General features: G+C 40.6%; 1 protein-coding gene and 1 pseudogene across 1 annotated transcript; one reads left to right on the forward strand and one right to left on the reverse strand.

Moving 5' to 3' along the window:
* Positions 1-205: 205 nt before the first annotated feature.
* Ttk (TTK protein kinase) lies at positions 206-44,464 on the forward strand. Its single transcript, XM_057767839.1, has 22 exons — positions 206-250; positions 1,308-1,461; positions 5,378-5,591; positions 5,892-5,998; positions 10,244-10,387; positions 10,793-10,907; positions 11,092-11,164; positions 11,254-11,348; positions 12,381-12,468; positions 13,743-13,863; positions 19,032-19,162; positions 21,032-21,165; positions 23,167-23,293; positions 25,882-25,974; positions 33,687-33,844; positions 33,973-34,124; positions 35,280-35,404; positions 37,086-37,166; positions 41,267-41,443; positions 41,754-41,838; positions 42,351-42,448; positions 44,092-44,464. The coding sequence occupies exons 2-22, from the start codon at positions 1,308-1,310 to the stop codon at positions 44,173-44,175; spliced, it is 2,556 nt and encodes an 851-aa protein (XP_057623822.1). The 5' UTR covers positions 206-250; the 3' UTR covers positions 44,176-44,464.
* Positions 44,465-53,872: 9,408 nt separating this feature from the next.
* LOC130873545 (40S ribosomal protein S6-like) lies at positions 53,873-55,797 on the reverse strand (annotated as a pseudogene).
* Positions 55,798-72,089: the final 16,292 nt, after the last annotated feature.

Below are 72,089 nucleotides of genomic sequence, written 5' to 3' on the forward strand. Positions count from 1 at the left end.
GCCGGAGGTGAAAGGCCGCGCGAACGGCCAGCCCCGGCAGACCGGGATAATTCCCCGGGACGTTTGCAGGTGGGTGCGCCCGGCATCCACGCAGGAGGCGGCGCGGCGCACGGAACCAATCACGACCGGCGTTGCCACGTGATGAGCCGTAACCAATAGGAGGTGGCGTCGAAGTCAGCGGGGAAATTCAAACGTGGCTCCGGAGAGGAGTTGGGGCTCTGCTGTTTGCGTCCTTGCTCGGCCTCCGGAGGTAAGTGCAGTGGAGCGGGCGTTGCGGAGCGGCTGCAGACGCGGGAGGCTGCGGGGCGGTGATGGCGACGGGCGCTGGGGACCCGGGCCGGCCGGGCGGGAGCGCAGGGCGGCGGTGCGAGCTGCAGGACCTGGGAGTGGGAAGCGGGGCCCGGAAGTGGGTGGGAAGCGGGCGGGACTGGCTGCGCACCCCTCAGAACCTGCCTCTGCTGGCTGGGAAGTGGGAGGAGGTGGGGGGCCTCTTGCTGCCTTTCTCGCCGCATTTCTGCCGTGGGCTTGAGTTACTGTGTTGTGGAGAATCGGTAATGGGCGCGACAGGAAGAAAGACTGCTAACATCTTCACCAAAAATGCCGGGCTTTTGCCCATTGCGCGACACTACCTTAATCCTTGCGTTAGAATTGTAGAGGCGCAAATCACAGTTTTGTCAGGGACAGAACTGTTGAAAGTCAATCAGCGGAAGGATGGCTTTTCTTTTCGCTTTGTACTCTCAATGTCGGTGAATACTCAGGCAGAGTAGGTAACCAAAGGGGCAACTTATTCTCAGTACCTAACGGGTTCCTTACGTCTCCTCTATCACTCCCAGAATTCAAGAGAACACTTCCTTTCTCTTGTTTTTAATGAAGAAATCTATAGACGGCCCCGAGGAAATAATTCTGGGAAAAAAAGGTGGAAGGAAGACCTTCAGTGAAATGAAGTTTTAAAGGGCACCCGCTGGGCACGGTGGTGTACGTATTAATCCTAGCACCAGGGAGGTGAAAGAAGAAGAATTAAGACCAGATGCAGGCACGTAGACAGATCAAACCCATCCTAGGCTACTGGACACCTTGACTCAAACACACAAACAAAACTCATGGCCAGCATTTGTCTTCCAGATACATGCAGTGTACTGTCATTGATAGTGTATTGGGATGTGTTTGGCTTGTTGAAACTTTTCTGGTAAATTATAAACCCATGTCTTTGTGTGTTTTGTTTGATTTTCGTGCTCCACTGTCACCTAATAACAATTACATTTAGATATGTTTACAAAGTTAATGTTTTGTTTTCTTCGTTCTGGAAGATGAATTACAATTTAGAAATGGAGACTGAAGAATTAGATGCCAGGAAGTTGACAATTGATTCCATAATGAACAAAGTAAGAGATATTAAAAATAAGATAAAGGAAGACCTTACCGATGAGCTGAGCTCGAATAAAATCTGTGCTGATCCTACAGGTGAGTTTTCCTTTTCTTTAAAAAACAAACAAACAAAACCCCAACTTTATTGACTGCCTCTAAGGTAAAGGAAAGAGATCAACCACTGTTTGTTGCCTAACATAGTTTTTTTTCTTCAGAAATTTATGGCTATCCATTAGACTGTACTTCATACTTTATCTTTTTTTGTTGATTACAAACTTTTTTGCTGTCTAGAGAGAGGCGGGAGGACACATCATGGGCATGGTAGGGTACCTTATACCGTCATCCCAGCACTTGGGGATCTGAGGCAGCAAGATCTCAAGTTTATGGCCAGCGGTGGAAATACAGTAAGGCCCTGCATCAAAAACTCAAAACAACAACAAAAAAGCATCATTTATTAGTGTACTTACCACTAGTTTCCTTGACTCTTCTGCTCCTGCCAGCTGGCTATGTTGGCTAATCTGCCTGCTCTGCTCGCCTTACACATGCAGGGTTTACTGTTTGTTTTTATCTACTCCTTTTTTTTTTTATGCGCTGAGGAAGGCTCATGAATTTTACCGAAGTTATATTTAAAAATCTCTTTTTGATTTATGCCTGCATGTGTTACCAGCACATAGGTGTGTTTACCACTTTTATGCTTGGTGCTCTTGAAGGTTAGAAGAGGGTCTGGATCCCCTGGAACTGGAGTTATGGGTAGTTGTAAGCCACCATATGGGTGCTGGGAATGGAACCTGGCTTTTTTGCAAGAGCAACAAATCCTCTTAACTCTTGAGACATCTCTCCAGTCTCCTAAAGTTATATTTAATCTTAACACCAAACTCTGGGTTTGAAGGGTCCTCCTTTTGGTCTTCCCCACCCCCTTTCCCCTGTTAGCCCCCTTATAGCCAGAGGTCCCTTCAGTCCCAAACAGGTGTCACTTTTACCTCTTCCTACTTCTAAATGTCCGCTTGCGTGGCCTTCCCTAATGTGCCTGTTTCAGACAGTTACCTACTGAGATGGGAGTGTGTCCCCTTGTGCTATTTATACAGCCAGCCCGTATAATTTATCTGTATGTTTAGATATCGTTCTGTTCTCCACTAAAGTGCTGTTTCAATGAGGACAGTTTCCAATCTGTTGTTCTGTCCAGTGCTTAGAATGAAGCCTGGTATGAAGTTGGCACTTAGTGGGTGACGACAGCTGAGTGGGTAATGCACTAGCTTTGTAAGAAGCATTAGTCTCACAAGCTGAAGTCTTTATTTTTCAAGTGGTTGATGTCATTTGAGTGGCCAGCATATGGCTTTTCACAGGATAAGACAGATGCTCTTGTTCCATCTTTATAAACTATGGGTTAGAACTTAGTAACTATGTGGATGGTGGGTCAGGAAAAATTGGCAACAATGTCTAAATGCTTGGTAATTGAAATTTAATTCAAAGGTAAATGTCCGATAAATCCAAGGTGCTTCTTCCTCTGTGTGCCTCGGTTCCAAGTGCCCAGTGTGTGTACTTTGCACTGTGCACAGTGTCCCACCATTCAGTGCTGGTGAACACTGTCTGCAATACCTTGGCTCGGATTTGAGATGATTGCATGTTTTAACTGTGCATATGAAGTTTCTTGCTCTTACAGAAATGCAATAGTTTAATGATGAACAGCAAAATTTTTAACATTTTCCCACTGTTATTCCTTATGGGTATGAAATTACCATTGTCTTTGGATTGTAATATGTTAGAATGCTTGATTTAAAAAGTTGCAGGTTTGCTGACTTAAATTTCATTTTAAAAATGTTAATTTATGCTTAGGATTAGAACAGAATTTCCAAGAGTTTTTAAAATTGCCATGAATGTATTTCTTCCATTTTGTACTATATATTTATGGTAAGTGGCAGTCTCAGCATTGATGATAATAAAATCAAAATCAGTTTGGAGAACACTAGAGATGTTCCTTGCCTTCCAATTTCAAATATCCAGCCAAGATTTTATTTTTTGCGTAAAATATAAATAAATGCATGCATCCATTTTATTAGGATATAGCTTTGTTTTGTTTTGTTTTTTTGAAAAAGGGTTTCTCTGTAGCTTTGGAACCTGTCTTGGAACTCACTCTGTTGACCAGACTGGCCTCAAACTCATAGAAATCCACTTGTCTCTGCCTCCCAAGTGCTGGGGTTAAAGGCGTGCATGACCACTGCCTGGCTTTGCTTTCGTTCTTGATAAATGGTAAAATTTATATGTGACAAAATTATTTTGAAATAGGTTGATTTATGTTATTGTCAATAAGTGTTCAATTTGTATGCCTGTTTTATATTCTTGCATTCCTGGTGGTTGCTTAAAAATTTCTCAGGTGAAAGGGGATTGCAGATTTGGAAGCACTGTCTGTTCAATAGAGAGATTGGTTGGTGCCCAGAGGGCTTGGGAATCTATCTTCAGATCACAAACAACAAAATGCATTTTTTAGGTATTTCACAAAGTAGCTTTTAGGAAATTAGTAGAAGATAAACTGAGAAATTAAGTTAGGATTCGGCCAAATTAAATTCAGAGTGAGAAAGCAAAGTCCTGAGTGAGGTGTTCTGGCAGAAAGCAAGAAGAGTCGTTTTTGTCTGCAAATGGGGTGACAGCTCCTTTGGGAAACTATAATTTATAAGTACTTAGTAACCACTAAAATACCCTAATTAGGAGATTGGCAGGTAAGTTTCTTTAAAAACAAAACAAAAACAAAACAACGAGTCAGTACTGAATAAGTGCGTTACCAAGTGAAACTGTGCTTGACGGATCTAACCCAGGACTGTGTACACTAGGCAGGACAGGCTTGGTTGTTGAATGCCTAGAAACACAACACCCAGAAGGTAGAGAGGGAACCAGAGGTACAAGGTCACCCTCCGCTAAGTATTGAGTTGTATGCTACCTGGGCTATATGAAACTCTGCTATAAAAACAAAACAAGATTGTCTGAAATTTATTTTCTTGTGGTGGTTTTGATTTATTTATTTTGAGACAGTCTCCCTGTAGCCATTCTGATACGGCTTGTAGACCAGACTGATCTCAAAACTCACAGAGATCCTCTTACCTCTGCCTCCACAGCCCTGGGATGAAAAGTGTGCATCACCATGCCTCGCTTGAAGTTTATTCTTGCTGTTCTATGTAGGATGAGATTTCACAGCAAGAAAACTAATGCCCACAAGAAGCCCTGTAGGATTTGAAGGCATGGATTGGTGAGACCAGGACATTAGCAGGGCGTTTGAGAGAAATGTAGGGAACTTGGAAGAAGAGGAAGAGAGCCTTAGTGCTCTTGTACGTGGAGCTAATGTTGGCTATTATTATTACTAGTACCCAGAGGCTCATACTTCTGAAACATGAATTCGATGATTGATAGAGATTTTTTTTTTTTTTTTTTTTTTTTGGTTTTTCGAGACAGGGTTTCTCTGTGGTTTTGGAGCCTGTCCTGGAGCTAGCTCTGTAGACCAGGCTGGTCTCGACCTCACAGAGATCCGCCTGCCTCTGCCTCCCGAGTGCTGGGATTAAAGGCGTGCGCCACCATCGCCCGGCTTGATAGAGAATTTTTCAGTGTGAATTCTCACAGTTGAAAATAGTGAGATATGACCTGGACAGATGGCTCAGTGATTAGAGTACTGGCAGAGGACCCAAGTTCAATTCCCAGCACCTATACTTCAGGTCACAACTGTCTCTGTTTTTAAATTTATAATTACATAGTTTAGACAATCCTAAAAAGGTATCTCAAGACCTCTGGCTTCCCAGAGCACCATGCATGCATGTGGTGCACAGACATACATGTAAGTAAAACACCCATACACCCCAATTAAATTATTTTAAAAATAAATAAAATCATGAATTAAAATAGTGATATCACAAGGTGCTTATGTACACTGGCAGTATTGTAAATGCTTAACTATAATTTGGAGGACACTGTAATTTGTTTGCTGTTTCTCTGTTTCTCTGTTGTAATTCTTTTTATTCATATAATACAGAAACGGTTAACCAAATTATGATGATGGCGAACACCCCAGAGAACTGGTTGAATTTCTTGCTGAAACTAGAGAAGAACAGTGTCCCCCTAAATGATGCTTTTTTAAATAAGTTGATCGGTCGCTACAGTCAAGCAATTGAAGCCCTTCCTCCAGATAAATATGGCCAGAACGAGAGCTTTGCTCGAATCCAAGTCAGACTTGCCGAATTAAAAGCGTAAGTTTTAGCTTTGAAACTACACTTAACCAACTATATATGTACTACATTACAAAGAGAGGAGGTAAAAACTTGTAATTTGTGTTTTTTAACCCAGTACTTTTGTTTTAATATAAGTGTTTTCCTGTGGATATAGATTTTTCAAAGTTGCAGAGTTTAGAAAGTTCCTAAAACAAATGTCACCTAGGTTTTTTTTATTTTTGCATAAACAATAATCCATGTCTTTGAAAAGAGAAGTTATCAAGTGTAGGTAACTATGTCCTTTTGGGATTTTTTAAATTTGGGTATGTTTTGTTGTAGTATTCAAGAACCTGATGATGCCCATGACTACTTTCAAATGGCCAGAGAAAACTGCAAGAAGTTTGCTTTTGTGCATGTGTCTTTTGCACAGTTTGAACTGTCTCAAGGTAATCTGAAAGTGTCACGTGTACACTTTAGGTGAAAGCATGTCCTAGTGTACATAGTGTTGAATCATAGATTTGAAGTGAACAATTAAAGCGGAAATACTGCAGTTGAGCAGATGAGAGCGTGGAACCGGGGGTGCTTCGTGGCGTAAGTAGAGTGTGCACTCTGCTCACAAGGAAAGGTCTGTGGAAATAAACACAGACATCTGAAGCAAAGCTTTCTCACTGAGTATTTGTAGAATACAAATACTGGAACTTAGATAAACTAGTCTGTGTGTCCTAGCCCTGGGGAGTGTGGTAAAATAATGCTGTGACCTTGACCTGGTGGATCTCCCTAATACCCACTGCAAGAACATTTCTTCTGCCTATGTGATTCTTCATAGTCTGCCTTTTGCTATAAGGCCAAGGCATCTTTTCTGTGAGACTTTATAAGCTTATTAAAAATTATAATCTTTGGCTGGGCGGTGGTGGCGCATGCCTTTAATCCCAGCACTCGGGAGGCAGAGGCAGGCGGATCTTTGTGAGTTCAAGGCCAGCCTGGTCTACAAGAGCTAGTGCCAGGACAGGCTCCAAAAGCTACGGAGAAACCCTGTCTCGAAAAATCCAAAAAAAAAAAAAAATTATAATCTTTGTTTAACTTTCTTTTTATTTATTCTTTGTGTCTTTCACATCATGTGTCTTGATCCTTTTCATTTCCCATCCCTGAGTATGCGCCCTCTCCCCTTGCAGCACCCACCCCCATAAAATTTAAGCGAAAAAAGAAAGAAAGGTGGGGGGAATCTCATCATGGAAGCTGTAGTGTGACACAGGGAGTCACGCAGTAAACCCTTTTATCAGTATATCTTCACTTGCAAATGTTCATTGCAAAGAATCTTTAGTTTGAGGCCTCTGGTTTCTGCTACAGCAGTGATGCTGGGCCCTCACTGGAACCCTGTATCATGGAGATCCTGCAGCTTTGGGTCTGCAGGATCTGTCTCTTCACGTGCTCCAGCAGATCACAGATTGGGTGGATATTGGGGTGGACCAACCCATAACCCCGGTTCTAGGCCTGGGTAGTTGCAGTGTTGGTCAGCCCTCCCTTGTCTCTCACCACTAGGGCGAACTCTCCTGCATTGTTCCTGCAAGTTCACCCCTTGCAGCAATGAGCCATGGGCGGGGCTTGTTCTCCTGCTTTCCTGTTCTCATGGCCAGCTCTATGGTGTTGCCCAGACTGGGTACAGGGGCCACTCTCCTGAGTGCTGCAGCAGAAGAGGAGCAGGGCTAGCACTCCCTCTCTTATGACCTCAACGCCAGCTCTCCCACCCGCCTCAGGCATTGATGGACAGAAGAGGGGAGGGCATCTCGCTCCCACCCATTCCACCACATGACTGATGGGTAATAGGGACAGCTCCTCCTTACTCACCCATGCCTCTGCCAATAGAGTTAACTCTATTGTGCTGCTTACATGAGGTGCAAGGCCTGCTCTCCCAACTGTTGCAGCTGGTGGGGGGTAGGGGCATCCCTGAGACATTTTTAAGCTGCCTATTCCATAGTATTTTTCCCCTCATATTCTGGGGATCTTTGGCTATACCTGATGTGACTAAAGTAAGGTTTGTTCAAGGTAAACTGCTCCCTGGGTTTGAGGTGGAAAAAAACGTTGAACAACTCAGACATGGTTTGGGAATCCTCAGTTTACCGAGGGGTTTCCCAAGTTCTAGTAATCAAATCTGTAGTGTACTGTGTATTTATAAAACACACATTTTCCTCCTAGAGAAACTGATATCTCCTTGCTTTCTATGGTAGGTCCGGTCAGGCCTTTAAGACCCAGTGGCCTTTCAGTGGTAGCTGTAACAGAGAACGAATAAACTGAGCTGTCTATAAACACAAAACTAAATCCCTGAATCGTAGCAGTAGCCGCCAGGTCAACATTGTGATTGCTTTGAGCAGGGTGGATAGATGGCTGCTGGAGCTATGCAGCTTCCTGGGACCTGAGCCCAGATTGCTGTCTGCCTTTAGAGGGGAAGGGGATCCCAGCATTTTCCAGAGGCTCTCATGACTTTTTGACTTGAGTTAATAAGGTCTTAAATTATTGGTGTTTCTCGCCGGGCGGTGGTGGCGCACGCCTTTAATCCCAGCACTCGGGAGGCAGAGGCAGGCGGATCTCTGTGAGTTCGAGACCAGCCTGGTCCACAAGAGCTAGTTCCAGGACAGGCTCCAAAACCACAGAGAAACCCTGTCTCGAAAAACCAAAAAAAAAAAAAAATTATTGGTGTTTCTCTAAGTCTTTAGGTTTACTAAAGTTCTCAGTTACACGCAATTTTTTCACGTTTCTCAATAAACATAAGGATTTAATCGTTAAAGGTTTTTGTAGGGCATATGTTATATGCTGAGTGAGTGCATCTTCCTACCCCAGTTCTCCCCACTTGCCCCTTTCTCTCCTTCTCTCCCTCTTTAACCTTTGTTGCCCCAGTCAGTTTTACTTCTATTTGTATGCATATGTGTGTGTGTGTGTGTGTATGTGTGTGTGTATGATTTTATGTTACTGTATAAAAATCTAGGGCCACAAAAGAAAAAAATGATATTTAGCTAAGATCAGCTTGGTTTGCTTAATATGATTGTCTCTAGTTGCATCCATTTTCCTGCAAAGGTCATAACGTCATTCTTCCTTTGACTGAAAATAATTTCTTTGTGTATATATACCACATTTTTGTCATGCATTTCTCTGTTAGATACCCATCTTGATTTCATGGCTTAACTGTTGTGACTAGTTTTCTGTTTTATGTGCATGAGTGTTTTGCCTGCTTGTATGTTCTTGAGCCATGTATATACCTGCAACTCATAGAAGTCTGAGGAAGGCATCGGGTCCCCTGAAACTGGAGTTCTACATGGTTGTGGGCTACCATGTGAGTGCTGTACACCAAACCCTGGTTCTCTACAAGAACAAGTGTTAAACGCTGAGCCACGTCTCCAGCCTTGCCTATACTGCTGCAGCAAACACTGCTGTGAAGTCTCTCTGTTATATGTCTGTTATATGTCCTTTGAGTAAGTAAATACCAGGAAATAGTTGGGCCATGTTTAGGCCTGTTAGTTAGGTCTGTTTCTAGTGTTCTGAGAAGCCTTGGTACTGGCGTCTACAAAGATTGGGCTAATTTATATTCCCATCAGTGGTGTATACGAATTTTCGTTTGTCCACCTCCGCACCTACATTTATTGTTTGTATTCTTAATGACTCCCGTACTCCAGTCAGAACTGGAATAAGATGGATTCTTGATGCAGTTTGATTTGCGTTTGTGTGGTGACTAGTGAAGTTGAACACGTTCATTTATTTATTGACCACTTGTATTTCTTCCTTTACAGCTGTCTTTCCTTTTCATTAGCTTATTTATTGTTTGACTTGTTTTCTTATTGCTTAGTTTTTTTTAAAGTTATTTTTATATTCTGGATATTAGACTTCTATTAGATGCATAGCTGGCAAAGATTCCCATGTTACAGGTGGTTTCTTTTATTGATTAACTATCTCCTTTGTTGTATGGAAACTTTTTAATGTCATGAGGTCTCATTTGCCAGTTTGGCGTCATTTCTCCAAGAACTGGGACTCCTTTCAGAAAGTCTTTTCCAATAGTAATATCTTGAAGTGTTTTCCGTACTTTATATTCTCTATACCCTAAAGGTCACATTCATAGCACTATAGCCCATGGGTTCCGTTGTTGTTGATAACATCCTGTGTGATACATGATGTACACACTGAATATTTATCAAATATTAGGGATAAATTTGCATTTGAAAGAAAATTTGTTAACCTCTATAGTTGTATGTAATCTTTATTGGTTATTTTGTATTTTGGCAGTTGTGTGTAGAATAGTCTAACAGCGGATGTTAGCCCTTTGCCCTTCTTTTTATGTAAAGAAGAGGCTTTAACAAATTTTTAGTCTTGATGACTGAATGTTACAATGAATAGTTTGTTATAACAAATGACTGTCACTAGTACTGCTGTACAACATAGAATGGTTGAGATGTTTCTAATTGCTGTAGTTGGGTTTGGTTTTTTTTGTTAATTTATTAAACTTCTAAATGGTATTTCAGTGATGGACAGGAATTGGTATGGAGGAATTGAGTGAGTGTATGTATGCGAAGGGAGAAATTGCTTATTTGTTTGCCTGTGCAATAATGTGAGTCAGTCTGCTCCCCTAGGCACTAATGAGTAAATAAGAAGCTGGAGATGGAGCGTGAAAAGTGCTGCATCAAATCAGTTATTTTTTCCTCTCTTAGGCAATCTTAAAAAAAGCGAACAGCTTCTTCATAAAGCTGTAGAAAGCGGAGCAGTGCCGCTGCAGATGCTGGAGATAGCCATACGCAACTTACACCTCCAGAAGAAGCAGCTCCTGTCAGAGGAGGACAAGAAGAGTTTGTCAGGTGACTTGTCAGTGTGTACTATGGTTTGCTGGAGTAAAATTAGGATCCGGGATACTTTAAAGATGACAAAAAAAAAATCGTTTAGATATAGTACTTAAAACCTAAAGTTAGATTGTAGGTGTATAAGAGGTAAGATATTCAGAAACAAAGATCCTTCCTGCATAAACTTGTGTTGGTAACTCCTTTAAAATGACTTGGTCCAAGTAAGAAAGTTGCACTTATTTAGAAGTAAAGGATATACTTTTACCCTGGCGATAAAACCATGTAAAAGAATGTATTGATGGCATTGTTGTGCTTCCATACCTTGCATGAGGCTCTTACCTATTATAAGTTGTCTTTTAAAATATTCCTGCTTATAAGATTACTTTTTTTGTAAATTTAATCATCATTGTGAAATTTTTACAGCATCTACAGTACTAACTGCCCAAGAATCATTCTCTAGTTCCCTTGGAAATCTACAGAATAGGAACATGAGTTGTGATTCCAGAGGACAGCCTGCTATAGCCAGGATTTTATATGGGTAAGATGATGAATTCAGCTCTTTACATGGTTATCTTTTATATATCCACATATACATATGGATATATATTATTTATATATACATACATATTTCATGCAAGTGTAGTAACTATGTTTAGCAGTAAAATGAAGATACATATTCATAATAGTCTCTGAAAAATAACAGCTATTTTCTTTCTATTCAGAGAGAACATACCTCCACAAGATGCAGAAATAAGTCATCGAAATCCCTTAAAACAAACTAACAAAGCTAAACCAGTAAGTCATTTTTGGTCTCCTTTGAGGAAGGCGATGGTGAATTCTTTGTGTGGATCCATTGGTTTCTTAATCTTTCAAATCTTTTCTAGTCATGTCCCTTTGGAAGAGTCCCGGTTAACCTTCTGAATAGCCCAGATTATCATGTGAAGACAGATGGTTCAGCTTTGCCAAATTTTTCAAAAAGGTATGTTTGGATTTTTTGTTTATATTTAAAGACTGATGTCAGAACTTTTTTTTTTTTTCTGAGTAGTAGTGATTATGGTTAGTTTATTTTTCTTTGTAGTTCTAGGGATTGCTTGAGCCTAGGGCCCTAGTCATACTCAGAATCAAAAAAGAAATAGGATAAGTTAATTGACTGCTGAGTACAGTGGTGCAGACCTGTAACCCCAGCTAGCAGGGTGGCTGAGCCAGGGGAATCTTTTAAATCAAGAGGTTGGGGTGGGGGTGGGGGGTTTACCCTGGGCAACCTCATAAGACTCCATCTTCAGGAATGAAATGTCGTTCATGGCATGTGGTATACTCCCCTACTCTCAGCTTTAGTGTTTGCTCCCGTGTAAGAGATGTGAATATGCTGGATGTGTGCTAGTAAGATTGAGAAACAACTATGTTAGTTGGTGCCTTCAATAGTTGAGGCCTTGTTATATTTAGACTTTGAGTAAATGGTGATAGTTAAAAGGGTACCTGCATTCAAGGTACATATCCCTGTTAGTTTATCTTGCGCCTCCATTTCAAATACCTAGTTGAAGCATGCAGGAGGTTTTCTCCCACTCTAAAAATGTACTTTTTTTTTAAAATTCTCCCCATCCCTCAAGCTTTCTTCAGCCAGGTTTTGATACTTTTTACAGAAGACTGTATGCCAGATTATAGAGGTCCACATGGCAGCTGACTGTGTGTTCTTATCCTTGATCTGTGTGCAGTCTGAAAAGCCTACGTACTTTTCCTTTCCCACATTCTTATCTGAACTCCAGCTGTGACTTATTAGGTAATGAAGATATTGGCAATCACCTATCTCCTCATCAATTTTGTCATTGCCCAGCACCTAATTTTTAAGCATAGTCACCTTTGTTTTAGAATTATGTCACTCTTAAAGATGCCTCTTAAACAGATGCTTCCAATTCAAAGTGTGTAGTATCAAATATGTGTATTTAAAACCAATTTTCAAATGATGAAGCAATTTCAAGTTAACTGTTAAAATCCATTTTTTCATGGGCAATAGAAAGATATCCGGATCAGATTCCCGAGATTCAATTATTCCTGGATCCAAACCAAGTGGAAATGATTCCTGTGAATTGAGAACTTTAAAGGTATTTCAGTTTTAAGTGAATGTGAAGTAAAGGTTCCAGGTCTAAAAGTTGTAAAGCTTTCTTTAGGGAAAGGATCTAGTGTTTATCTATCTCAGTGTGTTGGTGAAGCCACAGGAGGTTTGGGACCACTCTGGGAGGTGACACACAAGTCCTGGACTGTTGCTAAAACATTAGGTTGTTAGAGCAAGAGTCAACCATCTTTTAGAAGAACCATGAGGTTTTAGTAATTAGTATTAGGCATATGTTTAAGTGGATTAGTTGGCCTGGGTCTAGGATTCAACATGGAGCTATTCACCAGGTTTTGTTTATTACTATGTTTTATCTTATGACTCAAAACTTCTTTAAAATCAGAGCCCATGTTGGTACAGAGGTGAGAGCATAAGTATCAAAGTTAATCTGCCCCGCCCCACCTTCGTTAACTTTACAAAGTTAATCTGCCCTGCCCCACCTTCGTTAACTTTACAAAGTTAATCTGCCCTGCCCCACCTTCGTTAACTTTACAAAGTTAATCTGCCCTGCCCCACCTTCGTTAACTTTACAAAGAAGTGGCTAGCTCCAGATACAGTGATTTCTAGGGGTTTTAATATTCTTAGCATACTTGACTTAAATCCCTGGCACTGTGGTATAAATTTTCAGCATTGCAAGCTTTAATGGTCTTATGCTTTGAAATATTAATTTTCTCTATTTTTAGGGAATGGTACTTAATTATATAAAAAGATTACTCTCTGAATTTATAATAACTACTGCATTGAGGTTATGCAAGTGCTAATTTTTATTAGTGCTGTTCCTTAGTGATACAGTAAAATCAGAGCAGGGGTTTTGGCTCAGTGGTAGAGCACTTTGCTGCTGTATGTGAGGCTCTCAGCTCATTTCCCAGCACTGCACAGCCCATAAACACAAACTAAATAAAAAGTATAGTTTTGTAAACAAGATAATTATGTTTTCTCTTGTCATCAGACTTATTCTATGGTGGATATAAACCTTCTAACCCTTTCTTTGTTGGGTGAAATATAGTGTAATAATTAAGTAATATTAATATGTCCACTGAAAAAGCAAATTAACCAAGTTAATGGTTATTTCTGTTCTGATGTTTAATCAGTAATTGAGAAAATTAATATTTTCTGAGTTTGTGAGCCTACTCAAATATGAGATAAACTTTTACAGTCATTTCACATAGATAAAGCTTTATTATATTGAACAGTAGGACAAATTAGAAGTACTGTTATTTATAATATTGTTATCTTACTTGAAATCTTTCTATGCTTTTTGTGTAGCCCATTCAAAGTGTCCATTTCAAAGACTCTCTGGTGTCCAATGAAAAAAGTTCTGAGCTTATTTCTGATTTAGTAATCTTGAAGAGTAAAACTGAATCAAGTCTTCTAACAAAATTGGAAGGTAAGTTCTCATGTAAGCAACCTTGATTAAACTCAGTGGGCTGTTACAAAAGAGGGATATGAAAGTCAGAGGGGACTTGTTGGGAATAAAAAGGGTTTCAGTTGGGGAGAGAGAAAGATAAGAGAAGGTAACCATAGCATGAAAATGATTCATTCTATATATGTTTGAAAGTATCAAAGAATAAAGCACATAGATTGGGGAGATGGCTCTGTGGGTAAAGTGTTTGCCGTGTATGCATGAGGACTGAATTCAGATCTCCAGAACCCACATAAAGCTGAATTTGGTAGTATAGGTCTGTAACTCCAGTAGTCCTATGGTAAGGTGGAAGGCAGGGACAGGAGAATCCCCAGCAACTCATGGGCCATCTATTCTAATGTATACAACATGGAACAAGAAGAGACCCTGTATCTAACAAAATGGAAGGCAAGCACTGGTACCTGAAGTTGTTCTCAGATTTTGATGTGTTCACAGATACCCAAGTGTGCACATAGCTTGAGAAAACAGATTAACAACCTATTTGTGGTACAAAACTCTGTCTTCCTTTTTTTTCCATTTTAATTTTTTTACAGAGTGCATGAATAGTATTGAATCCTATAGGGGAGGAAGCTATTTGTCTAGAGGGTGCATAAAATGAAGAGAGGAGGGAAAATATAATAGAAATAAAATAACTTAGTTATTTCTTTTAGTTGATTTGGCTGCTATTTTTATCAAAGGACATAAAAGCATCTTCTATATCACAGCCCAATCTCATTTTTATTTTAAATCATACTTTGATTTTCCACTATGTAGATACTGTAATAAATGTTCTAGGGATCCAATAATTTTAGGAATGGGGTCCCAAAATTTCAAATCAATTATGGGGTATATGTAGAATAGGTGATGCATAATGTGAATAAAATGTACAGATTTTAGGAGAGATGCAAGTAAAATCCTATGAGAATTTAGGAGAAAGAGAATATTAGGAACCTAATTTGAATTAGGGAAAATATGGAAGAATATATGAAAGAGACGAAATTTGAAACCCCATTGGCATATAAGTGGCAGCTCATGGTAATAGAGCTCAGATAAGGGAGAATAGGTTAGGCAGACAAATAGAACCTAAACAGGGCTATCCAGTGAGGCTGAACTGAAGACAGCTGGGTAGAGTTAGACCAGGTGACTTGAGTGACATGCTCACACTCCAAAGTAAGCAGCTGCTCTCAGGGGAGGAGCAGGCTTACCAGGTGACTTTGAGTGTGTTCTAATGCTTTTCTGAAGCTGTGGTGAGAGCTGAGGATAATATTTTAATGTTCATGGGAAGCCCAGAGTCCAGTCAGAGGTTTCAGTGTTTTCCTCTCCCCTTGTCGTAGAGCTAAAGAGGGACTTTGAAGACAAGTGGGGCTTGCCCTGATGTTTGCCTGGTGCTTTCATGGTTTTTAATACTGGAAATCCAATGTCCCAGGTACTGTAGCCTGTGAAACCAGCTCCCTGGGCTGCACCCAGGATTGCAGAAAAGAATGTCTTCAGAGCAACAGGGATTTAGAAAAATGTCCTGTCTATCTGAAGGAAAAGATTCACATCCACAGTGTGAGGGTCAAACACTTTATTCTTTCCAGTTCTCCTTCCTCAGTTCCAGTTTTCTCATTCTGATTCTTCCCTAGCTCCTTCGTCCACACAGCTTATATATGCACACGTTCAACAACAAACTTCTTTCAATATAAAAGGCTACAAAGGCTGCATCTGAGGGAAGTTAGTAACCATGGCAACACCCAGCTTCAAGGTTCCTGGTGCAGAGGATGTGACCTGAGGCCAGGGGCATAGTGCCCTGTAAGACAAGCTGCTGAGGAATTTGTGCAGGGAGTGGGTCCTTTATCAGCCAGGCTTGGTGAGAGAAATTGGCATAGTATTTTAGGTTGCTTTGTGCTAATAACCTGTAGACATGTGTAATTATGTCCTTGTGCATATCTGTAAAGTGTTTAAATTACAGTCTGTTTACAGAGACAGTCTAGTTTGAAATTGTTCTGAGGTATTAAATCAGCTAAATATATGTAGCTTTTCTTAGACTGGGGAGAAACTGTTGTTTTCTCATGTTAGTCTGGGTAATGAAACAAAACAGGCTTCTAAGTGTCTTACAGTCCTGGTGGAACAATAAATCTAGTTATGAAGCACATCCTAGTGTATTTCTGTTCATCAAAATTATATAGCTTAATGAGAAGTCATCTTCCTGACTATTCACAGATATACGTGCCCATAAGATTGAGATGTAGTCATGAGGTTACATGTACAAATTACATGAAAATGCACGGTAATGGGGAGATTCCACAGCTATTTTTGCACATGTGATTTTATAGAGAGAAGCAGCTGGGGTTCTCTCCATCAGAGAATAATTCGTCTGGCGGGTGACATCCGAATTACCAGTTGCCATCTGCGGGCCAATTACCAGGCATGGCCCGCAACAGCTCATGGCACCCAGGAGAGCCTCTGTCCCAAGCAGTGTTTCATCCTTAGAGCAGTCTTCTTATTCTTTGCCTTGAGTTGGTTGGGAACAGATTCCTAGCCTTGCTCTTTGTTTGAAGCTATATTTCATATTTTCTTGTCTTTTGATACCATTGGGAAAAATCATCTTTATCAAATAGGCCTGCTCATTTGGTAGCTAATTTGATGAAATGGAATTCTGAATTTCTGTGCATTCTTCCTTACCAGTCTTCGTTCTTGTACTTTCTTTTATTTTAAACAAGGTCTATGCAGTATCCTAAACATATTTACAGATTTTAGGTAATCATTTTATCTTTCATATTTGACTCAGTTTTGCTTGAATTTAATATGAACATGAATGCATATGTATAAGATAAAGTGTAAAGATTTGTTCTTGATTTTTCTCGTACAAATGTCAGTTTGACCCAGAGCTATTTTGAATACCCTCTCTTCTCTGTCTGGAAACTTAGGTGATTGTATGTTGGTGTGTAGTTTGGGATTTTTGTCTTTGTTTCATAGTTACTTTGTCTTCATTATAGTGAATCTTGATGTCTGCTAGTGAGTGTCTTTATTATAGTGAGTGCTGGTGTGTATGTTTTCGTTGTTTTCTTTAGGATTGTTTCAATTCCTATTAGCATTTTGAATTTCCATGAAAATACTAGGAGTTATGCATTGGTACCCATCCTTTGAAAAATGGAAGTTTGATTGAGAAGCAGTTGAACCTGTAAAGATATTAGAGATCTATTGTCCTCTTCCTTCATCAGCTTTTCACCCCACTAGACTGGCTTGTTTTTGTTCACTTACTACACTGAGAGAGCTGTGTTCTCTGGAGCTCTTGTATATGCTGTGGTGAACCTATCCCTAACCCCTAGGATAGCTGATACCTTTTGCTTTGCAAAGTTTTTGTGTTCAACTTTATTGTTGGTATACAAAATTGTTTTTAATGTAGATATATTGACATTTCTACATTAACTGAACAAGTCTAATAATTTCCCTATGTATTCTTTAGAAGTCTTGTATTTATACTTGTTTGTTTTGTTTGTTCTTTTTTGAGACAAAATCGCATGCTAGGCTGTGTAGCTTCAAACTCATAATTCTCCTGCCTCCACCTACTAAGGGCTGAAATACAGGCATGTGTCAGTGCTCAGTTTGTGGGGAGTTGTAGGTACACAATCATCTTTGAAAATAAGTAACTTTTTTTTTTTCTGATCCTTTTCATTTTCTTGGTTATTGCAGCATCTAAGAGGTCCAGAGTTGTTATTTCTAGGAGAGATAAATTTTTTGTCTCTCTATTGTAAGGGGACATTTTTAGTATTTTAACTCTTGAAATTATTGCTGTTATAGATTTTTATTGTTGTTTATTATCTAATTCTGTAAGGTCTATTTTAGATGTAGATTATTAATATTTTTGTGTATGTGTGTGGTTCAACATTGATTTTATTAAAGGACCTTTTGTTGAGTTAGTCATATTTCTTTTTTTTATAATTTCTTTTTGTTTTTTTATTAATTTTTTTAAATTAAAAATTTCTGCCTCCTCCCCGCCTCCCTTTTCCCTCCCACATATTTCTTTTTGATTATAGCAAGGTACACTGATTTTTTGGGGGAGATGTTTAGCAAGCAGCATTTAGGAATGAATTATATTTTGATATAATTTATTAGGTCATTCATTAATTGTTAATATTTTGCTTAGAGGTTAGAATTTTGGTATTCATTGAATTGTGAATATGTTATTGGCATTTTTGTTTTTAGGCCTTTAAGACAGTCGATTAGAAGCTAGTAAAATAAAATCTGTATTAAAATGGAGGTCTAAGAACAGTAATTTGTTAGTTTCTCTTTATTAGTAAGACTTTAATATCCACACTTAAAATTTTGAATTTATTTATTAAAAAGCAGAAACACTTAAATCTGGTATGGTTTCCAATTAAACTTTCAAAACTATTTAGGGAAGTTACTGCCTTGCAGTTTTTGTAAACCTGACCCCTTCTTTCCTCCTTTTCCCCTTTCTTCTTGTTTTTTGTTTTTCTTTTTTGTTGTTGTTGTTGTTGTTGTTTTTTCCAGAATGAAAATGAAGCATAGTTTATATCACCTTCTTACTGCTTGCACTTACTTATGTATTTGCGGTTTATTTTGTTTTATTTTGAGATGCCCAAGGTGGTGGTTTCAAACTGTCAGGGTCTGATGTCCCAACATAAACTGCTTTTCCCTCTCTGGACCGGGTTGGAAGAGCTGGAATAATTGAGACACAGTTCACACAGCAGTATCAGAAGGGAGTCTCAGGCCTCATTCATTCCTGAGGTTCACCTGCGTTTATTTTTCAAGCACCTTTTATTCCCCAAGGTAAACTAAGGTGGAAGTTCATTAACATTCTCTTTCCAGGGGTAGCAGGACTTTTCAAACTCTGTCACTAGCTTGGAATTTACCCCTCTTCTCAGGCGATCTACATAATAACAAAGGAGAAGGAGCAGTATGTCCTGAGCCTTTGTTAGATAGAGACAGCCTGTCTAGAGGGTGTGATTGCTTTGGACCCCGACTATGGCCCGAGAACTTGGCTGTCACACCATGTAGAAATATGGGCCTGCATCAAACACCCTGGTTCAAGTGATCTTTCCTACCACAGCCTCCTGAGTAGCTGAAACTACAGGCAGATGCCACCATGCCTGGCCTTAATTATTTTTATCATCAAATACTGATTTTTAATAACAATAAAATTTCAGAAACTAAAGTACGTCAAGAACCAGAAGTTGCAGAAAGAAAGCACAAACCATGGCAGTCCACAAGAAAGTCTGAGAGTATGAGCCAAAACCAGTGGCACATTCCGGATGTTACCCCTAAGACTCAGAAAGAGGTAATGTGTTCCCTTAAAGGACATACTGTCTTTAGTAATACCTGTCTGAAGCTTGGTGGCAATGTTGGGTATTGCGTCTTAAAGTGTTTATGCCATATTTAGTGGAATCACTTGTTTACAAGATGCTATTTTTTCAGAATACTGTACACCTATAGGTTCAGTAAGAGTACATGTCAGGATAAGTTCTGATTTTGTCAGTTTACTAATAGACTTGTAGTTTTGTTAGTTTTTTGTATGTGTGGGTATGTACCTGTAAATGCAGGTTTGTTTGTTTTTTTAAAGATTTATTTATTATGTATACAACATTCTGCCTCCATGTATGCCTGCACACCAGAAAAGGGGACAGATCTCATGACAGATGGTTGTGAGCCACCATGTGGTTGTTAGGAATTAAACTCAGGACCTCTGGAAGAGTAAGTAACCAGTACTCTTATCCTCTGAGCCATCTCTCCAGCCCCCTAAATGCAAGTTTTCATAAAAACTAGAGCCATTGAATCTTCCAGGAGATCTCTGTGAGCTCCAGTCTAGCCAGGGCTACATACTGAGACTGTCTAGAACAGTGGTTCTCACCCTTCCTAATGCTGTGACCCTTTAATACAGTTCCTCATGCTGTGGTGACCCCTGACCATAAAAGTATTTCATTGCCACTTCATAACTGTAATTTTGCTGCTGTTATGAATTGCAATGTAAATATTTTTGAAAATAGAGGTTTGCCAAAGGGATCGTGACCCACAGATTAAGAAGACTGGTCCACAACAAAATTAATCCTGGGCTCTGGATCATACAAAAGCCAGCAACTTCCTAATTTCTTCTGGCTTCTACACCCATCCCATACATCATCTGTCTGATAGCTGGCCTTCACATTCATAACTCCTCTCTAATGATCATTTCTTCATGGTAGCCACATATACTTGCGTGCTCACTACCTTACTTCCAAAATACCAAGTGCACGCAGCCCACTGCATCACTGTCTATAACATTCCATTGCTCAGTAACTTACATAAGCACTTTCTTCCTCACATACTCATCACTAATCCCAGTGTACATGTCTGCACTCCTGTTTATACATGAGGAGGTCTTAAACAAAGGAGAAAATATTCCAAGAAGAGAGGTCTTTTAGCCATTTTTAAAGTTAAAAGGACGCCATTACAAAAAGTAGAATAGATTTATCCATTGTGATTCTTCTATAATGAGGTGTCAAGGTCTAAAATTATAATCAGTGCAATCTAGTGCAAATACTTTCTAAAAACTAAAACTGTCCCCAAATTGAAGTTCATCTCCTTAGGTAAAAGAACATTTTATAAAATTTTAACACTTAATAGTTCTGATACAATGAAGATGCTGGGTCTTGTTTTGTTAAGTAGTGTGTGCCTTTCTGACATATAACCAGTTTGAGTAGAGTATATTAGGATTAAAAGTTTGGAATAAAAGTTTGTAATAAAATTTAACTAGAAGTTGGGCGGGGCATAGCTTAGTCAGTAATTGCTGCACAAGTGTGGGGCCCTGAGTTTGATCCTGAGTGTCAGTGTAAAGCACGTGGGGTGGTGGCCTGTGCTTGTAGGGAGATGGAGACAGGTGAGTCCTAGGACCTGAGGCTCACAGATTAGGCTAGGCCGGGTCCTAGATCGAGACTTTGTCTCAAAACACAAAGTGCATGACATCTGAAGAACACTCTTAAGTTGACCAGTGAGCTCTATCTGTACATGTGCATAAACTCCTGCATATATATACAGGAACATACACATATGCCCACCTGTTTTATCATGTTTTGGTTTTCATATTACAATTATAAAGGTTTTATTAAGCTGTTATATCATTGTCTAATTTGAAAACTCTTAAGTAATGGAATTTAAATTTTTCTTTTAGCAGAAGTGTCCCACTGTTGAGCAGCTTGGCTTACCAGTTTCAAAGCAGTCGCCTCCGATGTCAGTTCCTAAATGGATTGATCCTAAGTCTGTCTGTGAGACACCCAGTAGTAATTCCATGGATGATTACATGAGCTGGTAATTACCTGTGCATCAAGCTCAGAATGCAAGGTCGTAAAGAGAAATAAGACACGATTTGGGACCAAACTGTACTTGCTTGAACCTGCTTTCTTATTTTAGACACTTTGAAATTACTGTTTTTCTCAACATCAGTTTTTATCACCTGTAAAATGGAAATGGGAAAGTGGTTATGGTTACACGTGTATTATCTTTTTTTTAAATTTATTTAATTTTATTTTGTGTGGATTGGTGTGAAGGTATCAGATCCCAGAAACTGGAGTTACAGACAGTTGTTAGCTGTCATGTGGGTGCTGGGAATTGAACATGGGTCCTTTGGAAGAACAGACAGTGCTCTTAACCGCTGAGCTATCTCTCCAGCCCCCATGGGCATTATCTTGATGTATAATAATTCTGGGGCTTTTTTTGGTTTGGTTTGGCTTGGTTTTTGTTGTTGTTGTTGTTGTTGTTTGTTTGTTGTTTTTTTTTTGGTTTTTCAAGTCCACCTATCTCTGCCACCTGAGTGCTGAGATTAAAGGCGTGAGCCACCAAATGATTCTGCTTTTAAGAACTGTTGACTTAAAAGTAGTCTATATGATATTATAATCTTTGTTAGAGGTTGGAAATCTTCTGAGCGCACAGTCTCTTTTTCAACATGTATGGCTTTCTGATTGAGAACATGTTTTACAGGAAGTTTAGCATTCTTAGAATGGATAAAGGGATAGATATTTCTGTAGGGAGTGGTGATTGGAATGGGATGGCTCCTGAAAGAGGTCAGGTGTATAATTTACATGGTTTGGAAAGTACTCAAAGATGCAGGCTTGGGAATGAGAGATGTGTTAGGATATTGGATGGTCAGAGCTGATGAAAGGGGGAAATAAAGGTTTTACAACAGAAAATGAGTTGCATTTCAGAGAAAAGAAATAGCCTTCAACTGTTGGCTATGTTTTTAAGGGATAACATAATTCTACAATAAAAAGCCTTTGACTTTTTATTTTCAGAATGTTATTTTTTTATCCTAATTGGAACTGTCCTTCTTATAACCAGTTTCTTATCTATGTAATACAATTTTATTATTGCCTCATTTTATTTTGTGTAGGACATTTCAAAGAATGATTGCTAGCTAAAATAATAATGGATTGCTTAAGATATGTGTGTGTGTTTGCTGTATGCACATGTGTATGTACAGTTGCACATACATGTGCCTGCAGGCCAGAGTGGGGTGTCACTCTCTACCTTATTCCCTTTAGATGGGATCTCTCATGGAACCTGGGGCTAGACTGGCAGCTAGCAAGCCTTAGTCGGACTTGTGCCTCCGACCTGCACACTTTAGGGTTACGGTCCTGCACATAGCCATGCCCAACTTTTCATGTGGGTATTGGTGATTCTGACTCAGGTCCTTACGCTTGCACAGCCAGTGCTCTTACCCTCTGAGCCATCTTTCCAGCCCCAAATTATTTATTGTTCATATTTTTAGAGTTCTTTTATACCAACTACTGTTACCGATATTGGCGATATAACAGCAAACAAAGGAACAAAGTGTGGATGTGTGCTGAACAGACACACAAGCTGGAAGACCAAACACCTTTGGTAGCATAACTGGCTCTCAGCTATTTCCAGCAGGCTGTCATAGAACATTATTGTTTAAAACCAGTTCTAAAATCTGTGGTCAGAGCTTTGCCTTAACTAGACTATTATAGAATTCTCCTTACTCCATATTTTTAATTCCATTTTGCTTATTTTATTAACAAGGATTTCTTTTTAGGGGATGAAAATTGATTTCAGAATAATTTTCACCAAATTAAATATCTGGTGGTGATATAAGTAGAATATAAATATTAGCTATTATGAAAAGTAGGTAATGTGCCATAAATAGAAAATATAAATATTGGCTCTTATGAAAAAAAGCTAGCTAATATGGCAATTTTAGGTTTATGTGACTCCTTTTAGAGTATATAAAGACTTAAAATTATCCTTTTAATTTGTTAATATTTTTATATTAAACAAAATAAAAATCTCCAGTTTTAGGACTCCAGTTGTGAAGAAGGACTTTCCACCTGCCTGCCCATTATCGACACCTTACAGCCAGCCTGCCTGCCTGCAGCAGCAACAGCAGCAAGGACTCAGTACTCCTCTTCAAAACTTACAGGTTTGATGAGCATGCTCTGTGGTGACATGTGTTAAGGTGCAGTCACTTTCATAGCTTTTGCTTTCACAGTATCAAGTTCTTGAGAAAGGTCTTTAGAACCTGTCCATTCTTTTTTTTTTTTTTTTTTTTGGATTTTTCGAGACAGGGTTTAACCTGTCCATTCTTGATTAGAGTGTCTCCCACCTATTCTTGGGGAGTAGACCAAGGATCCAGTTTGTGTAGTCTGGTAAAACTTGTCTTATGATGGAACTTACTTTCTATTTGTGAGAAGCTTTGTTTCCATTGTTAATATGCTATTCATTTGGAAAAGTGAATTTTCTGAATAATCAGTATAGCAGTGTGAGGTACTTAGAGTGTATTTTAAGTGTTGTAAACTAACAAAGATTTTGCTTATATGTGATTTACCATTTGACAACAAAACAAGGTACCAAGTTACTGAAATTACTGTATAGTACCTGTGAACGCAGTGTGAACATGGGTCTTTTAGAGAGACTTCATGGATGTGATTCTTGGCCGTGTGATTCTCCAGCTGTGTGATCTTTGGCAAGTTACATGAGCTCTTTGTACCCATTTCATCATGTAACAAATGGAGAAATCACACTGCCTGCTGCTAGAATGGTTGTTAAGGTTACGTTAATTACATGTGTAACTCCTAAAGCAGAGCATGGAGGACCCGGCACTTAAAGTTAATAAACATTAGCTTATATTGTTGTTTAAGTGAAACAGCCAGAAGAGTGATCATCTATTAAAACTAATTGGTTAAAAATAATTGACAGAAAGTAGAAGAGTGGTTACATACCTTGGAGGGAGGAATTGGGGATTGTTAAAGGGCAACGGGTGTAGAGTTTCAGTATTTGATGACAAAAAATTCTGGAAGTGGACAGTGGTGATGTTTCCACAATGACTACTGTTTCTATACCACTGAATTGTACTTAAAATTGGTTACAAAGGCAACAGTTGGGTTAAGTATATTTTGCCACTATTAAAAAAAATGACCAAAACATTACCTGATGATCGATTATATAATATTAGCTATGGAAAGACTTGATAGTGTCTGCAGTCTTGAAATTATATAAGTTACAAAGTGAAAGGAAAGCCTAACATGGTGGCATATGTCCTCAGGACATAGGCAACAGGATCCCTGTGAGTTTGAGACCAGCCTGATCTTCATAAAAAGTTCTAGTACATCCAGGATTACATAGGAAGACCCTTTCTCCAGGGGGAGAGGGAGAGATTTATGTTGGTTCAGGTCTGTTTATTGACCTGTTAGTGGTAACAGGACCTATTCTGGCTAAAATCTGGAAGGCAATTCAGAAGTGATTGGGAAGGGGGTTTGGAGAATGTTCTAGAGGGACTTCAAAAGGAGTCAGGTGTGACTTACAGATTGGGGAAGGAAAATGGTGCTGGAGGTTTTCCTGGGCTTTAAAAGTTGTAGATAGCATAGCGAAACAGAGTAAACTGATCTAATTAGTAGTTTGTAAGCTTTCAGCCAGATGAGGAGAGGTGGGTAGGGATGAGGAAACTTACAGAGGAAGATGCTGGTGTTGAAGTAGAGTTCACTGGTGTCACTGTATTCTGAAAAGTGTACACAGCAGCGGTAAGACTGTCAAAGTAATTATTGTCTAAGAAATGCTGTTTAAGGAGAAACAAGGAGAGCGCTTGGGAGACTGCTCTGACTTAAGACTCTCAAGTCCCGAGAATAAAGAAATTAGAATCCTTCTGTTAGCTTCTTTTTTTTGTTTTGTTTTTTGTTTTTTGAGACAGGGTTTCTCTGGGGCTTTGGAGCCTGTCCTGGAACTAGCTCTGTAGAACAGGCTGGTCTCGAACTCACAGAGATCCGCCTGCCTCTGCCTCCCGAGCGCTGGGATTAAAGGCGTGCGCCACCATCGCCCAGCCCCTTCTGTTAGCTTCTGTAGGAGACTTCATGGAAGATCCTGTCATTTTGAATTTAAAACATGGCTCAGTAAAACTGAAGTTTATTCAGACTTTAATTGATTCAGTTTAGTTACTTTGGTAATCACAAACTCTTCATTTCCATTACTATCTCAAGTGGTCTCTTAGCACACCGTCTCTTTTAAAGTCTCTATAAGCACAAAGCAAGGCCGTCCAGCCATAAAAGAAGGACGGAAAGGGCACTGCTGTTGGTAGATTGCCGGGGAAGATGCTGAGGTTTGGAGAGATTACATAACTTCTTGAACTGCTCTCAGGACAGGAGAGAGGGATGAAATGTCATTGACTGGAGCTGACTGCACCTTAGCACATTGCTTTTATATAAAGTTAAATGGGAGGGGTGACTGCCTGCTTGTGAAAGAGACACAAGGAAAAGAAATAGGAGAGAAAGATGAAATGTTTCTGCTCAGATTAAGTAAAAATCAGTTAAAGAGGGAGCACCTTTAGAGGTTTGTCTCTGAACAAATTTAACATATTTTTCTTATTCACCTTTTACAACTTCTGTTTTTTTGATTCTTTTTGAGGCAGTCTTTTGTAGCTCAGGCTTACCAAAATTAGGAGCATTCCACTATACCTAATGCAAACTAGTCTCTTAGATATGTTCTTTGAACTTATATTTATGTATTTTAATTGTTTAGGTTTCAGGATCCTCAACGATAAATGAATGCATTTCTGTTAAAGGAAGAATTTATTCCATATTAAAACAGATAGGCAGTGGAGGTTCCAGTAAGGTAAGTAACAAATAAAATAAAAAACACTCTGTCTTTTCAAGTATGGGAGCAGTTTTATTTTCTAGAAGCCCTTGTTTCCCTAGAGCCAGAAAAGCTGCCTCATATCCTCCCCTCCTTCCTGCAAAGTAAGTTACCCTCTTTAGACCTAAAACTGGATCTGTTTCATGCCTTTTCTTCAGTGTCCTGTGCTTTTAGATTTCTTCTGTATCACCTTGACATTGGCTTGCAGTGGCAGTAACCACTATGTATGATCACAGGGAGGCTATAATTGAGGACATGGCATGATCTGTGGGTGTGCTTAGAGTCATTCAGTAAAAATTTTCAGTAGTGAGTTTGTTTTATTTGAGGTTCCCCATTTTACGATGCTCTAGTCACATAAATTTCTGCAATTAGATTATTTCCTAAATTTATCTGAGTGATTTATTTTTAAATGTATTTTTATTTTTTAGATTAGTATGCAAGATATTAGATAGCATTATTGCCGTCCATTTCCATCCATTTTCCTACGGGTTTTATTTTTCTATATAGCTAAATGAAATCTCATTATGAATATATATTTTTCATTATCCATTCAATTGTGAATGAACATTTACTGGTTTCATTTCTTGCTGTTGTGAATAGAATGGCAATTAGCATGGATGTACAAGTGTCTGTGTTGTAGGATATGGAGTCTTGGAACATATGCCTACAAAGGATATTGTAGCGTGAATTCTAATCGTTCTTACTAAAAACCCGGAGTCAGATAATAGGGAGTGAAGGCTAAGAGATCAGAGAAGCAGAACAGCCAGCCACTAGAGAAGCCTTTTACCTCTACCAATGCTCAGACCAAAGGGGTTATCCTGTCCTCAGACTGCCTCTTCAGACTTTGTCCTGAGTTCAGGGTGGCCTTGAACTAATAAAGATCCCTCTGCTTCTGTCTGGGATTAAAGGTGTGTGCCACTAAAGTCTCCAGTGCCTTAACTCTGCACTCTGATCTTCAGGAAAGCTTTATTTGTTAAAACACATACAAAAATATCACTACATTTTCCCTTTTTTGTCTAAAAAAAGGCTAATATAAGAAAATGAAACATGATTAAAACTCAGAGACAGAAATTGGGGTTCTATCTGAAGGTTAGAAAAGCAAAACAGCCAGCCATTGGCTTTTACCTCTACCTGAGTCTGAGATGATGATCCTGCCTCCAGGAATTTAAGAAAGAGGCTGAGATTATGAGCTGTCTCCTCCTGTTTTATATTCTTCTCTAGGGCTGGGATTAAAGGCATGCATTGCCTAGTTGCTGTAGCAACTGGTGTGACTACTGGAATTAAAGATGTGTGTTACCACTGCCTGGTCTGTAAAGCTGACCGGTGGGGCTGTTTTACTCCCTGATCTTCAGGCAGGCTTTATTTATTAAAATACAGATGAAATGCCACTACAGAAAAACTATATACAATAAACATAATAACTATATATAATATGTACAAACAATAAGTATCAACAATGTCTAGTTCATTTACATTTGACAAATTTAGAGAAAATACTCCATTATCTATCCTATCTTGGTGAGTCCAAAATGTTGTACCTAATTCACTTTCTATCTTACTTGAATTACCATCCAAAACTATCTTTTGATGTCTCTCAATCTTATATTCTTTGCATTTCTTTAATGAATTTCTTTTCTGAGTCTGGTAAGCAAGGAAAACCATAAATATAGTTTTCAACTCCCTCAGAGACCTGAGAAGAAAATAATATTAACTGAGTAAGCAGGAAGTGCAAGCAAGTAACTTCTAAAAAAATGTGAGAAATAACAAATATCTGGCTGCCTGGACGGTCACCCAAAGTTCCCCTGCAACATTGGGACATCTTCAGCCTAACTGCCTAGAATATTTGACAGACTTTTCTATGAAACAGGATTTTTGAAGGACTGTCTCACTTGGTTTGACAAGGCTTATCAGTCATTCTCTTCTCTGTCCTGCTTTTCCAATTAGGACAACATACTGTTAGCAGTAGAGGCAAGGGCACTTTCTTGCCCAGTGATTTACTTTTGCCCCAAAGACAGTAAACTCCATGTGAAGTTTCTTTGATGTCCATCATCTTCTCTGAAGTAGGTTGGTACTGCCAGGAGCAGAACCCTATTAGAAAATCTTAAATGCTACATTCTGTAGATCTCTGAAGTATTGAAGACTATCTATTTAAAATATATCTGTTTTATCTTTAAAACATACCCAATATGACTACAGGTTTAATTGTAATAGGTGACCAATTACTATCCTGTATTTCCTTATTATCCTAAACAGTTGGTAATAATAACTTCCAAAATCAGAAATCTGCATTGCATTGTTTAGAATGAGCTGTACAGGTACAGTACCTTGAGCACCAGTAGGAATGTGTGTAGACGTTTTAACAAAATGAATCTCAAATTTGTATCAATATACAAAGTCCAATCCAATGTAAAACATTTAAAACTAGTAGTTGCTTTTTAAAAGTAGTAGATTCAATAATCTACCTTTTTATCTTATATTAATAGACACCCTTTTTTTCCAGAGTAGATTGATAATCTACCCTTGTATTCTATTATATCTGTATCCTCCTTTTTTTCTTTCAAAACAAGAACCCTGAATCTAATCTCCCTTATTTAGCTTTTTTTTCCTGACCATTACCAATAACAACTTGTAACCAATCTCTTTAAAAAACAATGACAAATATCCATAATTCAATAAAAGACCAAAAACCACCCCACCTCTTGGGAATGTAGATATCGTGTTCTTAAATTTCCCTCCTGCTGACTGGGGGTAATGGCATTTTTAGGGGATTCTGAAAAGAAAAATTCGGGGTAATTGTCAAGTCCTGGGAGAGATAGCTGTATCATTTGTTGTCCAGTCTCTGTAATGGAAAGTGCTGGGCTTGTCTCAAGTCCTGTCTAGAGTAGTCTGTTAGGCTGGATCATCTCAAGTAGTCACCTCAAAATTGTTCTAAGCATTTTGTAGTCCAAAGTCGATCTTTAGGTGATACTTTTCAGTTTAATGGTAGTATCATAGTCCTGGAGGAATCTTCATTGTGGGATCCCATCATCTTTTTGAAGACTTCAGAGATGGCATTAGGTCAGGTTATTCTTTTTCTTGTAATTTCTTTCTTGGTACTTCTCCCTTTTTCTTCTTATACTTATTTCTCCAAAGGTCTTTAAATTCCTCAAGATGTTAGTTATTATTTTCCTGTAAAGACAAAAACAAAACCCTGCCCCAGCCCTAACTTTGGGGTTTAATCTAATCTTTATCAATTTTGATTCATAGTTTCTTCTGAAATTTTTATCTTCTAAAGCTCTTCTGTCATCCAGAGCAGTATGGTTTCTTACAATAGGCATTAGGTTTTTTAATTGCTCTGGGAAGAAGTTTCCTTCATGATGACAGGAAATGGCCAAACCGAATTTGGCATGGGGGGTATGGTGGCCTGTGACAGGCCCATCAAGGCATTTCCCAGTTGTTAGGGGTAATTCTATTACAAGTTGACCATGAGTTTAACATTTGATTCACAAAAGGTGAATCCATGCCGTATGAGAATATTGCTTCCTTCAATCTTCTTAAGTCTACCATTGCCACAGGAGTCCAGACATTCAGCTCTTACAGAGTCTTTGGGATATCTATCATTTGGCAATTCCTGTAAGGTTACTGGATATTTAAGGTTTGTTGTTTGAAAACCTTAGGCTGTTCCTCTCAAACCTTATAATGCAATGCTGAAATTGTATCTTTAAATTCTTCTGTCTGGATTTGAATATCTCTATGATCTGTTTTATTAAGTTTTCTAAGGCCTGTATCTTAGCATTCATGCCAAACAACTTTTTAAGAGATAAATCTAGAATTATCAAAATGGCAACAAGGATTATCAAGATGATAATTAACAGTATATCAATCCTGGCTGATTATCCTTCCATTTAATTGTTCCATTTTTAAATCATGCATTGTGTAATCATACAAGCTATAGGATTTTTATCATGAAGCCATGGTGAACTTTGCCAAATGCCTTTTCTGCATCTGTTGAGATGATCATATGGTTTCTGTCTTTATTACATTTATTAATATGTATATGTGGAGCCAATCTCCAGGATGAATCCCACTTAGTTGTGACATTTGATCTTTTAAATGTGCTTTGAGGCTTTGTTGTTGTTGTTGAGAATGTTTACGTCTATGTTCATTAAGGAAATTGGTTTGTTTTTTTTTTCCTTTGTCTGTCTGGATTTGGTATCAGAATAGCACTGACCTTGTACACTGAATTTGGTGCTGTTCCTTCCCTTTCTGTGTTGTGAAATAGTTGAAAAAGTGTTGATATTAGCTCTTCTTTTAAAATTTGATAGAATTCAGTGAACACATCTGGTCCTAGACTTTTGTTTGAGAGGAAATTTTAGAGTACAGTTTCAGTCTCACTGCTTGTAATCTTGTTTAGTAATGGTACTTCTTGGTATAGTTTTTATCTGATTGAACATTTGATCCCATTATTTGTTTGGTTCCTTTTCTATGTTTCAGTTTCATGTTGGTGTTTTTCCATATCTTATACTTTCTACCCCACTTTACTGTTTTGTTCACTTTGGAGATTGTCTTTTGGGGTCTTGGATCGATTTCCTAAGACCATGCACATGCCTGTTTAAGTCTTTGGTCTGGTCATTAATTCATTTCAAAAGTAGGGCTCTGAATTACGTCAGGCTCAGTGATAACATTTTCTTCTGGGACTACTTGGTGTCGTGAGCTCTGTTCTCAACTGCCTGAGTAACAAGGAACGCATGGTGAGTGCTGTTTTTACAGACCATGGTTCTCGCCCACTGCAGTCATCTCTGCCTTTGACACTCCCCACAGAGCCACCCTCAAGATCGTTGGAGCTTTCTTTAAAACTGGTTCTGTGCTTTGATTTTTAGGTTTCTTAGTAGACAGTTGGGGTTTGCTTTTATTGTAGTTGTTCTCATTGGCTAGCACACACACACACACACATGCAGCCCTGGATTTATTCTCTCACACTGATGCATCTTTCTCAGTCTTCCTGCGTCCCTGAACCTTAGGTACGAAGCCTCAGGACTTAGGCTTTCATCACTTTCCTTCTCTCTGAACTCAGGCTTCCTTTGGTGTTTTCCTCCAGGGTGGTGATTGTTAAGTGCTATGTTTCTGCTTACAGCTTCCAGACTTGTATTTCCAGTTCAGGCCTCTCATTTTCAGACTAACTTTCCACACTTGACTGCTCAGCATCTCTTCTTGGTTACCAGGTGTTTAAGACAGTTGTGTAAACACTCACTCTCTAGTTTTTCCAGTTGCAGTAAATAGCAGCTCTATTCTTACAATTACTTAGCTAACAACCTATTGACTAGTCTTATTATCATTCCTACCTCTTGAGTAGCTTCAGAATCTACTTTTTATTGGTGTTGTTAGTTTGCTATTATCTTTTTGCTTAGTTTATTACAATAGATAATAATTTTACTCAGTCTTTGTTCTTTGAATCTGGCCTATATCTTTTCTCCTTTCCTTCCTTCTGTCCCTTACCATGGTGTCTTGCTTTTTAACCCAGGTAGCCTTGAATTTGTAGCAGTTCTCCTACCTCAGCCTCCCAAATGCTGGGATTACAGGTGTGTGTCACCAGCCTATCTATGTCCTCAAGGCCTTGCTTATGTGCTTGTGTCCTCTCGGCCAGGGCATACTTGATTACACTCTAAATTTAACTGCAGCTCCTACCTTCCAATCACCAGTGTTCTCCATTCTCCTCTCTGTGTCTACTGTAGTTTTCTTTTCTTTTTTTTTTCCAAGACTGGCATCAAACTCAGAAGTCAACCTGCCTCTGCCTCCTAAATGCTGAGATTAAAGGTGTGTGACCACGACTATCCGTAGCTTCCCTATTAACCCCATTCTGTGAATAGTTTGTTGTTTGTGCTCTGCCCTATACTTACTATTGAGATGGCAATATTTGACTGCTTGGATGCCTGCAACTGAATAGGGACATCATTCATTTGTTGACTGTTTCTCTTTAGTTATTAGGCTATTCTATGCTGTGGTGGTACATGAAACAGGGCTTTTGGGCTTATTTTAGGTTTTGCTGTAGTTCTCTAAATCAACTTACAATAACGAGTCTTGTTTCAGGCTATCTTATTAACATATTGCAAATAAGGAAAACATCAGACATTGTGGCACTCATCTATAATCCCATCACTTGCCAGGCTGAGGCAAGATTTGCCTGGACTGCAAACATAGGATATGTAGGCTAAGGGGTATGCTCTGGTAGAATATGTATACATTGTGTGTGCAAGACCCTGGGTTTAATCCCCAACATCAAAATCATAAGCAAAAAATAAAATAGAGTGTATATTACAACATCTAGCAAGTCTTCCAATAAATATTTTCCTTTTCATGTTCCCTTTATCAAAATCTCAATTATAAGCATAAGGAAGGAATTGGGGTAAGAGAGTAATTGAATAGAAATGATATCTCCTTTTGGGACGGAGATGAGCAGGTGGGGACAGAGGAGAGACATGAAGGAAGAAGAGACTCTATATGAAATGTCATAACGAAACACTTTACTCTGTGTGTTTTCTTTGGGAAAACCAGTATTGAAGAAGAGTGTGCTCTGCTTAGGACCTGATGGGCCCTCTAATGTGTACAGTTTCAGGTCTTGAGCCTCACATGCGTTTAGACTCATTCATCCCCAGTATCTATGGGGTAGTCAGAGTTAAACGACAGACACACTGTTCAGTGTCAAAGGATGGAAGTGAATAGATGTGTGATAGGCACTGTTCTTTGGATTTGGATTACTGTTGTGATGTATATGTGTTGGAGAAGGGGCCACTTGTTGGTTCCCGGCCACTTAGCTCCAAAATAACCACACAGAAACTGGATTCATTAACCCACTGCTTGGCCCATTAGCTCTAACTTCTTATTGGCTAGCTCTTACATATTAATTTAACTCATTTCCATTAATCTGTATATCGCCACATGGCTGTGGCTTACCCGCAAAGTTTCAGCATGTCTGACTCCAGTGGCAGCTCCGTGGAGGCTCCCTGACCACGCCCTTCATTCCTCCCAGCATTCAGCCTAGCTTTTCCTGCCTACCTAAGTTCTGCCTTGCTATAGGTCCAAAGCAGTTTCTTTATTCATAAATGGTAATCACAGCACACAGAGGGGACTCCCACATCATACATACTGGAAGTTGTACCTTCACATGCTTCCCTCTTTCAGATGTTATTTTCCTATTGGTGTCTTTAGAAATTGACTCATAAGAACATATTGCCAACCTGACTGAAAATGTGACTTACCCTACTTTTCACAAATGAATAAAATGATGGCTTACAGTTACTGTATTTTTAAAAATATTCTCTATCAAAGAAATAAACTTGTTGATATTAGGCACAATGAAAAAAAGCAAGTTGTCTATCTCAGCCTTAGCCATTCTTACCTGAATGTCTTTTTCTCAGGGTTACTTCCATGGATGAGGCATCCCTAGAGTTTTGTGAACATAGCAGCAAATTTAAGTTGCTTTTCTTAGATGTTGATGTAGAAAACTTGAGGCATTTGTACAGTTGAGTTATTTGAATGTTCATTGTCACAGGGGCTAGAAATGGGCACTCACTCGCTCATCATCCAGGGTTTGCTTTACTTCTACATTCAAAAGCCCAGAATCTTCCATTGTTCATGGTGGTATTTCTTTCAGAATTGTAATGGTTTATAGAGGGAGGGTGTGTTCTAAACTTTTCTCTTTTCTGTCTATGCAGGTATTTCAGGTATTGAGTGAAAAGAAGCATATATATGCAATCAAATATGTGAACCTAGAAGATGCAGATAAGGAAACTATTGACAGTTACCGGAATGAGATAGCTTATTTGAACAAACTACAGCAACACAGTGATAAGATCATCCGACTCTATGATTAGTATGGATCCATTTTTATTTTTAAAAGAAAACTTTATTTTTGCTATAATTCATAGGCAAAGAGTAGATCCTTATTGATTTAATGTAGGCAATTATTGTTTTGTTGCTTCTGTTCATTTTTAATTGCAGTGAAATCACAGAGCGGTACATCTACTTGGTAATGGAATGTGGAAACATTGACCTGAATAGTTGGCTTAAAAAGAAAAAATCCATCAATCCATGGGAACGCAAGAGCTACTGGAAAAACATGTTGGAAGCAGTACACACAATCCATCAGCATGGTATTTTAAAATCTCTTCATATATATAAAGTTTAAAATAGTTGTTAATTGTGTCCTCTTAGAAAGATACTCTTATTTTGTCAGTACCTACCTTTAGTAATTAATTGGAAGATTATTTAGAGATGAAGAAACAAACCCATTTCTCTTTTTTTTTTTTTTTTTTTTTTTTTTTTGGTTTTTCGAGACAAGGTTTCTCTGTGGTTTTGGAGCCTGTCCTGGAACTAGCTCTTGTAGACCAGGCTGGTCTCGAACTCACAGAGATCCTCCTGCCTCTGCCTCCCGAGTGCTGGGATTAAAGGCGTGCGCCACCACCGCCCGGCAAACCCATTTCTTAAGAGTGGTCACACAGAGGACACAGACTGCAAACTTAAATCCACACACGTGCAATGTAACTCTATCCTCCTCATATTAACTGGTGGTTCTTACCTTTCACGTCCTTGGATTGTAGTAGTAGGTACTAGACTTAAGGATCTGGATGTCCTGAAAGCAGGAAGGTGATGGTCAGTGCTTCAGCCTCCACAGAATTTCCTGTTTTCTTGTCTCAGAGTTGGTTTTTTGCTTTTGTGTTTACTATTAGTCCCTGGTTTTGTTTGTTTGTTTTTATGTGTTTAGTTCTTCAGTGCTTTTCTTTGCACTTTTCCCTGTCTTTAAAATAAATGTGTTCAATTTAATGTGTTTTCTCTGCTTCTCTTTCTCTAACCTAAGAATAATTAGTCAGTGATGAGGGTTCTTGAGTGGTGTGGGAAGGTCTTGCTCTCTGACTGTGGCTGCTGATGCTCTCCTGGGCAGTGTGCAGCAGTGTCCCACGTTTTGACCGCCAAACACCTAGCGGCAACCCTCCTTCCTTTAGATCTAGGCCCTGTAACCTTGAACAATTCACTTAAAGTCAAATTACATTAGTGTACTCACCCTGAAAATGGGGATAATGTACTTACTCATTTATTCAGCATTGTTAACAGGTCAAAAGTGTTCATTGCAAGTGGCAAGTTTAGAGTGGCACTTGGCACACTGAATTTGCTAAGAAGGTATAGAATGTGTAATAAATGAATATTAATATGTTGACTAGTTAAAAGAATCAGCTTGATCCAGAGATTGTAAACTGTTTTTGTTCATAGAATGTTTTACTTTATCTAATGTAATGGATTTTATTTTGAAGGCATTGTTCATAGTGATCTGAAGCCTGCTAATTTTCTAATAGTTGAAGGAATGCTGAAGCTAATTGATTTTGGGATTGCAAACCAAATGCAGCCAGATACAACAAGCATAGTTAAAGATTCTCAGGTAGGACACTTTTTGCTGTTTTGAATTGTGTTGTAGTGTTTTGAACCAGGGTTTCATATAACCTAGAATGGCCTTGGCCTTGCTCTGTATCAGTGACCAACCTTCAATTCCTGATCCTGCTGTCTGTGCCTCCCAGGTGTGGGATTACAAGTGTGAGGCCAGGCCTTGCTTCAGGTAGAACTCTTAGTGATTGCTGGTACTAAGGTTTAGTTCCTTTATATCCATCAAATATTTTGCCATTATATTTTTTTACTGGCCATGTTCTTCAAAAAATTTGGAGTCTTTTGTTTTAAAAATAAAAGAATAGAAACTATGATTATAAAAGGTCCAAAACCATAGTCAATTTGATTTAGAAAAGCAGTTCAAAATCAGACAAATATATCAAGGAAATTTGAATGGTTTTCTCATTGCTGAAGCGGAGCAATGCTCTCCATTGTCCTGTTTCTTTTCTTCGCACTTAAATTGGGAGATTTTTAAGAGAGCTTTATTGGAAATAGTGAAACATTCCGCTCAACTACATTAAAAAATGATTATTTTATTATTTGTGGTGTGTTTGTGTGTATGTTTGTCGAGTGCAAGCATGCTCACGACAGATTGTGCAGCACGCTCACCTCTGTAGCTCCAGCTGTGTTCTTATAGTAAAATCTTCAATAGCAAATGGAATGAAGCCGTGTCATAAAAAATAAACTAGTGACATGAAGATAGACCTTAAAGGTAATCTTGGCTGAACCTCACTTACTGTATCCATGAATGCAGATTCCTGACAGAGGTCTGTCAATTCTTGAAGCAAAATCAGACTTTGTTAGGAAGAATCAGTTGACAGCATACACTTAAAATAATTCTACTTGACAGTCAGTCATTACTTTTTGTATCAAAAGTACAGGTGAACATTGGTTTATAGATAAACTTGAATTTAACTATGGCAAGATCCTACCATTCAGGCTTTGTTTGTGTGTTTCTTTTGTTCTTAGAACGAATGCAGTGGTTCTTAAACATCTTACTGCTGTGACCCTTCAGTACAATGCCTCATGTTGTGGTGACCTCAACCATAAAATTATTTTCATTGCTGCTTTATAACAGCAAATTTGCAATTATTATGAAATGTAATGTGGACATCTGATATGTAACCCCCTGGGAAAGGTTCGTTTGACCCCCAAAGGGGTTGAGACCCACAGTTTGAGAACTGCCAAACTAAAAGATTATTCTATACCATTTTTGACTTCTAGAAACTCTTATATGATTTAGATTTCCAACCCATTTCAGTCTGCATATGGGGCCAAAGATTTTGGAAAGATAAAGCTAGTTGGTTCTTTTTATTTATACATTAGTTTGTTGGTTGGTTTACTGAAGTGAAAATGTTGAATTTATTTGAACATGGAAGTGAGTGACAGTCAAATCCCTGAGTTCGGAATTAGCCTAGGCAGTTGAAAAGGCAGATAATATTAGTTTCCCAACACAGTTACAGACAAAGCACAGGCACTCGGAAATGAGCCAGTTCGTTCCCAATCTGACTCACTTTGTTGGAGTTGTGATGTGATCTTACATATATTATTGGCAGTTATTTGAATTTTTCAAGTCTGTCACTTAAATCACTAATTACCCAAGTTTCTAAGAATCTGACATTTATGTATTTACAAGTACAGAAAGATGTTCTCATTGTTTTCTGTGATTTGGCAAATAGGTTGGTACAGTTAATTACATGCCTCCAGAAGCAATCAGAGACATGTCTTCTTCAAGAGAACATGGGAAAGTCAAGACCAAGGTACTGGAAACAGCTCACTTCGCCTGACACCAGCGAACTGCACCTTTGTAATTGTTTTGGGATTCACTTTTTTATTTTATTATTTTATGTGTGTGTGGTTATTGCCTACATATATGTTTGTTCACCACATGTATGTAGTGTTCTTGGAGGCCAGAAGAGGCAATTGCATCTCCTGAGACTGGAGTTAGAACGCTGTGAGCTGTGGGTTGGATGTTAGGAGTGGAGCCCAGGTCCTCTGGAGAAGCTGCCTGTGCTCCTAACCACTGAGGCGTCTCTCCAGCACCAGTTTCACTGTTCTTTATTGACTTGAGGTTGTCCTTTAATGCTATTCTTTTGTCTGCTGGTTCTTCACAGCGTGCTCATATCAAGTTGACCTAGGGTGCCTGTCCTGGAACTAGCTCTTGTAGACCAGGCTGGCCTCGAACTCCCAGAGATCCGCCTGCCTCTGCCTCCCGAGTGCTGGGATTAAAGGCGTGCGCCACCACCGCCCGGCGTAGGGGGAGCTTTTTGAAGTTTTAAGTTAAAGGCAATTTTAACAATAACTGATTTAGACACCAGAAATGATATTCCTTGATATCCTGTGGTGTCTTTTTGTGTGTTTCCTTTCTAATTTTTTGCATTTACTGTTTTTGTAGTACTGGGGATTGGAACTAGAGTCTTGTGTATTTTAATAATCGTTTATTTATTTGTGAATTGTACTAGCCACCAGTGGCATGTTGTAATATGAGCGGCGGGGCTGCGTCCCCAGCACCCAGCCGCCCGCATGGCTAGCTTATGCCCCGAAATAGTTACACGGAAACTGTATTCTTTTAAACACTGCTTGGTCCATTAGTTCTAGCCTCTTATTGGCTAGCTCTTACATATTGATCTAACCCATTTCTGATATTCTGTGTAGCCCCACGAGGTGGCTTACCAGGGAGATCTTAGCCTGCGTCTGTCTGGAGTGGGAGAATCATGGCGACTCACTGACTCGGCTTCTTTCTCCCAGCATTCTGTTCTGTCTACTCCGCCTATCTAAATTCTACCCTATCAGAGGCCAAGCAGTTTCTTTATTAATTAACCAATGAAAGCAACAGATAGAAAGATGTCCCTCCTCCATCAGTGGCAACTTTATTTCAACCTTGTTGAGTGCTCTTAGCCCTCTTGATGTCCCTCATCAAAGGCCTATTTTCTCTGTTCACGATACATCAGGCTGCCAGGCTAATCTTTCTTTTGATGTTGCAGTGTCTGCACATACTTGGGACCCAGCAACCTGCATGTCCGTAACGCTGCCTCTTCTTCAGCAGTGACATAACTTATGTTTCCCCCTGTGAGTTGGACTTGTGAATAGTGTTTATTTTAGAAGAAAGCAGAGTAACTGAGAAAGAAAGTTTTCATTTCAGCATCTGACTCACTGCTGCATAAATTTGCTTTTCTTCCCTAGAAAACTAGGTTTTTAGGGATTCAAAGAACTTATATAATGTCTGCGTTTATATGTCCATGCCTATGTTGGTCCACACATGTGTGTGTGTGTACACATTTATGTTCTAAGTGTGGGCACATTGTGCCATAGCACATACATAGTAAATGGCACAGGGTGACTTTGGGTATCCATTATCACCACCCAGTCTGTTGGAAATAGTCTTTTTGTTGTTGTTGTGTGCCCAGGTGTACAGCAAGCTAGCTGATCCCCAGGAGTTGGGAGTTTCTTTTGGCTCCCACTCCCGCCTTGCCCTGGGTTGCCATGCCTGACTTCACAGGGTTCTGGGAATCTCAACTCAGGCCCTCATGCTCGGGCAGCAAGTGCTTTCCCACTGAGCAGACCGTCTCCCCAGCCCAGCTTGTGGAAAACCTTATTGAATGTTTTATTTTATAAAGCTGTTTTCGTAACTGTTTCCCTTCTGATTTCTTCTCTGATTTATAATTGCTGTCTTTTAAGTTTTCTTTAGACTTCTCATGGTTTTGTTGAACTTAAAAAAAAACAGATATTAACTTTATGCACAACTTCTATTTTACCTTACTTTCCAGTTTTTGTCTTTGTTAGGTGTTTGGTTATTTGTGTTATTTGTGCTCTCCATGTTCTCTGTGGGTTTTTTTGTTTGTTTGTTTGTTTTTGTTTTTTGCTGCCGTTGTGTGTTTGTTTTTGATTTGTTTTCGCTGTGACTTTTGCTTGAAGGCCGGGTCCAATTTTGAACCCTTGACTGGCTGTGCACTTGCGGCGAGTCTCCTGCCTTGGCTTCTTGGAGTGGTGGCATTATGTGGGATGGGAATTACATTGTTACCACTGACAGTGCCCAGCTAAATATTTTCACTCTTTTGAGTGCAGGGAACTCAACCTAGGGATCTTGTGTTTGCCTCTTGAGCTGTCTCTCCTTGGTACCCTGGTTATTTTCCCGGCTTCTTAATTTAAATCATAATTGTTTTAAATTTAGTGTTTGTACTTGAATTAAAGCAGCTGATTTAACTGGGTGTGGTGGTGTGAGCCTGTGATCCAGCGCTGGGAAGCTAAGGTGAGAGAATCAGGAGCTAACGACTGTGGGCTCCGTAATATCACCTTTCTTCTAAAAAGATGAAAGGTTTACTGAGTTTTAGTTTGGCTATTTTTTACAGAGTTTATTATAGTATTTTAAATGCCTATTTCTAAGGTTTGTAATTTCAGTTAGAATCTGTCTTTTTTACTTTAAGATTTTGAATTATATCTAGAGATTATAATTTTTTCAATTGTCAGCTCACTGATTTAATATGCAGTGACAAATTTCTCCTCCCCACTCTCCCTTCTCTTTACTCCATTCTCAATTTTTGAGACATAGTCTCTCTCCTTATATTGTCTAGACTTTATTGTAACCTTCTAAATGCTGGGATTGCAGATGTATGCCACCACACCTGACTCAGCTTTCATGATACAGTAACATTTTAAAATTTTATCCTTGGGGCTAGAGACATGGCTCAGTGTTCAAGAGCAAGTTCTGCTTTTGCAAGGGACAGTTAAGTTCCCAGCATCTTTGTTGGGTAGCTCACAGCTGCATGTAGCGCCAGCTCCAGGGTATTCAATGCCCTCTTCTGGTTTCTGTGGACAGCCATACACGTGTCACATGTGCACACATGCACATACATAATTTTTATTTTTCAAGTTTATCCTTTTCCTTAATTGGTAATATTGTTTATCATGGTTAAACCGCTTCCTTTTCTTTATGTGATGTTTTGTTCTCATTTCCTAATTGAATTGTAGTTTCTACTTTACTTTCATTTCTTAAACTAAAAAGGTTTTGAATGTCCATTTCTTTTTCTTCCCAGCCTTCACTAACTTTCTGTATCATTTGATTTAGATTTATTCTTTGTGGAAAGTTTATGTCCATGTTTGTTTTTCCTTCCCCATCTTCCTGTTGCTGTGATTATTCCTAATGTGATTTAACACCGTGAACGTTTAATAGTGTTGATCTGGGGGAGAATGAATGATACTTATTAGTTAGTACTCAGAACTCCTGAGGAGGTAGCTCAGCAGTTAAGAGTACTTGCTGCTGTTGCAGAGAACCTGGGCTCAGTTCCCAGAACCCAGGTACACATGTACATTAAATAAACAAACAAACCTGCAAGGAAAAAGAAACTTCTATGATTTACTATGTTCTATTTATTTAATACCCATGACAATATGCTTTATCTTATTTTTGCTGTTGGGGATTCACTTGGGGGTTCTGTGCATATCATGTGAGTGATCTGCCCCTGACTCTGTCCAGCCTGTTTCAGTGGTTTATACTCTGATTTGGGTTGTACAATTTAAACAACCTTTTAAAAATACAAACGTATTGTGAGTTCAGATACAAATGTATTACAGTGTAATCATTTTGGAACAAATAAATTCAAATTTATAGGTATGTTATTTTTTAGTGTTATATTTTCACAAGATGCTAAGAATTTATTTCCTTTAAAGTAGTTTTGAGTTTTTCAAACGTTTAAAGTTAGAAACTAGGAAAAGATGTTTTGTCGTGTCGTGTAAGCATAATCTTACAGTTTGATATTCACTGAGATGTTAAGTGTTACTATATAATCAGGATTACAGATATTTAATATTATGTTACCTTTTCTTTTAAAATAAAGCAACCTTTTCTGCTTCTCTTACTTAGATAAGCCCCAGAAGTGATGTTTGGTCCTTGGGGTGCATTTTGTACTATATGACTTATGGGAAAACCCCATTCCAGCATATCATTAATCAGCTCTCTAAACTACATGCCATAATTGACCCTAATCATGAAATTGAATTTCCTGATATTCCAGAAAAAGATCTTCAAGACGTGCTAAAGGTAACATTAACAGTACGTGGGTGTAGAAAATAATGTCTCCTAATTTCGTGTTGTTTAAAGGAAATGGTTGAGGTGAGCGGAGTTGTTCGGCTGTCCTTGATGTAGTCCAATGAAAGGACTTCCTGGTGGACGCTGTTTGAAAGCATGCTTTTCCAGGGAAGGTGTTGGGAATTTCTAGAGGTGACTCAGAAAGCCTATCACTGTTCTCTGAATAGATGGCTGGTGTACAGCTTCTGTAGTGTGATGTCATCTGGAGAGCTGATTTGTCAGCCTCGTGTATGAAAACTTGCTTTTTGGTTTTTTTCTTTAGCGCTGTTTAGTAAGGGACCCTAAAGAGAGGATCTCCATCCCCGAGCTGCTCGCACATCCGTATGTTCAGATTCAACCCCATTCAGGTACTGTTTCCTTAAAGGTTACTATTTTCTAGATTACCAACATGAATGAATAGTGTATTAACTACTGAAAACCAGAATCTAAACTGGCCACTCTCTTAGAGCCTGACTTCTTCAAGGAAGTTAGTATTTTGCTTAATAATAAAGTTAATAACATTGCCTTTTTTAACTTCCTTGCATAAGCTTACATATCTTACATAGGGATTGAGATACATTACAATAATGCTCATTAGTGTACAACTCATTAAGTAGGATGTATGTCTTTTTGTTGTTTGGGGACATAATGGCCTTGAATTCATAATCTGTTTACCCAGCCTCCAAAAATGTGATTTTTTTTGTTTGTTTGTTTTGATTGGGGTGGAGGTGTCTTGCCTCAAACGCAGAGCAATACTCCTATTTCCAGCCTCCCGAGGACTGGAATTACAGGCATGTACTTGGCCAGAAGGTGTATTTTCAAATGAACTTACAATATTCTTATTAGCACTAGCATTTTGTTGATTATGTTCCTTGTACAGGCAGCCAAGTGGCTAGGAAAACCAGTGATGAAATGAAATATGTTCTGAGCCAGCTTGTTGGTCTGAATTCTCCTAACTCCATTTTGAAAACTGCCAAAGTAAGTGCATCTACATTAATTCCAGCTGTTTTAAGGCAGTGAGTTAGATACTTAAAGACACATAGCCAAAAGGAAAGTTAACTGGTCACATCTATGATGAAATACATTTCTGCGATTTGGTACTTACTGTTTCTGAGCATGTTTTACGAGTGTAAATCTTTCTGATTTGTGTTGTTATTGTTCTTGGGGTTCCAGCTGGAATAAATAAGAATTTATCTTTTAGACTGTCTCAACATTATTAACACAGCTCTAGAAATCATCTCTTCTAGTCAATTTGTAGTGCAGTCTTAGGAAAATGACAATATTTATCATGTGCAATGGCTTCTGGGCACTTGGTACATTCCCCAAAGCCAGCTTCCTGGGACTTTCTCTTTCCGCTGTTGTGTTGGCTTGATTTTGTTTGCTTGTTTGTTTTGTTTTGAGATAGTTCTTTACTGTTCAGTCTTTGTAGCCTAGACCTTAGGGTGTGTATCAAGACTAGCCTTGAACTCAGGCAGAAATTCACCTGCCCTCTGTCTCTGGAGAACTGGGAATCAAAGTATGAGACACCATTCTCAGATCCATGGTGATATTTGATCTCATTGTCATCAAATACTTTTGTAATTTCTAATATCTATGATTGCTTATCAATTAGATTAGCTACCAAGCTATTACAAATTAGATATTTGAATCATAATATAAAATTATGGATATTTGAAATAACAATACTTTGTTCTCTGGATTAGGATCAAGTCAACCTATATTGCTAATGTGGGCCCATCTTGAATGAATTTATTATATATTCTCTATACTGTGTATATTCGTGGAATCGTAGATTTTTCTTCTCAGATGCTGATGGCTGAAAAAATACCCTTGGGGTGTTTAAGTTGAACAAAATGTCTTTATATTTATTGCTTTTTATTTCATGTCTCCATATTTTAAGTTCATACCAGTATATTATTCAAAATGTTCTTTTGAGTAAAATTAAGGTAAATTAATCACTCCATCACTAAGATTTTATGTTCCTTAATGGCAAATATATCTGTCACCTTCATAAATTAGATGTTGACTAGTCTTTAGTCTTTTCACTTTTAATAATTCAGTTGCCCCCTGTGTCCGTGGGTTCCATGTCTAAAGTCAACTGCAAATCAAAAACATTCTGAGAAACAATTTACTGGACTATACCTACTGTCTTGTTATTATTCTGTAAAAAATGTAGGAAATTGTATTAGTTATTATAAGTGAATTAAAATATTCAGAAAGATGTATGTACATATATGCAAATAGTATGCCCATTCTGTAAGGGATACTTACAGTCTTATCAGGTAGGAATCCTGCTAACCAGCCCTTCAGTACACTAAGGGACAAGGGAACCTAATTATAGGACTATTTACATAATAATTTTAATGTCTTTGTTCATTGGTGTAAATAACTTGTGGGATTATATATTGTTTCCTAATGAATATACATGTAGGAATTTATGAGTAAGTTTTCAGGAAGAGTAAGGGGCTTGCGGTGGTCTGCATATGTGCTGATTGTGTTATAGTTCTCTTGTGGAAACGGTGAGCTGCATTTCTTTATATTTAGAATTCATCACAGTCTTTACTATTTTAGTAATACATTGAGCTAAAATGTTGAAAAACAGATTTGTGTTTTTATTTCAGACTCTCTATGAACGCTATAATTGTGGTGAAAGTCAAGATTCTTCATCATCCAAGACATTTAACAAAAAGGCAGAAGGAAATTGATGTACAGCTACTCACAAACCAAAAACACTAAATCTGTCCATCTGCTATACTCTTGAATCGCCACGGAAATCTACCTTAGGAAACAAACTTGCCTGAATTTCTTCAGTAAAAATCTTTGTAAATTATCCTCTAAGAAAACTGTAAAGCTAACCACTGTGTTAGATTATATAGTTGTGCTTTTGTTTTCTGTTTTTCTGTAAATCTAATCGGTCTGGTAACATTTCATACGGAGCGGGGGACTCTGGACTGTTGATGATATCTGTAAATAGAGACGACCTCTTACTCTGAAGACCTGTGTAAATAAAGCTTATCCTCATGAGGGACACCACCGTCTCCAAGTTGTACGACAATTTTCTTTAATCTAATGTGTTACTGGCATGATAGCAAAATTCTTCGAACTGGATTAAGAATAGACCTTAGTAAATAAAGTATATCAGTTAAATTTCCAAAGGGTTTAAGATTATAAGTAGGTCTGGGTGATGCAGGCGGATCTCATGGGATCTTGTGAGTTCAAGGCCAGCCTGGTCTACAGAGCTAGACAGTCAGGGATACAAAAGAAATGGTGTCTCAAAAAAAGCAAAAGCAAAAAATAAATTAATTAATTAATTAAAACTACCACCACTAACAAAAAGATTGTAAATAGGTTTCCTAATTATCTGTGGCCCTGATGCCATCTATAGTATTCGGCCTGCACGTGGCTTTTTCAGTTCCGCCTTTGATGCTTGATAGTACATACGGGTTTTGGTATCAGACTATTGTCCTGACGTCTGTGGTATAGTTGTATAGTTATAGTTGCATGCCATTATTGAGTACTTTTTGATAATGGATTATTATAAATGTGGCCTCAGTGTGTGGGCCTGTTTTTCTTTCTCCTGTTCCCCACTCCCACCCCCCATGTTGGGGATCAAGCCCAGCGCCTTGCAAGAATCACACACAGTATATGTGCAATTATTTCCAAACCAGAATTCTGAATACTTCCCTCAAATATTCCCAAGTATTGATACTCAACTTTGCCTTCCATTAACACAGTATTAGTTTCTAAAATAATATATTAGATTTCCTTTTTTAATCTTTTTTATTATTTATTTATTTATTATGTATACGATATTCTGTGTGTATGCCTGCAGGCCAGAAGAGGACACCAGACCCCCTTACAGATGCTTGTGAGCCACCATGTGGTTGCTGGGAATTGAACTCAGGACCTTTGGAAGAGCAGGCAATGCTCTTAACCTCTGAGCCATCTCCCCAGCCCCATTAGATTTCCTTTTTTAAGAGCAGCTTTAGGCCCACAAGAAAACAGAACTCTTAGGTGTCCTTTGCCCTCTCTCACAGGCTGCTGTCAATTTTGTCATTACAACATCACAGTCCCACGGCACAGTCGTGCCTTTTGTGAAAATCCACAATGCATGGAAGGTTCATTCTGTGGACTTTGACATGTCTCATGCAGGCATTCAGCCTACAGAATGGTTTTGGTGTCCTTGCCCTAAACCCTCGGGAGACACCGCTCTTTATACCCTATTCTTTTTCCAGCCATAGTAAAAGGAAGATCCTACTACAGTCCTGGAAGTGCTGATAGGGCATTCCAAGACCTCAAGCTTTCGGAGTAGCCAGGCCTCCAGGCTAAACACTCTTGAGTTACTCAGAGGATCCTTTTTCTAGTAAACCAACTGTGAAGCTCCAGACAAGTACTTGAAGACAAGTTCCCTGCAGAGTTCTACCGTGAGGTTGAGCACTGTTGAGCTATTTCAGGATGAAGAGGCTTTGTAGCTTTGGGGGTTCTGAGCAGGCAGACCTAACACCGGAAATATTCTGGGTTCCTGACACTATAAAGAAAAGCATGGACACAAATGAAGTTGCCAAATGGCCGGCCAAACGGGAATATGGCTCCTAGATGTCTGAGAAACGCTACTTAACTATGTACCTCTAAAATTCTACTTCCCCTCCCTCTGTGGTGATTTGTTCCTATTAGAACAATAAGAATGACCTCCACGTGCCCAGCTGAGAGGGATTAGGAGGTGTGGTCTTGTTGGAGAAAGTGTCACTTGGGGTGAGTTTTGGGCCTTCAAAAGCTCAAGCCAATCCTAATATCTCTTCCTGCTGCCTGCAGATCCAGATGTAGGTCCCTCAGTTAACCCTGCACCGTGCATGCCTGTAGATCCCTCAGTTATCCTGCACCATGCATGCCAGCATGCCAATGACAGATAAACCTGAAACTAAGCCAGGCCCACTGAAAAGCTTTCCTTTGTAAGAGTTGCTGTGGTCCTGGTGTCCCTTCACAAAAATAGTACCTCTGTCTATCATTTATCTGTCTGTCTCTCTATGTCTCTATAACTGTCTTCCTCCCGCCCCCAGCAATCCCCCCATTAATGATGAGGATGATGATGATTAAGGGTGGAAGACCAGATCACGGGTTTGTAGGCCATTTGTTATGGACATTGGCTTTTTAGTCAAGAGTAAAATTGTCATCATAGGGTTTTGAAATATGGACTGACATGATCTTACTGTGTCTGTTTTTAAAACACAACCACAGCCTGGGAACAAGCTAAGGGGGGGAAAAGTAGACCTGGATAAGACCAATTAGGAAGTCATTAACAGCACTGATGTGGCAAGCAGCAGTCAGGCTATAGGTGTATTTAGAAAGAGGCAAACCTTTCCTGATGAAAGAAAAAGGATTAAGGATAACCTAAGAGTTCAGAGTTGAGTAACCAGGAGCATTGTGTCTTGGATATGAAATGCTCGCCACAGGCTTTTGTGTTTGAACTTGGTCCCTAGCAAGAGTTGCTGCTCAGGGAAGCTATGGAACCTTTTGAGTTGGGGACATGGCTGATAGAGATGGGTCATGGGAAGGCAAATGTTTTGAGGGTTACAGTCCAGCCCTGCTTCCAATCCATATTTGCTAAGTACTGTCTCAGATCTGAGTCAGCAGTGCTGCCAGCTCCCCTGCCCTATGCTAAGCATGTGCAGATACCTTCGCTCCCCCACCATGATGGGGCCAACACAACCCGCTTACATTGCTTCTGACAGACACTTGGTCACACGGTGAAAACACTTAAGTGAAGTTGTCATCAGCTGAGATGGTAAGAATTTCAGGAAGCAGGTTTGGTTTGTCTGTTGTTTTGAGATACTCTTGCTGTGTAGCCCAGGCTGGAATGCTCAACCCTCCTGTCTTCACCTACCAGTGTAAATATATGGTTTCAGGACTGGCCTAGAAAACAGATTTTGATAAAGGCCAATTTTACTTTGCATTTTGAGTTTGAGATGTCTTTATGAACATTGAAGTGGAGATATCAAGTAGTTAATTGAATGTGTAAATCTGGACCTCAAGAGTTGAGTCTAAATTGTATATAGACCTGGAATTATCTACCTGTATATGGCCTTTAAAATCATATGAGAGGGTGAGCCCAAAAGAATGCTTAGTAATGAAGATCCTTCTTCCATTAAACAGACCTTCTGGGACTCGTGAACCAAGCTTAGCCTTCACTGTGTTGTATCTGACTCAACTTTTGGTAGATGCTTCCTTTCAAGACTGCTTACCGCCGGGCGGTGGTGGCGCACGTCTTTAATCCCAGCACTCGGGAGGCAGAGGCTGGTGGATCTCTGGTTGTTCAAGGCCAGCCTGGTCTACAAGAGCTAGTTCTGGGACGGGCACCAAAGCTACAGAGAAACCCTGTCTCAAAAAAACCAAAAAACCAAAAAAAAAAAAAAAAAAAAAGACTGCTTACCTGCAAATCCTACCTTACAAAAGACAGATGGAAAATGGAAGCCCAAAACTCAAGAAAACAATTAAGAGCCGACCTATATAGTCCCCAGCAGTGCATGCTCATGCTCCTTGTTTTGACCTGGTCACAGGCCCCCTTCAGCCCATAGACTTAATGGGGGTGGCACTTGTCACCTGGGAGAAGCCTGGTCAATGCAGTTAGAATCTGGGCTGTGCTAAACACAGGACTATCTGTGTTTCTCATTGCTGAGGAGAAACGAGACTTCTTTGCTTTGTGCATTTAGGATCAAGCAAAAAGATCCACTTCTGACTCTAACTTTGAGCTCGGATGGGAAAGTTGCTACCTCATAGAAACAAGGATTTTTCCATCATCTAAATTCTTTTTTTTTTTGTATATGAATTTGTAGACTTGAGACCTGGACCCAGGAGAGGGTATATAGTCCATTGTCCTAATTTCCCTAAATAAGGCTATCATGTTCCCATATCATTGGCAATAGCTCAGCCTCCACACTTGCCAGAGAATGCCTAAAGGAAGTGCTTTCCATTTAAAACTGGCCCCACTTATAATCTTCAAATAAATGGCATTCAGTAAGCCCCAAAGTATGTTCACAAGAAAGAAATTAACATTCAGAACACTCTGTTATAGAATATCCCTTTGTTCAACTCACATAAGTAGAGAACATTAAGCCGTCAAGACATTTTCTGTTGTGGGATATTTGTACACCATGTGGAGGTGTAATAAAAAGCTGAATGACCAATCACTAGGCAGGAGGTTAGGTGGGACTTCTGGAGAAAGAGAAGACTCTGGGAAGAAGAAAAGGTGGATGGAGAGGAAACAGGAGGTGCAAGTTGAAAGAGAGGTTACGCCACATGATAGAGCGTAGATTAATATAAACAGGTTAAGGTTTTTTTTGTTGGTTTTTTTTTTTTGTTTTTTTTGGTTTTTTTTGGGTTTCTCTGTGGTTTTGGAGCCTGTCCTGGAACTAGCTCTTGTAGACCAGGCTGGTCTCGAACTCACAGAGATCCGCCTGCCTCTGCCTCCCAAGTGCTGGGATTAAAGGCGTGCGCCGCCACCACCACCCGGCTCAGGTTAAGTTTTAAGAGCTAGTTGGGGACAAACCTAAGGTAAAGGCTGAGCTTTCATAATTAATAAGAAGATTCCATGTTGTTATTCACGGGCTGGCAGTCCACACAAGAAAGCTTGCTACAATTTTCTAATTAAACACCAGCTTACACCACTGAAATTGAGTGTTCATGAGATCAGTTAAGAGAAGGGTATCGATGGCACACTTGACTTTGCTCATGCACACCAGTTGACATGCACACATGCTTGGGGAATTTGTGCACCCAGGTCAGCACTCTTCTTAGCTGAATTTAAAAGGGCACAGTTTATGTTCCATGCTGAGATTTAGAATAAGTTATTTATTCTGGGCTCACAGGTGCTACTTCGAGGTGTTGGTGCCTTTCTCAACAAGATATTTGCGACTCTCAACAGGATGAGCATTCTGAAAGGTTGCAAATGCAGTTATTTCAAGACAACCTTTAAAGATTAGTGGTATTTACAAAGAGCCTCTAAAGGGCAATTTTCTACTTTTGAAGTTGGGTTTTTACCATGCTTTCTACATGAGTGGGTTTACAGAACTGCAGCTTAAGCCCACGAGTTATTTATTACATAAACTTAAAAGTGAAAACCCTGAAAACTAATAAATGTGGTTGAAAATGGATGAATTGAGATGTAAAGCAAGTCACATAACAGGAGAAACTATTTAAGACCCATTGGAAAGGATTGTTACTCCAAATATACAGAGCTTCAAGGAGGTCTTGATTAAAAGAAGATGACACCATATACTCGTTACAATGACCAGACCCCAAATCCAGACATCAAATCTGGTGAGGGCAGGCAGCCATGAGAATGCATGTTTAGTGTCAGGATAGAACACGGAGCATGGCAGGTGCTTACAACTCTAAATACTCTTAGACATAGTTTCTACCCATGAAAAATAGATGAAAACTGACATCATACAAAAACCTTCACAGAAATGTTTATAGCAGCTGCATTCAAGACTTAGAAGCAACCGAAACGGCTTTCAGCTGAGTAATAGCTGGTCCAAGGCACACCCAAAGGACTATTAGGGAGGGGGAAAAAAGTCATTGTCCAAAAGGCTTGGAGCAAAGAAGTTCACCTGAAAGGAAGGGGCATCTGGAGGGCAGGGTGGACCCTGAAGGATGAGTATGGACTCCAGGTTGGCTGTTAGCTCTAGGTTCTGTGGGGTTTGGTGAGTGGCCAGACCATCCCCTCGGCACCTTCTGATGGAGACTGGAGGTCTGGCTGACTCTCAGAGTAATCCAGGCTTTACTTAAAAGGAAGATATTAAATTCAAGCTATTGATACAGAAGGAAAAATGCATTTTTCTAAAACCTAAAAAATAGAATTTCACACTCAAGATTGTATTTTCATCTTTGGGATTCAGATAAATATAATGCGCAATGCAATTGAGAAGATTTAGTGCCAAGTTTTGCTGAAACTTTGTAGTGAGGCAAAAATTAGAGGACAGCTTGGCATGGTGGTGCAAGCCTAGAAACTCGGCACTTCTGGGCACCAGTGCAGGATGCTAGCCACGAATCTGAAGCTCGTCTGGGATGCAGAATAAAACTCTCATCCCACCCAAACCCATTTTTCTAAATACGTAAAAATAGTAACAGAGCTAATATTTTATATCCACTTGGGGGCACTGACAGGCTGCTTTTTTACTTTAGGGGCAAACAGGCTTCGCAATCACGAGTACAGGGTTTCAGACCTGCCTGTAGAAAGGTACTATTTGTCAGCCGAGGAAACTGGTGTGGATCGTGATAAGTCCCTGGTTAAACCTAAAGTAGCCCAGTAGCCCCTACTCCCCTGTGGTATTTACATGTAGAAGAATTAAGATTAAGCCTCAGGCCAGCGTTAGTACCAGCACCAGGGAGGCAGAGGCAGGTAAATCTCCATGAGTTTACCACCAGCCTGTCTACATGGTGAGTTCATACCATCCAGGGCTGTGCGATGGGACCCTGTCTAAAATAAATGTTTTAAACTGTAAGGCTTAGTTGTGCTGGTCCTGTTTTAAGTGCTTGGTAGCCAAATGTGCCTCCCTGGCCAAGGTACTGGAGAGGCTGACAGAACGTATCACCGGTGGCTGTTCTTTTAGAGTCTCTCCAGGAACTGCTGCAATGAAATCCATCCACGCCGCGTCATTCCTGGCTTAATCTAGTTGGTCTCTAATCAGCAGTTGAAAAAAAAATCTGTTTTACTTTAATTGGTTCAATTGTCTATTTAAAATGCAGCCATGGAGGCTGGGGAGATGACTTGTTTGTTTGTTTTTTTTTTTGTTTTTTGTTTTTTGTTTTTCAAGACAGGGTTTCTCTGTGGTCCTGGAGCCTGTCCTGGAACTAGCTCTTGTAGACCAGGCTGGTCTCGAACTCACAGAGATCCGCCTGCCTCTGCCTCCCGAGTGCTGGGATTAAAGGCGTGCGCCACCACCGCCCGGCGGGGAGATGACTTGTTGACAAAATGCTTGTCATGCAAGCATGAGGACCCAGATCCAATCCCCAACACCCACATACAAAGCCAGGTGTGCTGGTGTGCACCTGAAATCCCAAGCCAGGTGTGGTGCTGTGCACCTGGAATCCCATGGCTGCAGGGCTGAGGCAGAAGCATCCCTCAGGCTCACTGGCAATCTAGTCTTGCTGAAATGGTAAACTTGAGGTTCGATGAGAGACCCTGTCTCAGAAACTAAGGTACGGAACCATAGAAGAGCCCATCTCATGTCACCATCTGGCCTCTACACACATGCACACGGGCGTCTGCACACAAATGACACACATTTTGTCATCTTTTTTTATTTATAAATACATGCTCATTTATTAGGTAAAAGATTTTTTTTTTTTTTTTTTTTTTTTTTTTTTTTTTGGTCTTTTGAGACAGGGTTTCTCTGTAGCTACGGAGCCTGTCCTGGAACTAGCTCTTATAGACCAGGCTGGCCTCGAACTCACAAAGATCCGCCTGTCTCTGCCTCCCAAGTGCTGGGATTAAAGACATGCGCCATCACCGCCTGGCAGGTAAAAGATTTTTTTAAATTTTTAAATAAATGCCCTTTTTCATTCATCTTTAAAGGAGTCTTTCTCATTCCTGCTCTTACATGTATAGGTTTCTAGACGTAGAATTTTTTAAATTTATATTTGCATATGCATATGAATGTTTGCCTGCATGTATGTTTGTACACCACCTGTGCGTCTGATGCCTGTGGAAGTCAGAAAAGGGCTTTGGATCCCCAGGAACTGGAGTCACCAATGGTTGTGAGCCACCATGTGGGTTCTGCGAGCTGAATCTGGGTCCTCTGCAAGAACGGCAAGTGCCAAGCTACCTCTCCTGCCCAGGCTTTTAGAGGTAGACTCAGAGTTGATTTGCTCAAAGTTCTGAATTGATTTCTAAATCTTCACTGCAGAGTTGAGTTGCTCTCTAGAGAGGTGTCTACCAGCAACTAGAAATATGCTTTATGTTTTCCTTATAATCTTTAAAAGTTGGGTTGGAGGGATGTTCCAGTGCTCTTGCAGACAACCTGAGCTCAAATCCCAGTACCCATGTCAGGCAGCTCACAACTGCCTGTAACTCCAGATCTGGGAGAATCTTTGACCCTGGCCCCTGCAGGTACCAGCACCAATGTGCTCATACTCCCCCCCTCCACACACCCATGCACATAAAAAAAAAAAAAAAAAAAAAAAAAAAAAAGAATTGGAAAAGTTAAGACGGGGCTAGGTTGATGGCTCAGTTTGTAAGCACCGGCCATGCTAGCCTGAAGACTAAGTCTGGATTCCCAGGACCCCCGGAAAAGCCAGATGCTGAAGGGCAGGGGTCTGCCACCCCTGGCAGATTTTAAATGTGGTCCGTTTCCTATGTCTTAGATTAAGACGGTGTCTTCTCTGTGCCTGGTTGTCTGTGCTTGCGCTGTGTGGGGAGTGAGGGCACTGAAGCCTTCTGTGCTAGAATCTGCCTGCAGAAGAGACTTCAGTCTGCTCAGACCAGAATCTCCTCCCCACAGATTCCAGGAACCTAGGATCAGATCGAAAGCCGTGGGATTTATTTCTAGATGATAATTTCCCTGGGAAAGATTTCTCTGGTTCCAACTAAAAGAGAATGTTAGGGGTACAAAGGTCCCTTGTTGGGCAGGTACTGACTGGCCTTGGTTTTTACCATGTTCTATGCAGTCACTAAATTTATAACTCACTCCCACAGGCGCTGCTTCTGCCCTCAAAGATGCTCAGCTGGTCTTGTCCTTCTGGCTTCTTATCGCCATTAATATTTAACCCCATTGTTCTTATTAACTGGCTTTTAGTTATCTTTTGTTTCATTACTCAATTATCCCACAAAACAACAGTGTGTGGCCTTTATTTCTGCAAATGGGTAATACGGCTACAATGTAGAGCTCGTCAGCTCTCTTCCATTGGCTCCCTTGGACCATCTCACCTGAAGCTCTAGTGGATCACAAGGTGACCATGCTCACTTGCAGGGTGTCTGGGAGGATCTCGTTCCTTGTAGGTTGAACCGGAGGCCTCATTCCTCTCTGGATTCTGGGGAGAAACCTCTTTGGTTCCTTGCCAGCCTGCAGCAAGTAAGCCCAAGATGTAAGCCGTAGTCTTTTTGTATCCTAATCTTGGAAGTGACTTCCCTTTGGCGACTTTGTTAGAAGTGACTCACTGGGTCTAATCCCATGATGGGGTCCTAGGAAGCAAGCTTTGTGGCCAGTCTTTGAGAGTCCCTGCCACAAATTTCTGGATCATTGTTGCTTTCTGATTTATTCTCTGTTTAATACAAATTTGTAAGTTTAGCCTCCAGAGTGTTGTCCTTTGCCCTTGCTTTAAAAAAAAAAAAAACACTAACGTACATTCCTATTTTTTTCAAGGTCTGATCATTTGTCATTCTTAAAGACTCATTTGTGACTGGATTCAGGGAGAAGCTCCTAGCAAGGACACTCTACCTCTCTCTGCAATCTGGTCCTGGTGTTTTCCTTTGACTTCCTTCTTTCTCTTGGCCAAAAGTTTAGCATACTTTGCAGCCTCCTCCTCGTTTTTTTTTTTTTTTTTTTTTTTTTTAGTGTGTTGTTTCTTCAGAGCACATCTTCGACCTTGGTTGCTTTCGGCCTGGGCTTGTTACTATCTTTGTTTAAGGGTTTCTGACATACAGAACATCATCTTCTGTAGAGAGATTGAAAAGCTTTCTAATTCTGCTGATTCTTTTTGGCCCCAACCGCCAAGGCACAGTAGGATCTGTCAGTCTAGGAATGGTCTTTTTTACTTATTTAACAAAAACCAAGTTACGAACGCTCAGATTGGCATTCAGGATGCATCCTCCGACAGACCTGCACTTCCGTTCTTGTTGATCTGTAAAGAGAATGCCCCTTACTCAACAGCTTGCACACGGCGGTGGGTCAAGATTCCTTGCTTCATGGGAAAGCCTCGTTTGTCGTTCCCATCACTGATCCACACCTCCCTTCACCGGGAGCCTCAGCAGCTGCTGGTGTGGCCATGCGTTTCTATAGAAAGGACAGTGTCTGCAGAAATGACAGAGTCTGCTCTCACCATCCCCTTCAATGAGCTCCGACAGCCGTGGCTGGGAAACGGTTATTCAGCTTGACACAGCCAACCACCTAGGAGATGTCGCAACAAAGAACTGTACATCCTTAAACACTATATTGGTATTCCTTCCCAGTCCCAGTGCTGGTTAGTTTTTGTCAAACTGACCCAAACTAGAGTCACCTGGGAAGAGGGCACCTTAATTGAGAAAATTCCTCTATCAGATTGTCCTGTGGGCATGTCTGTGGGGGACTTTCTTGAAGAATGCTTGATATGGGAGGGCCACCCTTGAGCAGATGGTCCTGGGCGCTATAAAAAAGTCAGCAGAGCAAGCCTGGAGAAGTGAGTATCCCTCCTTGGGTTCTGTTTCAGTTCCAGACTCCAGGTTTCAGCCTTGAGTCACAGCCCAAACTTCCCTCCGTGAGACAAATAAACCCTTTCCTTCCCAAGTTGGTTTTGGTCAGTGTTTTATCATGCAACAGAGATGCTAAATAGGACAGAACACCACACACACACACACACACACACACACACACACACACGGTAAAATGTAGCTTTATTTCCTAATAGTAGAACTGGGAAGTTCTTTCTGACTGGCAGATATTTAAATGATCTTTTTCTTTTTTTAAATTAGCACGCAAAGTGTTAGATATCATCAGTACAGCAATTTTAAAGCGTTTTTAGTAGATTTCCCTCCCCTCATCTCCATGACCCTGGCTAGCCCTAACTCATTGAGTAACCTTCCCCAATCTTTTTTCCTCTTCCATGGATCTCCTTTTCATAGTAACAGGATGCTCCATGCAAAAAGAGTTTGTGAGTAGCCAATGAAGAGCCCTCTGGTGCTTTGTTACATTGATGTGTCACAAGATACCATGTAGCTTTCAAAACTGAGCATGACAAACTGTCTACTTAGTAACGCTACTTAAAATACCGCTTCCTGGAGTCTAAATAAGTAACATGATTAATAACACATGACCAAAGGGATGCCCTCTCATGAGCATCAGGGGAGATGAAGGCCCTTGGCCTCACAGCCAGAGTTTTTCAGAATACCTACATGATCCTGACATTCCTACAGCAGAAGATGAAGGAAACAAAACTTGCTTCCTTCCTTAAATCCACTACTGCCCCAGCAAAACTGACAATTTTAGAACAAGAAATGTGTGCTTTCCATGGTTGTCTGAGTTGTCTGGTTGGCTTTTTCAGGCGGGGCTGGGGATCCACGGTAGCCTGACTCACGCGTGTACAGCTTCTGCTAGGGAGCTGAGATGAACCGCGAAGGACAGAAGTTTCTTAGACATCGCTATCAGCAAAATGGCCAGTCTTTCTAGGTACACACATCACAAGGAATCACAAGACACAGGCTGTTTGGCAGCTAAGCCAGACCCCGAAGGAACTGCACTGGGGTGGGGGTGGGGGTTGTAAACCGCATCTCCTGTTGCTAAGCAGCACATTTATTCCCATGGTGGCAGACAGGCATGTTGTACAGGACTGCGCTCAGAGTTTCCAAAGCGAGACAGCACTGTTGCATCACAAAGGGGCGCAGACACAGCAACAGGAGGCCCTCAAAACACCATTTTCAAATTACTTGTTCATTCTGCTCAGTATAGTATTTGATCTTTGCTCCTTTAAAAAAAAATCTGTAGACAAAAAGTTAAATTTTAGTTATGCAAAAATTTTTTTGATGAAGTTATCAATTGTTACTTTTTATTTTTTATTTATTTTTAATTATTAAAGATTTCTGCCTCTTCCCCGCCACCACCTCCCATTTCCCCCACTCCCCCAATCAAGTCTTCCTCCCTCCTCAGCCCAAAGAGCAATCAGGTTTCCCTGCCATGTGGGAGGTCCAAGGACCACCCACCTCCATCCAGGTCTATTAAGGTGAGCATCCAAACTACCTAGGCTCCCACAAAGCCATTATGTGCAATAGGATCAAAAACCCCATTGCCATTGTTCTTCAGTTCTCAGTAGTCCTCATTGTCCGCTATGTTCAGCGAGTCCGGTTTTGTCCCATGCTTTTTCAGACCCCTGCCAGCTGGCCTTGGTGAGTTCCCTATAGGACATCCCCATTGCCTCAGTGTGTGGGTGCACCCCTCGTGGTCCTGAGTTCCTTGCTCGTGCTCACTCTCCTTCTGCTCCTCCTTTGGATCGTGAGACTTCAGTCCAGTGCTCCAATGTTGGTCTCTGTCTCTGTCTTCTTTCATCGCCTGATGAAGGTTAATATTCAGAAAATATACAGAAAATTCTCAACAGAAGAAGTTCAAATGGCCAAAAGACACTTAAGATCGTGCTCAACTTCCTTAGCAATCAGGGAAATGCAAATCAAGACAACATTAAGATACCATCTTACACCTGTCAGAATGGCTAAAATCAAAAACACCAATGATAGCCTCTGCTGGAGAGGTTGTGGAGAAAAGGGCACACTCATCCATTGCTGGTGGGAATGCAAACTTGTGCAACCACTTTGGAAAGCAGTGTGGCAGTTTCTCAGGAAAGTCGGGTTCAACCTACCTCTCGACCCAGCAATACCACTATTGGGAATATACCCAAGAGATGCCCTAACATACAACAAAAGTATATGCTCAACTATGTTCATAGCAGCATTGTTTGTAATAGCCAGAACCTGGAAACAACCTAGATGCCCTTCAATGGAAGAATGGATGAAGAAAGTATGGAATATATACATATTAGAGTACTACTCAGCAGTAAAAAACAATGACTTCTTGAATTTTGCATACAAATGGACGGAAATTGAAAACACTATCCTGAGTGAGTTAAGCCAGACCCAAAAAGAGGAACATGGGATGTACTCACTCATATTTGGTTTCTAGCCATAAATAAAGGACATTGATACTATAATTCGTGATTCTAGAGAAGCTAAATAAGAAGGTGAACCCAAAGAAAAACATATAAGCATCCTCCTGAATATTAACCTTCATCAGGCGATGAAAATTTTTTGTCATGAAAGACTTTTTCTTTCCCAATTGTATCTGATTTTCCTTGAGGTGCTGGCTTTTCCATTTTTTTTTCTTTTCTCTTCTGAGTGTCTATTGGTCCACAGCAGAATTCAGAGACACTGTGGAGATGTGTCCTATGTCCCTTCCCCAAACAGCATGGCCCCTCACTGTCAGGATCTTTTTCCATTGTTTGATGGTATAATTGATGAAGTTACACAGACTCTTGCCACAGTGATGGAAAACCACAGGTTGGGCACAAGGCCTTCTTTTAAGAATGTTTTTAAAAGATTTATTTATTTTTATGTGCATTGGTGTTTTGCTTGCATAGGTATCTGTGTGAGAGTGTCAGAACCCCTGGAACTAGAATTATAGATAGTTGTGAGTTGCCATGTGGTTGCTGGAAAATGACCCTGGGTCCTCTGGAAGAGCAGCCAGTATTCTTAAACCCTGAGCCATCTCTCCAGCCCCTGGTACCAGGATTTTTTTTTTAAACTAAGAGTGTCTTTCATTGAACTTGCAGTTGTGGGAAAAATTTCTGAAATTCTTCTTATACAAAACATTTTTCCCCCAATTTTGCTATACTAAAACTTTGACGACATGACTCGCACATGGCAGGCACTCTGTTTCTGGAATAAGCTATAACTTCAATTACAAAGCAATTTTTTACTTAATTTATTTATTTTACATCCCAATTGCAGTTTTCCCCACTCCTCTCTTCCTATCCCCTTCCCCACCTCCCCCTTGCCCCCCTTCTTCTTCTGTTCAGAAAATAGCAGGCCTCCCATGGGTGTCAACAAAGGTTTTTTTTTGTTTTAATTTTACATACCAACCGCAATTCCCACTCCCTCACCTCCTCCCACTCCCCCTCTCCCCCTATCTTTGTTAGGATTATGCTGGCCTTCCCAGTCACCTGGCAGGATGAATCTAGATGAGACAGTACCCTGTCCCTTTAAGAGACAAGCTCTGTCCCCCCTTCCGTAGAAGCAGCAGTCTCTTTGCCTTCTTCTTCTTCTTCTTCTTCCTTCTTCTTCTCCTTCTTCTTCTTCTTCTTCTTCTTCTTCTTCTTCTTCTTCTTCTTCTTCTTCTTCTTCTTCTTCTTCTTCTTCTTCTTCTTCTTCTCCTCTTCCTCCTCCTCTTCCTCTCTCTCTCTCTCTCTCTCTCTGTCTCTCTCTCTGTCTCTCTGTCTCTGTCTCTCTCTCTTTCTGTCCCCCCCGCCGCCTATGTATCTCTCCCTTCCCCCCTCCTAACCTCTCAATACCCTCTTCTTCAATAAACTCTACATTAAAGCTCTCTTTGCATGGTATATTGGGTTTCCTGGCCCGCATTTCTCATTTGCCTTGAGACCCACAAAGGTCCCTCTCACCACGTCAGGCATCTTTCATTGGTGTCTGTTGTAACTTCACAGGCTCTTCTGACACTCCCATCCCAGCAGGAATCTAGTCTTTCCCCCACCCAACACCCCATCCACTCCTCAGAAAGGGTAAGGCCTCCCTTGGGGAGTTTACAAAGTCTGGCTTATCAAGTTGAGGCAGGAACAAGCCCCCTCCTCCGTACCAAGGTTGAGCAAGATATCCCTCCATAGGGAATGGGCTCAAAAAGCCACTTCATGCTGGGGAACCTTCATAGGACCGAACTTGGGCCTCTGTGGCTTGGGCGGTCTGTAGGGTTACCGGCAGTAGGGACAGGATTTATCCCCAGTGCACAAGGACTTTTAAGGAATAAAGCTAGTGAGTTTTGCCCCTGCTTCCGCCCACCCCTGGCAGCCAACCCCTCACCGTTGTCTTTACCTTTTTCAGGGTATTAAGTCTCAATGCAGACTTTCATCTTAGTTTCTTTTACTTGCCAATATAAATATTTTCATGGCCCCTGTGTCTTTTCAAGGCTTCATAGCTCATTTCTTTAGCATTGAATGCTTTTTGTGTGTTGGATAGGTTTTGTATCACATCTCATGTAGCCCAGGCTGGTCTTGAACTCATTATGCAGATAAGAATGACCCTCTTGCATTCCCCTGCTGAGTACTGGGATTATAAGCATATGCCACCATGTTCAACAGTCCCCAGTTCATGCAGAGGTGAGAACTGAGCCCAGGGCCTTGTGAAATGATAATCACATCACTTCTTTAACTATTTCTTACTTCCTAATGTTATGTCTGGCATCCACCAATGCCAGTATTTCAATTTTTGATTTGAAATTCATTTTGTCTTTTTTCCCCCCTTACCCTGTCTCGTGGTTTCTAAGATCACGTCCAGGTAGGTTTCCTTGTTTATTTGTTTGAGTAAGGAGCTCACAGTGTAATCCAGGCTGGATTTGAATTTTCGGCAGTCCATATGCCTCAGCCTCCCGAGTGCTAGGATTACAGGCAAGAGCCAGTACCTCTGGCATCCACTTTAGCTAATCCAAGAATTTTCCAAGGGATCCACATTCAGGGCATATCTACTATTAGCAAAGTCCTTGTCACCTCCCCTCTGTCGGCGGGATTACTATAGCAACTCCTCTTCTCTCTGCTCTGTCCCTTGACTCTCTAATCATGTCATCAGCTCTCATTGTTCTCTCTCTCTCTCAGGGCCACCAAATAAAGTTCCAATGGCTGGGTCTCCCTACTGCTGCAGCTGGACTGTTAGGAACACATCTCTCTGGCCCCTGGGCTGTTTCTATTGTAAAAATGACTGGGGTGGTCCCTTCACCTTTTTGTGTTTATCCGGATATTTCTTATTAAGGCCACCCTTAAACATTGGAGTTGGGCACCAGCAGGCAGGCCTGGGCGGCGGAAGCACCGGCGCGCAGGCAGGCCCGGGCGGCGGAGGCACCAGCACGCAGGCAAGTCCGGGCGGCGGAGGCACCGGCGTGCAGGCGGGCCCGGGTGGCGGAGGCACCGGCAGTCAGGCCCGGCAGGCAGGCCTGGGCGGCGGAGGCACCGGCGCGCAGGCAGGCCCGGGTGGCGGAGGCACCGGCAGGCAGGCCTAGGCGGCGGAAGCACCGGCGCACAGACAGTTCCGGGCGGCGGAGGCACCGGCAGGCAGGCCTAGGCGGCGGGGGCAACGGCGCGCAGGCAGGCCCGGGCAGCGGAGGCACCAGCACGCAGGCAAGTCCTGGCGGCAGAGGCACCGGCGTGCAGGCAGGCCCGGGTGGCGGAGGCACCGGCAGTCAGGCCCGGCAGGAAGGCCTAGGCAGCGGAAGCACTGGCGCACAGACAGGCCCGGGCGGCGGAGGCACCAGCACGCAGGCAAGTCCGGGCGGCAGAGGCACCGGTGTGCAGGCAGGCCCGGGTGGCGGAGGCACCGACAGTCAGGCCAGGCAGGCAGGCCTAGGCGGCAGAAGCACCAGCGCGCAGGTAGGCCCAGGAGGCGGAGGCACCGGCAGGCAGGCCCGGGCGGCGGAAACACCGGCGCACAGACAGTTCCGGGCGGCGGAGGCACCGGCAGGCAGGCCCGGGCGGCGGAGGCACTGGATACAGGATAGTGCGGGCAAGAAACGGTGAAGCCTGCACTGAGAACAGATTGCCCCGCTACAATTAAATCAAACCCAATAGATAGCATCGGTAAGAGGAGATGGGCAGACGCCAAGGCAAGAATTCACCCAACAATCTGAAAAACAACATGAAAACACCAGAACCCAATGATCTTACAACACAAGGACTTGAACACCCTATCACAGGAGAAGAGGAAAAAACTGACTTTTTGAAAGCAATAGAGTCCCTTAAACAACATGTAAAAAATGCCCTCATAGAAATGGATGAGAAGTATAACAAAAAGTTTGAAGAAATGAGTAAATACGTAAATGATACCCTGGGAAGCCAAGAAAAAACGATCAAACAGGTAATGGAAACAGTCCAAGAATTGAAAACTGAAATGGAAGCAAGGAAGAAAACACAAACTGAGGACCAGCTGGATATGGCAAATATAGGTCAACGAGCAGAGACTACAGAAACAAGCATAATCAATAGAATACAAGAGATAGAAGAAAGAATCTCAGATTCTGAAGACAACATAGAGAAAATAAACGGACTGATCAAAGAAAACACCAAAACCAACAAATTCTCATCACAAAACATTCAGGAAATATGGGACACAATAAAAAGGCCAAACCTAAGAATAATAGGGATAGAAGAAGGAGAAGAGGCACAGCTCAAAGGTCCAGAAAACATTTTTAACAAAATTATGGAAGAAAACTTCCCCAACATAAAGAAAGATATTCCTTTGAATATTCAAGAAGCATACAGAACACCAAACAGACTGGATCAAAAAAAAAACGTCCCCTCGCCATATAATAATCAAAACACAAAATATACAGATTAAAGAAAGAATATTAAGAGCTGCAAAGGAAAAAGGCCAAGTAACTTATAAGGGTAAACCGATCAGACTTACACCTGACTTTTCTATGGAAACCATGAAAGCCAGAAGGTCCTGGATAGAGGTACTACAGAAACTAAGAGACCATGGATGCAAACCCAAACTACTATACCCAGCCAAGCTATCGTTCACTATCAATGGAGAAAACAAGACATTCCAGGATAAGAACAAATTTAAACAATACGTTGCCACAAATCCAGCCCTACAGAAAGTAATAGAAGGAAAATCACAACCCAAGGAATCCAACATTGCCAACACTGCCTACAATAACCCAGGCATCTAGCGACCCTTCAACAGCACAACTCAAAGAAGGGAGACACACAAACTCTTCTACCAAAAGCAGTAAGAATAACCGGAGTTAACAACCACTGGTCATTAATATCACTTAATATTAATGGTCTCAATTCACCAATAAAAAGGCACAGGCTAAGAGATTGGATACGAAAACAGGATCCAACAGTCTGCTGTTTGCAAGAAACTCATCTCAACCACAAAGACAGGCATCTACTCAGAGTAAAGGGTTGGGAAAAGGTTTTTCAAGCAAATGGTCCTAAGAAAAAAGCAGGTGTGGCCATACTAATTTCTAACAAAACTGACTTCAAACTAAAATCAATCAGAAGAGATCGACAGGGACACTTTATACTCATAACAGGAACGATTCAGCAGGATGAAGTCTCAATCCTGAATATCTATGCCCCTAATATAAAAGCACCCACTTATGTAAAAGAAATACTGCTAAAACTCAAGGCAGACATCAAATCACACACACTAGTAGTAGGAGACTTCAACACACCTCTCTCACCAATGGACAGGTCAATCAGACAGAAAACTAATAGAGAATTAAGAGAATTGTTGGAGGTAATGAATCAAATGGACTTAACAGACATCTATAGAACACTCCACCCAAATAGGAAAGAATACACCTTCTTCTCTGCAGCTCATGGAACCTTCTCGAAAATTGACCACATACTTGGAAACAAAGGAAACCTCCACAGATACAAAAAAATATCAGTGTCCACCTGTGTCTTATCAGATCACCACGGATTAAAGTTAGAAGCCACCAACAAACCAACCCCCAGAAAGCTGACAAACTCATGGAAACTGAACAGTCAACTACTGAACCACACCTGGGTCAAGGAAGAAATTAAGAAAGAAATTAAAGTCTTCCTTGAATTTAATGAAAACAAAGAGACAACATACTCAAACCTATGGGACACGATGAAAGCAGTGCTAAGAGGAAAGTTCATAGCACTAAGTGCCCACTTAAAGAAAACGGAGAAAGCATACATTGGGGACTTAACAGCACACCTGAAAGCTCTAGAAAAAAAAGAAGCAGACGCGCCCAGGAGGAGTAGAAGACTGGAAATAATCAAACTGAGGGCAGAAATCAACAAAATAGAAACACAGAAAACAGTCCAAAGAATCAATGAAACAAAAAGTTGGTTCTTGGAGAAAATCAACAAGATTGACAAACCCCTATCCAAACTAATTAAACGACAGAGAGAGAACACACAAATAAATAAGATCAGAAATGAAAAGGGGGACATAACCACAGACACAGAGGAAATTCAGAGAATCATTAGATCTTACTACAAAAGCCTGTATGCCACAAAACTGGAAAATGCAAAAGAAATGGACACTTTTTTAGATAAGTACCATATACCAAACCTAAACCAAGACCAGGTGAACGATCTAAATAGACCTGTTAGTCGCGAAGAATTAGAAACAGTTATCAAAAATCTCCCTTCCAAAAAAAGCCCAGGTCCAGACGGCTTCAATGCAGAATTCTACCAGAACTTCCAAGAAGAGCTAATACCTATACTTCTTAATGTATTTCACAATATAGAAACAGAAGAGTCATTGCCAAATTCCTTTTATGAAGCTACAGTTACCCTGATACCAAAACCACACAAAGACCCAACCAAGAAAGAGAATTACAGGCCTATCTCACTCATGAACATCGACGCAAAAATTCTCAATAAAATACTGGCAAACCGAATCCAAGAACACATTAGAAAAGTTATCCATTATGATCAAGTAGGCTTCATTCCAGAGATGCAGGGCTGGTTCAACATACGCAAATCTATCAATGTAATCAACCATATAAATAAACTGAAAGAAAAAAACCATATGATCATTTCATTAGATGCTGAAAAAGCATTCGACAAAATTCAACACTCCTTTATGATAAAGGTCTTGGAGAGATTAGGGATACAAGGGGCATACCTAAATATAATAAAAGCTATTTACAGCAAGCCGACAGCTAACATTAAATTAAATGGAGAAAAACTCAAAGCCATCCCACTAAAATCAGGAACACGACAAGGATGTCCACTCTCTCCATACCTCTTCAATATAGTGCTTGAAGTTCTAGCAATAGCAATAAGACAACATAAGGGGATCAAGGGGATCCGTATTGGAAAGGAAGAAGTTAAGCTTTCATTATTTGCAGATGATATGATAGTATACATAAGCGACCCCAAAAACTCTACCAAAGAACTCCTACAGCTGATAAACACCTTTGGTAATGTGGCAGGATACAAAATCAACTCCAAAAAATCAGTTGCCTTCCTATACACTAAGGATAAGGAAGCAGAGAGGGAAATCAGAGAAGCATCACCTTTCACGATAGCCACAAATAGCATAAAATACCTTGGGGTAACTCTGACCAAGGAAGTGAAAGATCTATTTGGCAAGAACTTTAAGTCTTTGAAGAAAGAAATTGAAGAGGACACCAGAAAATGGAAGGACCTCCCTTGCTCTTGGATTGGGAGGATCAACATAGTAAAAATGGCAATTCTACCAAAAGCAATCTATAGATTCAACGCAATCCCCATCAAAATCCCATCAAAATTCTTCACAGATCTGGAGAAGACAATAATCAACTTTATATGGAAAAACAAAAAACCCAGGATAGCCAAAACAATCTTATACAATAAAGGATTGTCTGGAGGCATTACCATCCCTGACTTCAAACTCTATTACAGAGCTACAGTACTGAAAACGGCTTGGTACTGGCATAAAAACAGAGAAGTCGACCAATGGAATAGAATAGAAGACCCTGACTTTAGCCCACAAACCTATGAACACCTGATTTTCGATAAAGGAGCTAAAAGTATACAATGGAAAAAAGAGAGCATCTTCAACAAATTGTGCTGGCAAAACTGGAAGTCAATCTGTAGAAGAATGAAAATAGATCCATATATATCACCATGCACAAAACTCAAGTCCAAATGGATTAAAGACCTCAATATCAGTCCAAACACACTGAATCTGATAGAAGAGAAAGTGGGAAGTACTCTACAACACATGGGCACAGGAGAACACTTCCTACGTACAACCCCAGCAGCACAAACACTAAGGACATCATTGAATAAATGGGACCTCCTGAGACTGAGAAGCTTCTGTAAAGCAAAGGACACTGTCACTAAGACAGAAAGGCAACCCACTGACTGGGAGAAGATCTTCACCAACCCCGCAACTGACAAAGGTCTGATATCCAAAATATACAAAGAACTCAAGAAATTAGACCGTAAAAGGTTAATCAATCCAATTATAAAATGGGGCACTGAGCTGAACAGAGACTTTTCAACAGAAGAAGTTCAAATGGCCAAAAGTCACTTAAGATCATGCTCAACTTCCTTAGCAATCAGGGAAATGCAAATCAAGACAACATTAAGATACCATCTTACACCGGTCAGAATGGCTAAAATCAAAAACACCAATGATAGCCTCTGCTGGAGAGGTTGTGGAGAAAGGGGCACTCTCATCCATTGCTGGTGGGAATGCAAACTTGTGCAACCACTTTGGAAAGCAGTGTGGCGGTTTCTCAGGAAAGTCGGGTTCAACCTACCTCTTGACCCAGCAATACCACTATTGGGAATATACCCAAGAGATGCCCTAACATACAACAAAAGTATATGCTCAACTATGTTCATAGCAGCATTGTTTGTAATTGCCAGAACCTGGAAACAACCTAGATGTCCTTCAATGGAAGAATGGATGAAGAAAGTATGGAATATATACATATTAGAGTACTACTCAGCAGTAAAAAACAATGACTTCTTGAATTTTGCATACAAATGGACGGAAATTGAAAACACTATCCTGAGTGAGTTAAGCCAGACCCAAAAAGAGGAACATGGGATGTACTCACTCATATTTGGTTTCTAGCCATAAATAAAGGACATTGAGACTATAATTCGTGACTCTAGAGAAGCTAAATAAGAAGGTGAACCCAAAGAAAAACATATAAGCATCCCCCTGAATATTAACCTTCATCAGGCGATGAAAGAAGACAGAGACAGAGACCAACATTGGAGCACTGGACTGAAGTCTCACGATCCAAAGGAGGAGCAGAAGGAGAGTGAGCACGAGCAAGGAACTCAGGACGGCGAGGGGTGCACCCACACACTGAGGCAATGGGGATGATCTATCGGGAACTCACCAAGGCCAGCTGGCCGGGGACTGAAAAAGCATGGGACAAAACCGGTCTCGCTGAACATAATGGACAATGAGGACTACTGAGAACTGAAGAACAATGGCAATGGGTTCTTGATCCTATTGCATGTAATGGCTTTGTGGGAGCCCAGGTAGTTTGGATGCTCATCTTAATAGACCTGGACGGAGGTGGGTGGTCCTTGGACCTCCCACAGGGCAGAGAAACCTGCTTGCTCTTTGGGCTGAGGAGGAAGGAAGACTTGATTGGGGGGAGGGGGAGGGAATGGGAGGTGGTGGCGGGGAAGAGGCAGAAATCTTTAATAATTAAATTAATTAATTAATAAAAAAAATCAGCAAGAAAAAAACAAAACAAAACAAAACAAAAAAACATTGGAGTTAATGCTAAGGTTCCCCTACTCCTAACTGTGAAGTCATAATCCCCTTCCTTGCTTTACTTACTTTTATGAGACCACCCCCATTTTCAATAACTACGCAGTTGTTTACTGTTTGCCAGCTAATCCAGCAGTGACTTTCCAAGTGCACACTTTTTATCTTTGCTGTTCACTGTCCTATGCCCCATTGTCTACTGGAATGCTTGGTCTGTAGTTGGTATTCAATTAATATTGTTTTAATGAAAGTTTAGTCCTTTGGGCCAGACAATGGTGGCATATGCCTTTAATTCTAGCACTTAGGAGGCAGAGGCAGGCAGATTTCTTTGCGTTTGAGGCCAGCCTGGTCTACAGTAGCAAACTATGGCTCTCAGCAGACCTATATCCCCCCATAACATGCCAAACTCAGGGGGCGTCTTCATGGGAATCACTCTTTGTGGCTGTTCTCTAACATGCTAGGCTAAGGGGGCATCTTTGTAAGATGTAAGAAATGGAAGATATTTGCAGACTTATTCTGGAAAGGTCCTTGGCTCACAGAATGGGTCCTATGCAGAACTTGGGGTTTAGTTTTCCATAAGAAACATGAGACACATGGTCCTGTGTGAAGTATTTCTATGCTTGCTTATGTCTTTGTCCTCTGCCTGTGATCTGAGGAGGCACAACTTTGTTCCTTTGTTTGAGGCTACAGTCCAGTGGCTCTAGAACTGATTTTTGATCTAGGCATATCCACTGACAAGACAGGGATAGTTGTGTAGCAGTGTGCCCATAGTTCTGGAAGGTTTCTAGGGGAGGCATTCAGGGCTGTCTCCTTCTCTGTTGCCAGCAGAGGAAGGGGGCAATTCCTTCCTATCTCCAGTGGAGTAACCCCCAAGGGTTCTGGATGCTTCTATCCCAGACTAGAGTCCTCCTTTGTCTTAGGCTTACCCAGCTTCACAACAGGGCTGGGGTGGCATCCCCTGGCGGTAAGGAAAGGTGAGAGAAACTTGAAGGTGCTGCCCATCCCAAAAGTTTGGGAGCCACTGGCTTAGTGAGTCAAGGTTCACAGTTCCCAGCCCCGGGGTGGGGGTGGGGTAGCAGTGACAACAGCTGTCATTCTGGTCTTGAACAGGAATTTCTGGTTTGGGTGTAGAGACTATGCAAATGGATGATATGAAACAATGCTATAGGGCTCAGCCTGGGACAGGCATGTAAGTGGGTCAGGTTAGCTTGGAGGACACTGCCAATCACTGTTACCCAATCTATCTCACAGTGCCCAGAGCATGCTCCTGGCAGGCCTGCCAACCTCTGCTTTCATTTAGTCCTCACTAACTGGCCATTGCTACTTGATTTTACATCACCAGAAGCAACAGAACGAGCAGGAAGGGTTCCATTTTACCAGGGATCTACTGCAAGAGAGACGGCTCTTCATAGAACTTACTCTTTTATTCTTGCTATTTGGGCCACCGTGTTTGAAGGCTTAAGCATTCCTCCGTTTTCATTCTCCTGCCTCACCCATTCCAACCACACACTAGATTTGCTTCCATTCTTTCCTGGCCTTAGTTCATAGTTGTGGGCTCCAGCTCCACAAGCACAACATGGCTTCTCCGGTGTGACCTGACATTAGAGTCACTGGAAACCAGTCAGGAAAAGCAGACTCTCTGGCTCTACCCCTGGCTTCCAGATTCAGAGGGTGGGGCCCAGCAATTTGCTTTTAGCAAGCCCTCTGAGTAAGAGCCTCCAGGCCATGGAGGGAAATCACTGGCAGATTCACCTGCTACAAGCATTGTTTCGTCAGCCGCCTCACACATCCGAAAGGGTTCCTCCTTCTCCCACAGCATTCAGTCCTAATTTCGTCCCAGCCCCAGATGGAATTCCGGGCCCTCTGCATCATAGGGGCTCCTGTCCTTCTGCATTGTCTTTCCTGCCGCCCGACCTCTCTTCTCTCCCGCTCCTGTCAGTCATCCCATGCTACAGCCAACCCAGTATCTCTCACGCTGATTCATATCCTGTGCATCCTTGGTGGCATAAGCCATGCTTTAGTCCTGAGCCCAGCCCAGAGCTGCCTGCTCCCACTGAACCTATTCTGGGTCTGTGTATTCACATGGTTTAACGAGTCGCCCAGCACCTGCCCACTGTGTCCCACATCCAGTTTTCACTGTACATTGATCTAGTCCACATAAGCTTCTTGGGGTTTTATGACATTAAATCTCTTTGTATTGCAGTACGTAATTATTTTCTTTTATTCTGTAGCGGTGTTTCCAAAAACTGGTCTTATAAGACTATCCTGTACACTTGAGGGAAACATGGACTCTCAAAAGCCCTACCCACCACAGCTCTTGGCACTGGCATCTTCAACAAACACAGTGTTCCCTTCATCGGGTATATTTGACAAGTACCCTAAGTGCTCAGACTTGATTTTTTTTTTAAACGGCAACTTTCCCATCGTTTCTTAAGCAAACAGGAAGGAGGGGGCTTTTGCCAGCCATCCTGTGAGTACTGGAGGCAGCTTGAGTCTGGCATGTGGGAAGTTTGAGGGGAAAGAGCCTTTGGGAGGTATACCTTTTGAGGTGTACCTTGTGAGTTACCTGAGGCAGTCCATGTCTGGCATGCAGGAAATTAGAAGGAACAATTAAGGAAGGTGAGAAGGGAACAAATTCTAGGAGGAGAAACAGAGACTGGGGACTGAGAGAAATCCATGCACGTGGCCATGGGATTTCAATGATTGTTTCTCCCAAGCGTGGTGCCTCACGCTCCCTGCTTGGCCAGCTGGGTAAGATAGCAGAGAAGAGGGAAAATGGGAATCAAATGAAAAGTCCCTTTACGACAGAGTCTGAGCTGAGTGATTTCGTCATTTATAAGCCAGAGTTGTTTTCTCCCCAAATAATACATGGTGGAAATCTGTGAGAAGTTAGTCTTTGAGAATTGTGACTCTATGTGGTGACATACATTTTCAGTTCCAGCACTCTGGGGGCAGAGGCAGAGGCAGGCTAATCTCTGGGAGTTTGAGGCACCATGTCTACATAAGGAGTTTCAGGCCAGCCAGGGTTGCATAAGGAGGAGTTTTATGAATCTCTATTTACGTACAAAAACAAGATAATAAACACCTAATTTAATCCTCAAATTTCAGAAGTCCTGAAAAAAAATGAATAGAAAGAAGGCCATCAAAGTCACTAGCACAACAGCCAAATGTTCTGAGTATGAGTATCTGTATGTTCTTCTGGACTTTGAGTTAAACATTCAGACTCTAACCTGAACATTCTACTATTTTCACTGTTTGCATAACCAAAGGCATTTTTCTCAGATCAGTTGGAATCATTGCTCTGTTGAATGCACATTGTACAGTTTTGTTAATAATTGTTTGGTATCTAATACTAATATTTAGTAGGTATATATAATAATGTGCTTATTTCTCTAGACCTTGGCTTCTTTACCTACAGTGTGTTAATGACAACACCTTTGACGGTATCTCTGAAGATGGACTGCAATGATCTTTGAAAGCACACAGTACCCGGCATTTAACAAGTTTTCTATGAGTATGGTGGCTTTATGATTAATTATGAATAATTATTAATAATGAAACTTTATTTATTTATTGTGGGGGAGGGTATATATGTGGAAGTCCAAGGACAACTTGTAGGAGTTGGTTCTTTCCTTTTATCCCTTGGGTTCCCATGATCTAACTCAAGTCATAGGGCAAGGCCTTTACCTGCTGAGCTACCTCATCAGTCCTGACTGTACTGTGAAAGACAGAGACAATAACCCGAAGGAGCAGTGTCTGAGACAACCGCCCGAGTTACAGTCCTGGACCCGCTGTTGGCTCCTTGTGTGACCGTGACCTTGAAACTGTCACTTAACTGCTCAGTTCTTCAAGCTATAGTCCTTATCTTAGTCCTGTACCTAACTCATGGGGTCACTATAGAAAATGAATCATATAATAAAGGAAAGTGCTTAACTCAGTACAGGATATTAAAAATCTACCCCACAAACATTAGTTATTGTTAAAGATTTATTCCCGTGTTTATTGGTCAGGAGATTTCCTGACTTTGAAGATAAGATCCTTCCCTGTCAGTCTTGAAAAGCTCCTTCCCCAGCCATGTGTGCCTAAGTTAGTGCTCTGACCCGATGGCCCACACCCGCTAACCCATCATCTGTCCCTACTTTTCCTTTTTCCTCTGATTTGTGAATGTGGGGAGTAGTGATCAAACCCAGGGCCTCTAACAGTGAGCTTCACCTTCTCCCTTTCCTGTACTTCTGCTCAGAAAATAACCAGTTAACCATGAAAAAAATGGTTAAAGGGGGGTGGCACAAGGATGTTGACAATATATTTGATGTTTAGATTTTTTTTTTTCTTATTTTGCTAAGACAAGGTTTCACTACACAGACCCAGCTGACTTGCAATTCACTCTGCAGACTAGGCTGGACTCAGAGACTCAGATCTGCCACCTCTGCTGTCAGAGTGCTGGAACTAAGTACATGTACCACCATGCCTGGCTAGACCAATTTTGAGAATGAAAAAGTATAAACATAGGCAGTACTTTCACATCTCAGCCACCCAGTCCCCAAATAATCACACAGAAACTTAATATTAATTACAAACTGTTTGGCCTATTCCTCAGGCTTATTGCTAACTAGCTCCTCATTTTAAATTAACCCATTTCTATTAATCTATGCACTGCCACACAGTTTGTGACTTTATCTTGTTGCTCCAGTGGCTCGCTGGTATCTCCTCTGACTCTGCTCCTCCTTTTTTGAGTTCTCAGTTTGATTGTTCTGCCTAATTTTATCCTGCCTGGCTATTGGTCAAACAGCTTTCATTATTAGCCAATGAGAGGAGTACATATTTACAGTGTATAGAAAGATAATCCCACATTTCCCCTTTTCTGTCTAATCAAAAAGGGAGGTTTTAATTTTAACATTGTAAAATTACATATAACAAACCACTATCAAGCAAGAATTGTAGTTATAATATCTAGTTATTTGTATTTGACAAAATTAGAGAAAATATTTAATTATCTATCCTTTCTTGGTGAGTTTAAAGTTTTATATCTGATTTACCTTTTACCTTTTTATCATAACAAAGACAAGCTATAATTATAACTATCTAGTCTTCAACTTCATCTAAGACCTGAGAAGGAAATGATATTACCTGAGTAAGTAGGAAGTACAGGCAAGTGATTTCTAAAAGTACAGTGAGAAATGACAAAAACAGCTGGCTGCCTGGACAGTTTCCCAAAGTTCCTCTGCAATGTTGGGGCATCCATCTTTGGTCTACACACCTGGAATCTCTGACAGACCCTTTTCAGAAGCAGGAAATTTTTTAAGGACTATCCAACCCTGTCTTGGCAAAGCTTGGCAGTCACCTTTTTTACGTCCTGCTGGTCCAGTTTGGACAATAACTGTCAGCAATTGAAGAAAGGGCAGTTTCTTTGCTCACATGGCTAGTTTTTGTCGTGAAGAAAATAACCTCCACACAGAGTTT

This window comes from Chionomys nivalis, chromosome 4, assembly GCF_950005125.1.
Source record: "Chionomys nivalis chromosome 4, mChiNiv1.1, whole genome shotgun sequence".
NCBI classification, from domain to species: domain Eukaryota; kingdom Metazoa; phylum Chordata; class Mammalia; order Rodentia; family Cricetidae; genus Chionomys; species Chionomys nivalis.

Coding starts and splice junctions, on each gene's coding strand:
- Ttk (XM_057767839.1), top strand. CDS start 1,308: ATGAATTACAATTTAGAAATGGAGACTGAAGAATTAGATGCCAGGAAG. Junction 34,125..35,279: donor ACACACAATCCATCAGCATG/GTATTTTAAAAT, acceptor TTTATTTTGAAG/GCATTGTTCATAGTGATCTG. Junction 41,444..41,753: donor ATCTTCAAGACGTGCTAAAG/GTAACATTAACA, acceptor TTTTTTCTTTAG/CGCTGTTTAGTAAGGGACCC.